The 72089-nt window shown below is 44.3% G+C and overlaps 3 protein-coding genes across 3 annotated transcripts in view; 2 read left to right on the top strand and 1 right to left on the bottom strand.

Moving 5' to 3' along the window:
* The window catches only part of tecpr1b (tectonin beta-propeller repeat containing 1b), a gene marked incomplete at both ends in the record, with an annotated part of 11513 nt that extends 193 nt beyond the window's left edge, over nucleotides 1–11320 (top strand). Inside the window, 24 exons of the mRNA XM_080855806.1 lie at nucleotides 1–35; nucleotides 200–394; nucleotides 855–977; nucleotides 1172–1294; nucleotides 2157–2331; nucleotides 2636–2736; nucleotides 3163–3264; nucleotides 4721–4854; nucleotides 5209–5723; nucleotides 5917–6005; nucleotides 6116–6271; nucleotides 6456–6605; nucleotides 6751–6908; nucleotides 7304–7428; nucleotides 7679–7775; nucleotides 8011–8107; nucleotides 8721–8800; nucleotides 9021–9077; nucleotides 9281–9455; nucleotides 9637–9772; nucleotides 9923–10015; nucleotides 10208–10314; nucleotides 10519–10638; nucleotides 11201–11320. The exon at nucleotides 1–35 is cut by the window's left edge and continues 193 nt beyond it. Coding sequence (XP_080711932.1) covers nucleotides 1–35; nucleotides 200–394; nucleotides 855–977; nucleotides 1172–1294; nucleotides 2157–2331; nucleotides 2636–2736; nucleotides 3163–3264; nucleotides 4721–4854; nucleotides 5209–5723; nucleotides 5917–6005; nucleotides 6116–6271; nucleotides 6456–6605; nucleotides 6751–6908; nucleotides 7304–7428; nucleotides 7679–7775; nucleotides 8011–8107; nucleotides 8721–8800; nucleotides 9021–9077; nucleotides 9281–9455; nucleotides 9637–9772; nucleotides 9923–10015; nucleotides 10208–10314; nucleotides 10519–10638; nucleotides 11201–11320 — 3263 coding nt within the window. The remainder of the gene's footprint in view (nucleotides 36–199; nucleotides 395–854; nucleotides 978–1171; nucleotides 1295–2156; nucleotides 2332–2635; nucleotides 2737–3162; nucleotides 3265–4720; nucleotides 4855–5208; nucleotides 5724–5916; nucleotides 6006–6115; nucleotides 6272–6455; nucleotides 6606–6750; nucleotides 6909–7303; nucleotides 7429–7678; nucleotides 7776–8010; nucleotides 8108–8720; nucleotides 8801–9020; nucleotides 9078–9280; nucleotides 9456–9636; nucleotides 9773–9922; nucleotides 10016–10207; nucleotides 10315–10518; nucleotides 10639–11200) is intronic.
* An 829-nt stretch (nucleotides 11321–12149) lies between these two features.
* On the bottom strand, nucleotides 12150–47894 carry lmtk2 (lemur tyrosine kinase 2). Its single transcript, XM_080856822.1, has 14 exons — nucleotides 47348–47894; nucleotides 37223–37344; nucleotides 36954–37104; nucleotides 32320–32396; nucleotides 31599–31717; nucleotides 30485–30572; nucleotides 24238–24368; nucleotides 22075–22159; nucleotides 21291–21412; nucleotides 19596–19745; nucleotides 16077–19110; nucleotides 15800–15935; nucleotides 15451–15705; nucleotides 12150–14243 (listed from the first exon to the last, which is right to left on the bottom strand). Exons 1-14 carry the CDS (start codon nucleotides 47445–47447, stop codon nucleotides 14215–14217), a joined length of 4599 nt encoding a protein of 1532 aa, XP_080712948.1. The 5' UTR covers nucleotides 47448–47894; the 3' UTR covers nucleotides 12150–14214.
* A 5407-nt stretch (nucleotides 47895–53301) lies between these two features.
* Nucleotides 53302–54852, top strand: LOC308379852 (parvalbumin, thymic-like; the record flags this gene model as incomplete). Its single annotated transcript, XM_080857114.1, has 5 exons — nucleotides 53302–53316; nucleotides 53415–53487; nucleotides 54052–54184; nucleotides 54351–54460; nucleotides 54830–54852. 5 exons carry the CDS (start codon nucleotides 53302–53304, stop codon nucleotides 54850–54852), a joined length of 354 nt encoding a protein of 117 aa, XP_080713240.1.
* Between the last annotated feature and the right edge of the window lie 17237 nt (nucleotides 54853–72089).

Here is a 72089-nt window from a genome sequence, read left to right as displayed (position 1 = left end):
CAATACGTTACCAAGAAGAGACATATGAAAACCAGGTGATTTGTCAAAACTGATGCTAAACATTCCACATCATCAAAAATAAGCATTTAAAAGCAACAGCATATAGATGCATGCATGAGTGTGTCTTTGTTTACATAACCCTTTCATTCCTTTTGTGATAAATACCCCAACTTCCTGTCGTTGTCTTTGGTGACAACAGCGTTGGAATCCCTTGGATGGCTTCACGGATGCAATGCTGCCCACAGACCGATGGTCATGGACAGACGAGGCAGGCCTGAACCCTCAGCCTCTCCACAGCTTCCAGCTGCCCCAGCTGCCCTCTGAGAGCTGGGAGTGGGAGGGGGACTGGTTTGTGCACGATGAGAGCTTCGGAAGACCATCTACCAACACCGGGGTGTGTCTGACTGTCAATCATTAATTCTAGGGTGACTTGACTCTATCATCTACCACACCTAAAAAGTTAATTATAATTTGTTTGTTGGTGCGGGGGACACCATTAAAAAGGTTATCAGATTCACAATTGAAGTCCTTGATTAGAATCCATTACACTTGTTCATCAAATTCGGGGAAATTCTCTTCATGTTCTTAAAGCTGTCTGTCCAGCTAAAAATAAAGCTCTGTGTTTGTGCACAGTCCTGGCTCTGTAAGTTGGAAACAAACAAAGAGGCTAAGACTGAGACATTCATTATTCCAGCTAATCAATGTGTTGCTTTAGGAGCACAGAAGGAAGGGATGTAAGTTGATTGAATGGGCCAGAATTGAGGACTGCACCTGAGCTGTGTGTTTAGTTAGGCCTCAAGTCGTGGACAAGGGAAGATTATTACTTAATATATCTGCCTGTTGTGCATTTCCAGGGCTGGGAGTACGCTGTGGACTTTCCCGCCAGCTTTAGCAAGGACAAAAAGTGGAACTCATGTGTCCGTCGCAGACGATGGCTTCGGAACAGACGCTACAAAGCCTTGGGCTTGTGGTCTAAGGTAGGCATCTCTGAAATACCTCTGGGAACCGAACAGGTCCTTCAACTAACAGGACCGCCTACTGAAATGTTGAAAATGAAGTCCAAAACGAATAATATAATGTTTTTACAAAAGAGGTTAGGTACTCTGTTTATTCTCTTTGTTTTCTTGTTCTGTAGGTAGTTATGGATGATGACGTTGTTGGTTCTTTTCAGATTCCTCTGGATCGAGGTTGGCCCCCTCCACAGCCCTTCACTGACATCAGCTGTGGCGGTCACCTGATGGGCAACAGCAGTGAGAAGCACCTTTACCTCTGGGCTGTGTCCCAGCAGGGGAGGGTATGTGACTACAGTACCCATCATGCATCTCACCTAACAAGACATCCGTGACATCAGCTCAAGACTGAACATTAAAATAGGTCACTGCAAAATCTATGTTAACAGTAGGTTGTTGTGAGTCTGACTTGATTGAACTGATACTGACTCTAAAGACTTGGGTGCACCTTGAATATTATGCCACTAGGGATCAGTATAGCACTGTGTGCCAGGAGTGTCACATGGACTAGATTCGGGAGGAGAAGGTATACAGGCATTAGTATAAGGAAGGCCTCTTCTAATGCGCAGAATAATAACTCTCTTAACGTTAGTAGTCAAAGGACTCATTAATCATTTGTTCACTATACCTATCCTCTCAAAAGGTCTAACAGGCTCCAAATCTCCAAATATTTTGACCCACGAATCGCAGTTGTTAAGTTGCTGAATTCTGTTAAAGTAAATTAAGTTTTTGCAGTTTACGTGTGATTTTTCTTTCATCCTATTTTTTAGTGAGCAACCATTTTAGTTTGTAATTAGTGTCTTCAAGACGTCTCAAGTTCTGCTGAACTGAAACTCAACACCTAAAGTAATGTCAGGAATTTCTCAGTTTATGTTTGGTGTTCAAGTGATTTGTGTAAGGTTTAAGAACTGTGAATCACTTACATCATTACATATGCCTGTGCGTGTGTGTATGTGTGCGTGTTCATGTGTGTCTGTACATTATACAGATATGAAATGTTGTTGTTTTTTATTCTATTGAGAAATGATCTTGACCCTTTCTGAGCTGCTGTAGTTCAGACACTGGAGTGCACATGAGGTGTGAGATAACTGTTTGGAGTGTAAAGTAGGAGAGAGATGACTGTTGGGCTCTTGGGGGGAAATACAGGTGTGGTTCCGCAGTGGCATCCAGCACCTAAGACCAGAGGGCTGTCGCTGGGAGGAAGTGGCAGTCCCTGGTGAGGTTGCCCAGATGAGCTGTGGCCCTGGAGACCTACTGTGGACAGTATTATGGGATGGCCAGTTTCTCGTCCGAACGGGTGTCAGCTGTGAACATCCCAAAGGTCTGTATAGGCATACATATGGAAATACAAATGTATTCATGCTGCAGTGGTAACTGGTGTACTCACACATTAACAAACTTTCTCACCAGGACACGCACTCGCACACACAAATACACCTGTATAAACTCAAACAATCATACACATTTACAAACTTCCTCACCAGGAAACACACTCACACACACAAATACACCTGTATATACTCAAACAATTATTATGTTTCACACCATCAGTAGCCTAGATTATCTTAAAAAAAAAAAAAAAAATTGACGTACAACCTTGTGAGAATCCATTTTCTGCCTCAAAGGATCCTCTTGGACAGTGGTGGAGCCCCCTATGAAGAATATGGGGGCTGCCAATGTGTCTGTGGGAGTGAACGTGGTGTGGGCCGTCACCAAAGACAACAAGGTAAGACATTTGGCTTACTCTGTGAAACAATAACGTGATTCAGCTAAATGACTCAGTAAATGGGATCTTCTCCAGAGGCACTTGAGGACCCTAAGGAAGTGTTGTTATTAGTAGGGTAGTGTATATTATTTGGGCATACTCTGTTGTTTTAATACTGATAGCCAGGTCTCAAGACCCAGAACTCTCATCATCCCTGATGCAGTTTTTGTTGGTTTGCAAATTGTCCTGAAAGTGTTATTTGGGGTGGTATTCTAGGTTTCAGATAATATCATGGTGAAATTGTCCATATTCTGAACCATGGTGAGAAAGTCAGTGTGATAAACGTGTAGTTAAAGGTTGAATTACTGGTTTTCTGAAACGTTGGAAAATGCTCTGAAAGTTTTACCATTATAATGACTGCTGCCTTCTACTTGTGGCTGGGGTTAGGTATGGTTCAGGAGGGGTGTGAACTCCCATAATCCCTGTGGATCGCGGTGGATAAACATATCAGGAGAGATGGTGATGTTAAGCATGGGGCCTAATGACCAGGTGAGTTTCGTTTGAAACATATCTTCAAAAACACACAAGAACTGTGTTAAAAGGTTTCTCTTTGGTTGGGTGCCCAGCCGGCTCCAGCCAGACTGCTGCTGTTGCTTCCTTGAGGATTTGAACAGCATTTGATCTGTCACACAATGTGGGTCAGGACCATCATGTTTCAGCTCGAGCACTAACTGACTCACTGGATGTCTTGCCCATCTTATTTATACCGCCTGGCCATCCTCGCCATGTACATAAAGATCATCGCTGCACCCCTCCTCCCCCCACTCCCCCGGCTGCTTCTCGGCTTCTCATTAGCAAAGCTTTAGTTGGCCGAATCACATTTCCCTCAGTGTTCCTTTCAGAGTTCTGCTCGGGGGGGGGCTGCATGGGACACTTGCTGCTGAGTCTAAGGGGGCAAAATTGTCAGCAATGTGGCCATCAAGCCTCCCACCTCAACTCCTTAATCTCTCGCTCTCCCGCTGTCAGCCACACTCAGATGCACATACTCTCTCACACACACATACACACACACACACTCTCAATCACACATACACTCAATCACTCACACACACACACACGTATGCGCACTCTTGACCCCCTCTGATCTGAAATGAGAGCCCCGTTGTGCTCCACAGATGGCTTCCATCCACTGCTGTCCATGGCGTGGCCCAGCCATATATATCCTAACGCTGTACTCTGCACTCTGGCAAGGCCAGCAGGATCACATCCAATTTAAATTTGGCTGTCACTCTCTGTGCCATATTATGCATTTCATTCCTTAAATGACTGGATGAGTCGCTTTGAAAGAGCCCACTGTTCCAATATTAGTGTTGAGTCTGTTTTAATTACATGTATTTAGACCATAACTGGTCAAAATCATGACTTTGTACATGCATAGAGTTAAAAAGTCAAATGAGGCAGAGATGCATGGCAGTACACGTGGGCTGATTGAGTTAGAATCCTTGTTGTAGCTTTACAAAGTACTCGACTTAAACAGTGTAGTTGTTTTAATTACAAAATCATTTACTTTAAGAGTCCGAGGCCAACTTGGGTTTACAGATATGCTGAAGCCCAACTCTGGTGTCCTAGACTGTGTTGGCCTGTTAGCCTGCACCATGTATGGAGGTGGTTCCTCAGACCGAGAGATGGTGGTGATGTGCAGATTCTCCCTCCGTGTCCTGAGCCATCGCTTAATACATGAGCAGTTCTTACCCCCAGCCTCAGCATCTTTCACACTAAGCTTCAGGGCAGAATGGATGACGATAAGCCGCACCGAGTTACCAAATCTCTCATCTCAAACAACCCCAGGCTGCCCCTACTCCCTCACCCCCCTCCCCCAACCATAGTAAGGGGAGCTACTTATTGGAGCAGCACTATTTGTGCTTTATGACCGGATGGAATGGAGACACCTGAGAAGCAGTATGGATTTGGTTGTGCAAGCTGAGGCTGTGTCTGCACATTTCAGGTGTGGGGCATCGGGAGCGAGGACCGTACCATCTATTTCCGACAAGGGGTGACTGCCAGCCAGGTGACTGGGACTAGCTGGATTCCAGTACACGCCCAGTGGGACAGCTCAGGACCAGCCAAGGGCCACCCAAGGTCAGTCAGTCAGTCAGTGCGCCGAGGCCTGCCCACTGTGGTGCCACAGCTGCTCTTGACTGCTGAGCAGAAGATGAGATTAGGTTTCAGTGTGACAGAGTTGGGCCGCTGTGGGAGAAGATCTCTTGTTCAACACTGAGACCATCTCAGCATTGATACTGATTGTGGATCAGTAAGGAAAATCCACAGATTCTAAATGAATTTACTTAGGAGTATTGTACTATTTCTTACCAGCAGATAGCACCCTGTTATAGGTACTCACAGTGGTACTTCCCCTTGTGCTCCCATGGTTGCTATGATAAGTGGTATTGTTTTGGTCTTTGTTTACCTCTCTTCTCTGTCCATCCTCTACAGCCATGAATACAGGGGGAGGATGACGGACTCTTCCCAGGGCTCCGTGCTGGGCCTGGAGGAGTCTCTGGGAGGACCGAACTGTCCCATCCCTAAAGCAACCATCCCAAAGATCACCAGCGACAGCTTCATCTCTGCTCTGGTGTCGGACCGCGAGTGCACCATCAGACCTGTGGGCAGCAAGCTGCTACCCCCTGTGCCTGCAGAGGACCGGGACCAGGACCAGGCCCAGAACCAGGAGGCTGACGGTGGGGATGAAGAGGTCCTTTCTTCCCTGGGCGAGATTCCTTCCAAGGCAACTGGTGTGGACCCATGGAGCAACGTGGATCTGGAGGAAGAGGCCAAGGGCAAGCCTCCTGCTGGCCAAGGAGAAGCTGCTGCCCAGCGGGCCTCTGTGGCTACTTACCCCCTGGAGCTGCCGGAGGTGGAGGAGAGGCCGCCCTGGGCCTGGGTCAGTGGGGGAGGCTGTGTTTTCACCTCTGACTCCAGGATTGGCTGGCTGGAGTCCTCAGAAGATAGTAAGACATTACAATGGCATTTACACAGATTCAACAGGCCCTTCCATAATAGATCCGATCAATCAATCCGAACACATACACACACACATACACACACACACACACACACACACACACACACACACACACACACACACACACACACACACACACACACTAATTTTGTGTCTTTCTCTTTTTTCTCCTCCCACAGAGACCTGTTCTCTCTCGCTGGCAATCACTCCAGCACATGCATCAGCCGACAAAAAGAAGGAGGCGTCAGAGGAACAGATCTTTGAAAAGGTACCAAGAAACCTCCATCCAAGGTCTGACCACACAGCCACTCTTAAGGTTGTACACATTCACTGAAATTGTGTGGGTTTTTTGTTTTCTTTCTCTCTGTCTTGGCGCAGTTGGTGAGTGTCGCCAAAGGACGCCTGCGCTGGTGGAGAGATTGGCAGCCCCACCAGTGGGAGGAGGTTTGCATCGCTCTGGAGCAGGCCAGAACTGAGCGGGGCCGCAGAGAAGACATCCTCTATCTCTACTACAAACACAACAACGACAAAAAGGTAGAAGTCCCCACAAAAGTATGTAAACCGAATGTGTGGAAATAGTTTAATTGTAGTCATATGTTATTGCTGAGATTGACATTTTCTCCTGGCAATGTGGCAGAATATTCAGATATTTGGCATAGAAGTTCAGTGGAGGTGAATGGCACAAGTGTAGCAATACATATCTCTCTTTCTGTCTCAGTTCCTCTGTACTCCCATGAGTGACGTGACAGCCCTGGTCCCCGAGATCAGGGACTCCCTGTACTGCTTTGCCATCTACACCTCAGAGAGGACCAGACAGAGGTGGCCACTAGTGCTCTCCACACTGACCCAGCAAGACCTGCAGAAATGGGTACTTCCCTTGTTCTATAGTGTTGAGCTCACCGCTATGTAGCCAAATTTATCAAAATACAATTTGCTTCTAAAAAAGTATATATAGGTGTATTTGTAATGTATTTGTGTCATATTATAAAACTTCTCATATCCCCCTCTTGTAGCTGTCTCTTCTGGGTGAGTCCTGCTGCCACAGCAAGGCCATTGTGGGTGCGCCGTCAGAACAAGCCCTTTGGGCGGTGACGTCCAAGGGAGACATCATGTTGCATGAGCCTTCCCCCAGCCTGGAGGCTCCAACATCAAGCCCAGCCTGTGACCACATGTGCGTCTCTCAGAGTCTTCTTCACTCTCTCCCCTCTCCTGTACTCTCTGCATGTAGAGCTGGGTGACACATTCACACTAGTATCCATATAAGCCTGTTTAATCTGGTGATGGTGCCTCTCCTCGCTGCATGTACATACCAATACTTTGCCATTGGCAAGGCCAAGACAGCATATAGTACATCTTCACTTTTCGAGACAAATGAAAGCAGACAACCTTCCAGCCACTTTCTTTAGTTGTGCTTTCCTGTTATGTGTTACTTGTACATTTTTCATGATCATGATTGGTGGCATGTTCCTGTGGCATGGCTGAGACCGCCCACCAATCCGTGCGTCTGTCTCTGTCTGTCTGTCTGTCTGTGTCTCTGTCTGTCTGTGTGTCTGTGCCATGGTGCAGGTTCTGGTATCAGGTCCCAGGCCACCTGCACACGGTGGAGTGTAATAGTCTGGGTGTGGTGTGGGGCATTGGCTATGATGGCACAGCTTGGGTCTACACGGGTCACAGGGGCGGCTCCATGGATGGTAAAGGATCTTTTCTCCAGCCTGTTTAACCCCCCCACCCCCTCCCCCTGATCCTCAGCGCTGCTTACTAACCCTGCTCCACTGATGACCTCTGAGCTTTAACCTCTACCCTGTGCACCATCTCCTCTGCCCCCTAGTTAATACTCCCCCCATCTCAGTCGTCTGTCCTTCAAATGTCCACATGTTCCCAACTGTTCCTTTAAACATCCATCAAGTGTGCCTGTGTTAAACATGGACTCCATCTTTCCAGCCGACAGCAGGGATCATCAGCGCCCGCTGGCAGACGTCAGGAGCATATTCATCTACGAGAATCAGCGCTGGAACCCCCTGGCAGGATACACAGACAAGTATGTGTCTCTCTCTCTTCCTTTCTCTCTCTTCCTTTCTCTGTCTCTCTCTTCCTCTCTCTATCTCTTTCTCTCACTCTCTCTCTCTCTCACCCCCCTCTCTCTCTCCCCCCTCTCTTTCTCTCCCTCTCTCTCTCTCTCTCTCTCCCCCTCTCCACACCTCATCCATCTCTGCTTCAGACTGCAGGCTGTGGGGCTGGTCACTGACGCGTGTGCTTCCCTGTCTCACCTCTAGGGGCCTCCCCATGGACCGGCACATGTGGAGCGACGCCTCTGGGCTGAGGGAGTGCACCAAGGCCAGCACCAAACCACCCTCACCACAATGGACCTGGGTGGGTACTGACAGACACACACAGATAGCCAGCACCAAACCACCCTCACCACAATGGACCTGGGTGGGTACTGACAGACACACAGATAGCCAGCACCAAACCACCCTCACCACAATGGACCTGGGTGGGTACTGACAGACACACACAGATAGCCAGCACCAAACCACCTTCACCACAATGGACCTGGGTGGGTACTGACAGACACACACAGATAGCCAGCACCAAACCACCCTCACCACAATGGACCTGGGTGGGTACTGACAGACACACACAGATAGTAAAGGCCAGGGCTAACACCAGTCTGACAGCTCTGGTCTGGGTGTACCTGGGATGAAGGATTTTCTCTCTCTCCTTGGAGCTTCTCTAACTGAGATTTAGCATTCAACCCCAAATAAATTCACCCAAAGCAAATGGCGTTTCCCCCCCTGGTGCATTAAACAGCACTGGGTGATATTGCATAATGGTCATTACTGTGCTCACCTCAGTGGTAACTATGGTTTCATGACAGACAGGCCGCTGGCCACTGTAAATGTGCCACCTACAGACCACTAATAATGACACAACTATTTCAGAAGTTTAAACCATTACACATAATCCCATGGTGCTCACACAGGAGACAGACTGGGCTGTGGACCACAGCGCCCCGGAAGGAACCGACAAGGAAGGCTGGCAGTATGCTGCTGACTTCACTGCGTAAGTGTGCTCAGATGTGTCCTGATTGTCATCGAAAATGTTTGGATAAAGAATGTATTAAATTGGCTGGTATTTTTGTGAATTACAAAAAAAAGCAAGCAAAATATCATTGAGTAGTTGAGTGACAAGGATGAAAACATCACCACTATGACCAGAGAAACCAATGTGAATATATGTAAGTGCTATTATTAATTCAGAGTAACATGTATTGGTTGTATAGAGCCTATACTGGCAACAAGACTCTCAAGGACTTTGTGAGAAGGAGGCGCTGGATCAGGTAAGATTGCTTACTGTTTGTGAGAGAAAATATCCTGAAATACTTCCCTTGGAAAATGAATAGAACATAACATTCAAGTTCTAGGGGATTCAGGCATTGGGCTAGGTAAAAATGTTGATTGTTGATGGTGCTATCTAAATAAATAAAAATGAAATGGCTTGAATTGAATATCTTACCTGTCTGTCTGTTGCCTGTCTCTGCAGGAAGTGTAGAATACAGCTGACTGGGCCCTGGGAGGAAGTCCCGCCCATTCCACTAAGTGACATCACCATCCTGCCCTGCTTGGCCAAGAGCAGCATGGAGCAGGTGCCCCTCTGGGCCATCAGTGAGAGAGGAGACATCCTGTGTCGACTGGGGGTGACCAGACAAAATCCTGCCGTAAGGACCCATCAAACTAACCTTTAAGCAGACTGGATGTACGACCTTACACCTTTAGCAACACATATGCCATCCTATTTAGGATTCAGTTGGCCCACACACACCCAGTGAGATAATTGTGTACGAGGTAAGCCTGGTAGACAGCAGACTGCATCAGTGACTGATGTGAATCTCTCTTTAGGGCAGCTCCTGGCTTCATGTGGGCACTGATCAGCCCTTCTGCTCCATCTCCATTGGTGGAGGTCACCAGGTGTGGGCCATCGCCCGAGACAACTCTGTCTTCTACCGGGGCTCTGTGTCGGCCCAGAATCCTGCAGGTAAGGCCTTCTACCGAGGAGCCAGATGTGGAATCATCCACTAAATCTGACAAGCCATGTGTATGAACCGGTGGTTCAGACTGATTACAGTATGGTGGAGTTGATTGGCTCTGCAGGCCTGATGCTGCCCTCCTCTCCTCTCATCTCCAGGTGACTGCTGGTACCACATCCCCTCTCCACCCAAACAGGACCTCAAGCAGCTCTCTGTGGGGCGGACGTCTGTTTATGCTGTAGACGAGAACGGTGAGTGTTCCGTCCCTCTGCCTGCTCTGATCGGTATTCCTGACCGGAGCCTTTCCGAGAACCATAAAGAAAACTATTACTATTTGTCTTCCTTATACCTTGTGTACAGTATACAAGCTCTTCTGTGCCAGCCATCTTGTGTGAGGGAAGGAGGTCATTTGACAGATCACTCACCATCATCTTTCTATCTAGGTAATCTGTGGTACAGGCATGGTGTGACACCCAGCTATCCCCAGGGCACAGTGTGGGAACTCATCTCCAACAACGTGAGCAAGGTCACTGTTGGCCCACTGGATCAGGTGAAAAAGAAACATTCAAATGATCCTTTTTTTCCTTGTTTTCTTTTCCATAGTGCTTGTGTGTCCTATTCAGATAACTATCCAAATAGTAAACGAAACCGATGATAATTAGTTAATATTCTGTAATGCCAAGGTTTTGGGGAAGGTATCAGGTGACTGGCCCCATCTGAAGGGCCTGTTGACTGGTATGTTGCTGTTCTCCAGGTTTGGATTATCGCAGAGAAAGTGCCAGGCTGTCCCTCAGAGAGTCCTGGTACCGTCTGTCACCGGGTCGGGGTGCAGCCCATGCAACCCAAAGGCCAGAGCTGGGATTTTGGTATTGGGGTGAGTGTCTGTTGAGAACCTGACTGGCGCTAGTTATGAGAGGTCCTGTTGAGGAGATGTTAATGAGATGAACAGCTCTGTCAAATCTGGAAATCTGAAGTTCCCAGTTTACTTCAGCTCATGTTAGTTTCCTTCAGGAAATCTGTAAATTACATAATATTCTTAGATATCAATTATATACCCTGAGGCATCCTCCAAAATCATCCACTATTCACATATCTCACCAAGGCATTTGTATGTCATGAATTTAAAATCAAAAGCACAAAATCAATAGCACAAAAAACTTGAACTACTATTTGGTGAGAGTGAAAGCTGGCACTGTACAGAAGAGGACAGATGGTGTGCCTCTGTGGTTTTGTGCCCGCTCAGGGTGGATGTGCCTCTGTGTGTCTGTGGTTTTGTGCCTCTCAGGGTGGATGTATATCTGTGTGTCTGTGGTTCGGTGCCTCTGTCTGTCTGTGGTTTTGTGCCAGTTCGGGGTAGATGTATATCTGTGACTGTGGTTTTGTGCCCGCTCAGGGTGGATGTAGATCTGTCTGTCTGTGGTTTTGTGCCCGCTCAGGGGGGATGGACGTACCTGTCGGTGAGGGGGAACGCCCTGGAAGCACCGCGAGCCCTCGCCCGCAGCCCACAGCCCCCCCGCGCTCAGAGGCAGGTGAACGGAAACATCATTGCATGCTGAGCGTTGTCATCTTCCACATCACCGTCCTCTCTCCCCATCACAATAAGCTTGTGACCTGCTGTTCTGGGGTCAGTCAGGAGTCACTCACACCCTGTACACCCTGTGCTCCAGTGATCTGGAGTCAGGCATCCCATAATTACACATTCCCAACATTCCTCTCCTATTAACCATTATGTGACTTGTCTGATTTTGTGTTGAAGCATGATTTTGTTTTTATTTTTATTGCTGACCATAACAGAGATGAATTGGGTTCTATGAAATAGAATGTTTGTACATTAATTTGCTAACCATTAATAACAAGGTATTAACATCTTAATGAGGATGCAGTGTTTTTTTTGTTCTGCTAGTTAACCCTTTCAATATTCTTTCATCTTCACATGTGATTCCTAAAATGACATTGCCCTGCACCAAAGGAAAGCCTCATATTGTTGCATGGCAGACCTTTTGAAAACATATGAACCTAAATGATTCACAATATGCTGCCTTGAAACAATGTAAGGGTATCTCTGTACATGATCCATGTCGATAATAAAAATATTTTGTGGTTGATGATCTTTAAAGTGTGTTTTTGTTTGCTAGTTTGAATCTAACCTCTACTGACGTTCTTTGGTTGGTGTTTTATTTGGAAAGGAGTCGCAATATAAATGATCGAGACAAATCATTTCATGTCATTCATCATACAGATGTGTAAAATATTCATTTTATGTTAAGTGGCATTGTAAAGAAGTTAAAACTCTTTTAACAGACCCAAATGCAGAAGTACATTTTCATTTATTTCCATATTAAACAGTGTAATTATAAACAATTCATTCAATTACACTAAGCAGGATCATCAATATTAAGTAAAAATAGCACAATTTTTTTTTCAATTTACAAGTTACGCATCCAGATACAGCAGGACTGCTGCATCTTCTGGTCATTGTCATTAATTTAAATGTCTTTCTTGTCACATTCAAAACCATGATATGTCGTCATTTTTTTCACCTTAAATTACAAATTGAATCCTCAAACTAGAGCTTACACCATTCCCAATTTACAGACAAAATTAAACATTTATATACATGAGTACAGATTAACATTTAAGTTACACTTTTCAGATGTGCAATATTAAGCAATGTACACTGGAGGAAAAAAAAAAAACAGGAATTTCCTTAAATAAAATTCAGTTCAACTCACAGAGACTGCTGGTAATATGGTTGTAGGTGTGCTAAAATATGGGTCTGCTGTCTGTGAAATACACAAAGGCCATCCACCCACTACTTCAGCAGATCTATTCAACTCCAGTCACCAATCAGCCTCCAGAACACAACTATATGGCAGCTGTGTTGAGAACTCGATTTAATTCATAATTTTTCAACCAAGATAATAGAAAAATCAGCTTATTTGCTTACAATTTCTTATTAATTAAATATGAGCCCCCAAAGAAGCCCAATGAAATGATTCACCATTGAAGGGCATGGTGGGGGAAACCCAAATTTCACCTGTAGTGAAGATTGGTTGTCGAAAGTTAAATAAAATAGGACATTTTACAGACAGCTCTACAATAGTAGTGCCCTCCACCTCTCTATTCTGATTTAAAAGCTCAGAATAAACTTGAGATTTAAAATGTTTTGTCCTTCAGCATAAATAGCATGATTTACATGGGAAAGACAGAGGCAATCTTCTGACCCCTAACCAATTCCCTTTTGATCTCACCGCAGAAAGGAAAGGGAAGCTTCAACATGAACTCCTACAGCAGGACTGCTTGAAAGCATCAAACAAATCCTCATTGCACCCCTAGCTTTACAGTATATGTGAACACAATTCATATTACATTCTCGTATTGAAAACAAATCATCGGTCCTCTAAGTCTTCCAGCATATGGCATGGTATCCATCAGGTTAGTGGTTTGGTTTCTAAAATGTGGAGTGTGTATGCGAGTGTGAACTGGGGTGGGGGGGGCATAACGGTGTAGGCACGATACAGATCCACTGATGTCGGACAATGCCAGGTGGCGTGGAGGTTAGGCTCGGTTCAGTATATGGAAGTTTAGATCCTCAGCATAGCTGAATGATGGGTAAATTACGAGTGTCCACATAATGTGGGTTAAAACTGCAACAGAACGAATAACATCAGAACCTAGGACCACATTGTGCTCCAATACAGTCCTGTGGCTGGGCCTCCACAGTGTCTCATCCAATGAGGTGACAGAAGGCTGGGCCTCCACAGCGTCTCATCCAATGAGGTGACAGATGGCTGCAATCTCGGTGTTCCATTATGACACTGAAGCCTAACCCAGGAAGTAGAAAAGAACACTCTACTGAGGCTCAAATGAAAGCAGAGTTTGAGAGCCTCAATGTTGGGCTTCCAATGGGGAAAACATCTAAATCAGAGGAAAAGGCAACTCACAGATGACAGGAAATCCCTATTACCTAGTAGCTTGAGTGTACAGTGTAACAAGTGTCGGTGGGTTGACGGGGATGACTTGAGTCCAACCGTCAACGTCTGAAGCAGATGTCTGAAGCTAAGTGTACAGATGTGAGTACAGAGAGTGTAGAGCGCACACAGATACCAGGTAAGACACTGGGGAAGCTCTTGAACAGTTCAACACTTTCTGTTTTTTTTTTCTTGTCATCTCTTTCAGCAGAACGTTCCATCATTGCTTGAGGGATTGCACAGACAGAAGAATGATCCGAGATGCAAAGGATCACATTTCAGTTCAAATAATCCTAGCCACTGTAGGATGAAGACGAGAGAGAGAGTGTTTTTGGGTGTAAGTGATGGTGTTTGAGGTCAAAGGGATTGGTCAGAAGCTGCCTTCCAGCAGTCTTAAGCACTATCTGAGAGGAGAGGTTTGCACAGTCAGACAGTTCAGGGAAACGTCCTCTCAAGAACAGCTCAATGACGCCCTCCAGTTAGTCCCTCTCTCCATCTTCACTGCTGCCTGTCAATCAAGAAGAAAGGGGCCAGATTAAAAGGGCTTCAAGTGATAGTAAGATTTAAAAGGCAGTAAGATTTAAAAGCTTTTATTAAATAACCTAAGGATGCATGAGAACAACAAATACAAGAAAGTGTATCAGACCCTCCAGGATTTCGCGATGTTGCGATCGCACCAATTCCCTGCAAATCCAGTGCGACGTTGCAATTTCAACATATCAGCGCAACTTTCCCGCAAATTTGACAAATCATTGTCATCTCCCACAACTTTCTCCCTTCTGCTACAAGGGCGGAAATTCTGCCCTGCGGACAGGCTGCAGACACTAGCAGAGTTCTAGTCCGTTGAAAACAATGAGAATGGCTACACCAGACATGGAAATTGAACGCAGCCCATGTCTGCACTGAAGAACATTACATTACATTGAACAAAATAAACACCTATAGGGATAAAATAAATCAACAAGGATAGCATAACAGATTGATAGACAGAATGAGAACGGCAAAAACACAGGCAGGACGTCAGACCATAAAAAAGATGACAGTGACACAGGCTGGGTTTTTTTTTTTCGTTTTATGTGAAGGCTGAGATATTCATAACCTTTAATTCAGTCTTACTTGTGGTCCTTTTGTTATACCAACAGGTGCATTTCGTTGTGGAAAAGTAAATACTATGTAGGCTACTGTTCCCGTACGTGTTTAGCATAACTAGCTGTTTCTAGATAACTGTCTAACAACTGTTGCCATTCCGAAATGAACATTTGAATGAGGTCAAAGTAAAAATCCTATACTTTACTGTGTTTTGTTTCCATAACAACAGTACAAGCAATATACATTTTCTGACCTAAATATGCAGAGGGCAGAACAGCCTATTTTGCTACATTTTTGTAGTCCTGGTGATCTTTTCTTTGGCATTTTGGCAAGGTTATTTAGAGAACCATTTCTCTATGGTTTTGTTCTTTAAAGAATGTTTGTTAATTAATTATTTAGTTTCCAACAAATAACTAAATTATAATAACAAAGAGGGATATTCTCAACTTTTTTATCGCAACTTTCACATGCTCCCGCAAGTTCATCGCAACAAACACCTACAAAACACTGCAACTTTCACAACAACTTTTAGGAAAAGCCCCCGCGAAATCAGTAATTTTAGGCCGCAACTATCACAAAAAAGGCTTGCGAAATCCTGGGGGGACTGGTGTATGTGTGTCTCTTACCCCCTTGTTCTATGTCTGAGTCGGTGAGGTGTGTGAGAGAGAAGTTTGCGATGCTGGCTGGGGAGATGGAGAAGCGGGAGTAGGAGGAGGTGGAGCTAGTCCAGCTGGTCTCTGGGCCACGGTTCTGGGGGGGTGGCGAGAAGTACCGCGAGGCACCTACAAGCGAGGACTTGGAAGCCGCCACATCGCTGGCTGCCTTGGCGAGGAAGGAGGGTTCGGGTGAGGAGAAGTCATCGTCCCACTCAAAACCACCACCTATGAGAAAGAAACACATTCAAGCACCTTACAAATTGAGGACTGTTTGGACAAGTACAGAATTTATGTTCACAAAATGAAGTTTGTGGCCCACCTTCTTCATCGGTGGAACTCTCAGTAGAGTTGGTGAACCTGTTCAGGTAACCAGAAGACTGTGCTGGGCTGCTGAATTCTGACACCTGACTGTTGGAACCAAGAGTGTGATCTCCCAATTCTTTAGTTGGAGTCTCCTGTTAAGGGGTAAGTACAACAGGCAGAAACATAAGAAAACAAAAACAACTAAAAAAACAACCCTATGAAATTAAAAGCAGTCAAGTCTGAAGGAAAGATTCTACCAGTTTTTAGTTTAGTAGTGAGGAACAGATCTGTACCTGATCAAAGAGGAAGACAGTGACATCATCAAAGAAGGACACGGCTCTTCTTGAGCTGTCAGAGTCGCTGGCGTCTGCCGCTGAGGTTTTGTGTACTTGTAGCGATGTTGGCTTGAGCAGGCTCTTGAGGTGGCTTGCACCACTGTTATCGCAGATGATGAGAGGAACCGGGTGCTCCACATCGTCCTCGCTCTCTTCGCTGCTGCTGTGCAGGCGGTATGCATGCCTCTCGTCATCCGAGTCATCGCTGTTCTCATCCTCCTCGTCGGCGTCCATCCCATCCTCGCGCCCGTCCTCTGAATCCCGACGGCTCAGATATCTCCCCTCACTGTCCGGCTCCTTCCTGCGCACTTCTCCAGCAAATGTTCTGGTGAGCTTGGCGTGGACCATATTGTCTAGCGGAGATTTCGGAGGTTGTTCAGTGATGCCGGAGGAGGCATTTGTTGAGGGTTTTGAGACTGCACCAGAGACTGCTGGAGAAGAACACCAATCAGGGACACCGGCAGTCTCCTGCGATTCCCTCTGAGCATCAGCAGATACCAGTCTGTCCTCAGCACGGTCCTCTTCTAAGCTGAGGAGAGGCTCAGGCACACCATTTGTTGTGGACTCCGGGAGCATAGGATCAACAATGTCAGACACCGGATTAAACAGGTCTTGTGACGTACCAGTCTGTGAATCAAGCATCTCCTGGCGAGGAGTCTCCTGAGGGCTCACTGTCTCACTTGCAGACTCTCCGATCCAGGCTGTGGCCTCAGCAGTTGTTCCCCCGTTTGCCTCCTCGGATCGCCGGTCCGTCTCCAACTCGTTATCTGAGAAGTAGGCTGAGTCTCTATAGCTGCCTGCGATGTGGGTGTCCTCCCCTGAAGCAGAACCTTCCTCCTGGTGTCCATCCTGCTGTGCGTCCTCTTCCACAGGATGTCCATTCTCAACCTCTGACACCACAATCTCCGGGGGAACCAACGGCACGAAGGATGCCTCTGGCGTGGCACTCGCTTCGGTTTCCCTGGAGGTACTGTCCAGAACCAGCTGAGAGTTCCACTCTGGAGACTCCAGGTTCTCTGTCTCATAGCCACTGTCTGCAGTCTTGTAAGGGGGCTGCAGTTTGCTTGAGGCAGGGGTTGTGAGCGTCTCATCCTGACCCCCAAGCCTGTGTATATCCAGAGAGTCTAAGGAGTCAGGCGTCTCGGCAGAGTTCTCCGTGGTTGGCAGTGGGGAAGAAAGGCTGTCGTCCAAAAGGCTGTCCTGACTAATCTGGTCCAAACAGGGTTCTGAGACCTGTAGAGAGGTCCTGTCCTGAGACAGACCATCTGCATAGCTGCTCTCCTCGTCAGTGCATTGCGGTAGATTATCCGTTTCTGAGTTCGAGCCTTTGTCTACATCTACAGCTGAGTCCGTCAAAGAGGCAGCACTATATGGGTCTTTGCCTTCAGCTAACAAGCCAATGGGCTCTGAGGAAGAGGCATGATTAAGTTCTGTACAGTCTGTTCCTTTGAGTTGAGTGAGATCCTGAAAGTGTCCTACAGTTCCTTCATTGCTAGGCATTTTGGCAACGGCGCACATCATTTCTGGAGTGGCACTTTGATTGAGCAGAGGGGACAGGGGACCAGTAACCAGACCTACAGGGGCCTCTGCACTCTGAGAGGTAGAGTCAAAAGCGGAACTGCTCTCAGATACAGGAGAGTCTAGCGGAGAATGTTTTTCACTAGGTGAACCACTAGTGAGAGGCGAAGCATTGTAATAGGTCTCTCCTGAAATCAAGGTTTTCGAAGGCACCTGAGTTTCATTTCCTAAAGATTGTAGAAACCCCCCAAAATCGGAGCCTGAAAAGTCAAACAGTTCCACTTTTGGGTGGGCAACATTTGCTACAGATTGTGCAGTGTCGACAGGTATGGATGCTCTTTCTGTGACCTCTTCACGTTCTAAAATGCTTGTGATTACACTACCAGGTGAGTTGGCATTCTGGTCCAATTTCTCCAAATCTGGGTTCTCCTTCATCAAACTTTTTTCTTTGAGAAACAGGAAGTTGTCAGCAAGCTTCTCTGTGTTTAGAAGCCTCATGAAATCTGCATCACCCGCCTCACAGTCCTCCAGCAGAGTGTCTCTCAACCCTTCCCCTCCATAAAAAGGCTTGCTGTTCTGTTCTGTGCTCTGAGCCTGGGTCGGGGTCTGAGTCGGGGTCTGGGTCAGGGTAGAGTTCCCCTGCTGGAAGCCACTGCTGTTGCTCAAATCGGGAAGCTCCAGGAAACCAGTCCTCCATGAACAGGGCTCCTCTAGTTTTGAGTCGCCCTCACTAAATATGTTGGCATGGAAAGGACTCTCGTGATCACTGGAAGACCAAGTGTGGCTGTCTGGCATGAAGGAATCCTTTGAGTCTATGCTTCCATGAAAGAAGTCCGCGTCTGTGCTTGACTCATCCATTCGGGAGTCCTGCAGGATCAAGAACTGCTGGGACTCTGGAGGTGCCTCTGCCTTGGCCTGCAGGTCCTGGGAGTCTGTGGTGCTGTCCTCCTGCTCCTCCAGCTGGATGTAGTAGTCCCTCGCAGAGGCTACCTCATGGGAGTCCATCACCGGCAAGACACCCGGCACTCCTTGGGTTGGAAGACTGACACGTTGTGGCCCTGAATCTCCCACAGATGGAGGGAAATGGGCGTGGATGTCTTGGCTGGGCACAGGAAAAAACACACTGTTGTAGTTCAGCGTGGAGTCCATGGCAGAGTGGTTGTGGTTGTCGTAGTGGTCGTGCTTGGCCCCTTCCCACACATACTCAAAGCTGAGTCCGCGGCTGGTCTCGGTGACGGTCAGCACCTCATCCGGCTCTCCGCCTTCATCCAGAGTCTCCAGGATGGGGAAGGAGGAGTGGCTGACTGTGGTCTGACGGGTGCACGGGTTAGGCCGAAGGGAATTCCAGCGTTGCTCAAAGTCGTCCTCCACGTCCTTCTGGCCCTGCATTCGCAGATAGGTCAGCAGCCGGTGAACCTCCTCTGCCGTTGCCCGCTTGTCCGGAGGAAGCCAGCAGAACTGTAACACCTCATACCTGCGCAAAAACAAAACATTCGGTGAAGACATATTCACACTTTCATACTTGTGTCTAAAATGACCCTTTTACAGCACCCTGATAACTCTTCCTGATAGTGTCACCAGCCCAGTGAATATATGTCTCAAACACTGCACAATCAATAGACCTGCAGTGTAGAAACGACCGTTCTGATATGCGCCTAGAGGGTGCATGCAGACTTTGTTGGCTGTATTTGCACCACAGCAAGAGTTGTATGTGTGTGACACACACGACACAATTTGTATGTGTAATGTTGTAGGCCTGCATGTTGACAGCAATATTTTAACTTCAAATCTTCTATGGTAAATGTTTCTACTGAATGCAATGCGTATGTGTCAACACTTTTATCTGGTTTTAAAACATAATAATAACTAAATATATAGAAACATATATTTTGTACATCGTGTAGTGTTTTACAGTACAGGAGTACAATCTGTATCCCAACTCTACAAAACAATTCTCACCATCTCTCAGAATATGGCAGGTCCAGCTGTGGTTTGAAGAGTTTGATCTGCTGATCCCTGATCACATGGTTCAGCACTTCTCTATCAGACAGGTGAGGGTAGGGCTGGTTGGCATTCTCAAACAGTTCCCACAACGTGACCCCTAGTGACCTGCAAACACAGACAGAGAAATCTCCTTCAAGCTCCACAAGTTGAAATGACTGAGATGGGCAACTGGTTGGAGTTACACTAACGGCAATTTGGCCACATTTGGGTGCCAAACGGAATAAAACGTAATTGATCATTTTAGGAGAGATCCATGTTAAAAATGACTCAGAACTTGCAATGGGATAGGCATATTATGTAATGCCTTCAAAATGACCTATCCTTAGAGACGGCTACTCTCAAAGTATTTCTGTCTTGCATTAGTGACTGTAATATGTGGCAAAGAGCAAAAGGAATCATTTGGGAGACAGAGAATGATGCCTATATGGGCCAGCAGGGGCAAGGAAAAGGGCCTGGCTCATGACAACCATGGCTGGGAAATGGAGATTTATGCCCAATGACAAGCAGCACCTGCAACACTAGCGGAGGGGCTCACTTTCAAAGGCTCTGTCCTGACCCTGTCAGCAGGGGGATGTGGAGACCTAGCTCCCTTCATAATCTGACCTATACTTACAGCAGTCAACACGGCATTCAGCTGGACAGAATGGCAAGTCATATGCACAAGGGTAGCCACTAGCACAGAATTGTATTGAATTCTTATAATGGTTGTGTTCTTGACAAGTTGGTTGAAGCTATGTGTTTCAATTCTGTTTGGCTAAATTCTCTAAGGCTAGTCTTCATGTAAAGTCAAAGCAGACCCCTAAATGTATTGTATAGGCTGCATCTACAGGGCATCTGTATGCTATGCTTATGTTTTATGTACATTAATGTATATGATCATACCCGAGGGGAAATTAAAATGCATACATTAACATTAATATATTTCACCTTGTTTTAAATGAACAGGGCCCTGTTCGGCGTACAACTGAAGCTAAGATAATTAATTTAGCTCGCGACATGAGATAATATAGCTTGCTAAAATGAGAACAGGCCAAGCTAAAAAAAAAGATAAAAAATCTTCAAGTTAAGTTGTCCCAGGTAAACTCGTCAGCTAAATTGCGCGTACACGTCCTGCATCAAAAGGCAGGACAGGTCGATCACCAATTTTTTAGATTTTTAATAGTCTAAACTCAAAGAAAAAGACTAATTTTTGTCTCCGCTAAGGCAGGATATGACCATGAACGCGTTTTGAAGAATTCAAGACCATAATCATGTCAAAATTCAACACTGCCACAGCTGCGACAGCAATATAAGAAACTGTCTATAGGCTGTCTAAGACGTGATATCTTTTCCAATGTCGAATATGTGACTTTGGTGCAGCGGTTAGAGCTCAATCCATGCCCTGGAGCAGGTTAGTGCTAAGTGATATGTTACTATGGTAATTTATCAGAAGTTGCTTCGCCAAACCCGATAAAGGGGCGTTCTCTTTTTTTAGCCTGGAATCTAGCTCGCTAAACCACTTAGCGAGCGTCGCCGAACAGTATCCAGGGCTATCACGAAGTCATAATAGTAAATATTTATTAAAGAAATTATTTCATATTGGTACCATGATGCCTTTGAACAGGTTTCATAATAATGTCTTCAGACATGGGAGCCTGTGCCTGCCCTTACCACACATTTCCAGGCTTGGTTTGCTCTGCAGTGATGACCCCGCCGTGCAGGTCCCCTACCAGCTCAGGGGCCAGCCAGCGCAGGGGCACGAGCTGGTCCTCCTCTGTGGTGACATAATCCTCCTGAGGGACGGACGGACGGACGGACGGACGGACACACACACACACACACACACACACACACACACACACACACACACACACACACACACACACACACACACACACACACACACACACACACACACACGTATGTGTACATTAACCAGCTAGCTACTGGGCTCAATAGCTAAGGTGGGTCAAAGCTACATAATTTATCCCATTTGAAATAATGATGAAAGCATCACTTGGGGTGACTACATCAGCTAAACAGCTGCGTATGTGAAGGTCACCGAGCCCGTTCCCATCATTTTAAATTTAGACCATCATACTTAGACATACATTGAATGCAGTGCAACACTTATGTCATGAGCTGGCCATCTCCAGTCAGTCACCCAACTGAGATCTTGGCGATATCTGGAGAATGCAGATGGACATCTATGGCTTGTCTGTGTTCTGATGGAAACATGGCCACTGTATTGCATTTCACTTTAGAGGCCTTATTCAGCTCTGGGCTTTAACTAGGGGTCACAGGGCAACAGCTGCATGTCCAAGGCACTGGAAAACATTTAGATTTCTCCTACAGGCATGGACCTCTGTTTTAATGGGTGAAACCGCATCCCCAGGCACATATGGGAGATAGCACGTCACTGTGCTCAGGAGCGTGTGAACCAGGACACTCTTACCTTATATCTATATGGTCCTATTCCATAATCTCCTACTTTAACCATCAGGTCGGCAGTTAAAAAGCAGTTTCGAAGGGCCAAATCACTGGAAAAGAAAGAGAGAAAAATTTGATTTAAAAAAAAAACATTACCAATAGCAGTTCATCATTTCATTTTAATTAAATCTGAAGAAACATTACATTTAGTGTCATGTGGTGTCAGAATTGAGGGAGGCATCTTCAAACAGATTGTGGCAAAGGACCAGGGAGCTGTTTAACAGGTCAGTCTGTCTGGTCTGTGATTGCTTCCCATCACTGATCTGTCTTCAGCCTGATGGATATCTGAACACATCTATTCTCATCAGGTCCTTCCCATCACTGATCTGTCTTCAAAACCAGTGATGCTGAAGCATTTTATGGCGTGTCCGCTCTCCCCCTAGCAACCAAATCACTGATGGTAGAGCATCTTCAAGCGTGTATGCTCTCCCCCTAGCAACCAAATCACTGATGCTGGGGCATCTTCAGGCGTTTGTGCTCTCCCCCTAGCAACTAAATCACTGATGCTGGAGCATTTTCACGCGCGTCTGCTCTCCACCTAGCAACCAAATCACTGATGCTAGAGCATCTTCAGGCGTGTCTGCTCTCCCCCTAGCAACCAAATCACTGATCCTAGAGCATCTTCAGGCATGTCTGCCCTCCTCCCTAGCAACCAAATCACTGATGCTGGAGCATTTCCCAGCTTGCTCACACAGCACCATGATGTTGTTCCCAGGGAGGGACACTCGCTGTAGTCTCTAGCGGGTCTGTTGGGGGCCCGGCGCGGCGGGACAGATGGTAGCTCATTCAGACAAGAGGCCAGCTACGGTTTCATCTTGGCCCCGCTGCACACTCTCACACCAGTTCCAGAAGTGTGTCTCCCTTACTGCATGTCCTCCAGCACCCAAGGCCCTAACCCAGGACATCGCTGACACAAGTGGTCTTTGCTCATACACCCTGCCACTGTCAGCCTGCATGAAACTACTGCAAGATAAATTGAGACATTTGAAGAACTGTAGCCAGCTCTTGGCCTGGACCCCTCATACACTAGTCAGTCCTGCTCCTCGCCTTCTAGCCCTACAAGGGTCCTCTGCAGCTCACGCATAGGGACGGGGACGAGGACAGCGTCTCTTGCTCCAAATGTTAAACAGACAGACAGAAACTTCAGATTTATGAAAATAAAAAAGGAAATATGTGGTTTAATAAAACCCTACTGGAGTGTTGTTTGAATTAGTGTACTATCAAATTTCAATAAAGTTCCAATTCCAGTAAAGAAAGCCGGATGACCGTATCCTGTAGAAAACCATGTCATCTACAAATCTGATCTACAGGATACGGTCATCCGGCTTTCTTTACTGGAATTGGAACTTTATTGAAATTTGATAGTACACTAATTCAAACAACACTCCAGTAGGGTTTTATTAAACCACATATTTCCTTTTTTATTTTCATAAATCTGAAGTTTCTGTCTGTCTGTGTAACACATACGATTTCCTCTCTCCCTCCAGCCTGTTTGTTCACTGTATGTAGCAAGACCCGAGACTGTCTGATCTCCTGCTACCAGACTCACAGAGGGACAAAATAGCATGAGAGGGATGGGCGAGGGTGGGGAGCGAGACCGAGACAGAGAGGCAGCACAAGGGGGGACTCTCGAAAATAAATCAGCTTTAATGACCAAACTGAGAAATCCTCTGTCATTTTCATGACTGCCTTTACAATGCACAGAGGAATTCTGGGAGTGTACCATCTTAACGGCTGTGGCACGCTGCCTGGTGCGAAGTGATCCGTTTACACACAAAGTGCAGATTCATCATATATCCAGCCGGTCCCAGGGCAAGCAGACACCGCCGCCATCCCTTGCCACCGTGTAATCAGATACCTTCCGGCATATTCCAAGATCGTAAAACAGAGCAAAGTTCAGCGCCCGCATGCCATCACCTCCATCGCAGACCCTTCACTCCCTGTCTCACTTGATTGAATTGTGAAAAGATTTTTGCTTTCGGGTTGTCAGACAGTGGTGACAAGGAGCAATGCACTTTTAGAAATGAAGGCAAAGTATATTGATTCAATTCACACAGGAAAAGTAGCCGGGTTCGTCCCACAGGAAGGGTTACCTGTACAGGAAGTTGTGCTTGTGGAGGTGGGTTACCTGTGCAGGAAGTTGTGCTTGTGGAGATGGGTGACCCCGGCAGCGATCTCACAGGCCATCCTCTGCAGCTGCAGCAGCTCAGCCTTCCCATAGCGCCAGTCCTGCTGAGCCAGGTAGCTCTTCAGGTCGCCCTGCAGTGCACAAACAAACACATCCACACGTTATTACAGGCTCAAACAAACAAACAAACATATACACAGTCATAACACTACAAAAATACAACAAGTGGGTACAGTGTGTAAAAAAGCTTTATTGTGAGAAGTTGACTTGATAACGGCCATCCTGGGCGTATCTTCCCCAGTGAACATAACCTATGGAGCAGACGTCAGGCTGGGGCTGCAGTACTGCAAGCAGCCACAGGGTGGCAGAGATATTCTCCCTCCAAAAGCTGCGGACGCCTCAGGGCCTGGTGCTGGCACCAAAAAAGGGAAAGCCCTTGCTGGGTCACAGCAGCAATTTAAAAATAAAAAGCTCAGCACTCGGAGGGATGCGTCGGCCGCAGGTTCACTGGGGCAGGTTGAGGTTCTGAGAGCCTGGCCATCACAGGTCTCAGACCTGCTCCGCCGATGGGAATATCAGGCCAGGGAAGGATCCTCTCATTAGCACGGATGCGCCACTGCACCGCGCCCCGGCAGATGCCATGACTGCCCCAAAGCAAGGCACAACTGGGAGGGTAGGGGGGACCCTTTGGGAAGATAGCACACGAGCACAGACACCACACAAACGCTAGGTGGGGAAATGGAGCTCCGACGGAACAGCCTCGCCTGTCTGCCTGTCTGCCTGCCTGTCTGCCTGTCTGCCTGTCTGCCTGTCTGCCTGTCTGCCTGTCTGCCTGTCTGCCTGTCTGCCTGTCTGCCTGTCTGCCTGTCTGCCTGTCTGCCTGTCTGCCTGTCTGCCTGCCTGACGGGGCCATGAGTCAGACTTGCAGTCACGGGATCTCCTGCAGTCTGCTGAGCACTGCTATGTGCTCTGCGCTGTGTTGTCACTGTGCTTGTGAGTCAGCATGACTGGAGCCTGCATTCCCAAAAACACCCCCAGCAGAAAGGCTGACTGAGTGGGAACAGCCCCAGGGGTCAGCATCAGGGGGGCCTTCCAGTTGTCACTGCAGAGGATTACACATACTCCCTGCAGGACATGGAGCTCAATGGCCAAGACAAATACTGAAATCAGTACAAATGTGAATTATTCATGTACCCAAAATATAAATTTCAACCTCTCTCTCATTAGGACTGCTAAATAATGAACTGGGTATAAATATAAATAGCACTGAAATAGCACAATGTGGTGGTCAAATCAGGACACATTCCCTGTGTGCATGTAGTGTAGGCCTGCTCTGTGATGTTTGAATCATGCTTTTTAAACACTGGGTACAGTGTAAACAGTTGGTTTGATAGATGACAACAGTTTCCATCACAACAACATGTTATGGGTCTTCATTGTTCTACTTGTATTCTACCAATTAGCTTCTAAGCTTCATACACCCATGACAACGGATCACGCTGGTATTCTTAACAAACATGTTAAGCATATGCAATATAGTGAAAAATCTTAGTTCTTAGAAGGTTTTCTTTTAAAGCTTGTGGTGCTTAAGGGATTTAGCTGATCTTAAAAACATTTTGACATTAAATACAAAAAAAAACATTTTAAATATGTGATACAATGTATTGTATAGAAAACCAGTACTGTACCATTTCACTAATGTTTTTTTCCAATATGTATAGTGTATATACATGTATGTATATTCCAAAATGGATGTGTGATGTTTATTATCCTGAGATAACAGCCAATAGTCAGCCCTGGTGCAAACGTAAACAAGTACAAGACGAACACTTCCCACCAAAAACGCCTTCCCAAACAGACCAGAGGAATGTTCTTAAGAGGCCCAGGGCTGAGACAGTGGGGTGACGCAACACAGAGGAGAAAAATGCCACGAGCGCAGCGTGCAGGTGCCTCTGTTTACAAAGGTGGGGGGGTGGGGTGGTGGGGGTGTGTGTGTTTGAAGCCTCCTCCCGTCTGGGCCTCCGCTGTCGTCACACCGCTGCCTGATTACGGAACGCCACTTATGCAACAGCCATAAATCAGCTGCCTCCGCGCTCCACACCTCTCCCTCTGCCACAAGCAGCTGTGAGGGATACAGCCGTGTGGAGAGAGACGCAGGGGCTGTGAGCGAGGCTGCACAGGTGACTAATCCACTAGCAGCGACAGAGATGGAGGCAGAGGCAGTGAGTGTGTGTGAGGGAGGGAGGGACAGAGGCTGTATATCACATCAGCAGACAGAGCCACTAGTCGTGCAGTAAGATGCAGCAACTGCAGTACCGAACGCATTGGTGGGCATATCAGAGGCTTGACGGGAGAGATGTGATCACGGTGAACAGTGAGGGGAGAGATGTGATCACGGTGAAGAGTACGGTAAAGTGTCTGATACATCACAGCATGAGCTTGTTTGCATCAGTCCCAGTAACAAGCATTTGATGTTATTGACACTGCCGCCTTTAACTTTAACTTTACTACTCGTTACTTGTGCCTGATTAATAACTGATGATAAAGTCTTACTACACTAATGATACAAGCTCCAATAACAGTCGTATGCTGAACCCTTCCTTGACTTGTTTTAAGTAACCCTGAACCAGGATGTTGGCCTATAGTGAAGAAAGAACAGAATGCAGGACTCCAGCAGGAGAGGTCAGAAACGTAGCACATCCATCAAGGTCAACGGTCCTCACTGAGGAAAATTTACTGCAGCCATCTTTTCCCCCTTGAATGCACAAAGCACTCTTACTTCATACGTCAACCACTTTAGAGAACATTTCATACGGATATACAATCTCTTTTTGGGACCTGAATTTTTATTTTATTTTTAAGAATGTTGTTTGAAAATCAAGTTAACATGATTTACATGTTCCTTTTCAAACACATTTGGAACCCTTGCCCTGTTTGCACGCATAGACACAGACACAGACACAGACACAGACACAGACACAGACACAGACACAGGGTCTAGGGCTAGGTCCCTGAGCACACGAGGCTGTCAGTCAGAGTTCCGGCAGCTGGCCTCCAGCTGGCTCTGCTCCGGTTGCACACGCCTGCTTATTTCTGTGCAGAATGCCCTGAGTCAGGCCTGTAGGCTCTCTGCTGGCTGCCTGCTGCCTGTTACTAGTGCCACAGGTCCCCAACAAACCATCCATCACACACTCATCACACTGACACCCTCCTCCACTCTCCATGGTAACACAACCAAACCCAACAATCAAGGACAGATGGACATACGCTCATGAAATAAGTGCTTATATTATGCAAACATAAACCATGAAATTGTGGGACAATGACTTGATTTTTCAGATTAAGAGTGAGAGAAGGTTTTTAGTCCGATGCTCAGAACAACCTAAGACAACTATTAGATAACTATCTAATATGCACGTGCACACACGTGCACACACACACACACACACACACACACACGGGCACACACACGGGCACACACACACACACACACACATGCACGCACCTGACCATCTCATCCTCCACTGACCCGACCCAACTCAGCACTCACTTCACTTCACTTCACTTCACAGGGGCAGCTTGTCAGCAGACACCCACCCCAGGCCCAAAGTAGTCAGGAATTAACTATTTGTTTGTTTCTCTTTTGATCTTGTAGTTCAATGTCATGTCCCTCTAAACATCAACACGGCCTGAACTACTGCCCCTACACATTCTCTGTTGTTTCCAGGGCATAGAACATGCATTCTGGAGTCCATTTTGTTTTGTTTTGCAGGTGCTCTAAGCACACCCTTAAACAAATACAGGCACAAGTTTGCATATTCACAGGCCGAAACAATCCCAGTCTCACACAACCTGACCACTCGGGTAAAGTCAGATGTAGGCGATCCACTGGACACACACATACACACACACACCCACCCACCCACACAGTAAAAGGCTGTGTGCTTCAGCAACCAGGGAGCCAGCTATAGCCAAAACAAATGCACCAACACAGCGAGATGCCTGACTGACAGAGAGAAAGAGGAGCCTGTTGCTTAATTGGGCTTCGGGACTAGGAGAGGGTGGGAGAGGGAGAGAGGGAGAGAGAGAGAGAGAGAGAGAGAGAGAGAGAGAGAGAGAGAGAGAGAGAGAGAGAGAGAGAGAGAGGGAGAGAGAGAGTGTGCGAGAGAGAAAGTGAGTGTGTGGTGTTGGGATGGGTGCAGGAGAGGTTGCTCGTAACTGCGTGACTCACAGCTCAGGGTGCAAGAGAGGCAACAGGGCAACAGAAATAGACTGAGGAGAAAGATGAAGTAAATCAAGGGAGGGAGGGAGGCAGTGGCACGGCAGCGGTGCAACAGAAGCGTCCCTCCTGTCCAGCTCTCTGGGCTCTCTGGGAGATGGATCTCTCCTTTCAGCTGTGAGGGGTGGAGGTGGCCTCAGCCCAGAGGTGAACCATGACTAGATGTTCCCAAAAACCAAAAGCGACAACAACACTAAGCACTTGTCAAAACCTTACCTAGAAAAACTGCTGATGTTGGATTCCACTGATTAACAATATCTGTATTTTTGTCCAGACCTACAATGTTGTACACTTGTTGTAACCTAACCTAGAAAATGACACCTACAAACAAATCTGAACATTTCCCCCTCAAACAGGATCTAGATTCTCCAGTCTAAACAGTAACACTGATCATGTCGGGAACAGGTGGTAAAACTGCTGATGTTGGATTACACTGATTAACAATACAGCCGCGGAAAAAATGAAGAGACCACTTCAAAATTATCAGTTTCTCTGGTTTTACTATTTATTGGTATGTGTTAAAGTAAAATGAACTTTTTTGTTTAATTCTATAACCTACTGACAACATTCCTACCAAATTTCAAATAAAAATATCGTCATTTAGAGAATTTATATGCAGAAAAATGACAATTGGTCAAAATAGCAAAAAAGATGCAGTGTTTTCAGATCTTAAATAATGCAAAGAAAACAAGTTCTTATTCATTTTTAAACAACACAATACTAATGCAAGATCTTCTTGCAGGACAATGGTCTTCTTTGCCTGGCTGAGGTTAGCAAAAGACCAGAAGGATTGAACTAAAGAGGACTGGAGGTCAATTTTCAGCTTTGCCCAACACATGGTCGTCTGATGGTTACACGGAGACCAGGAGAGGCCTACAAGCCACCTACTGTGAAATTTGGTGGAGGATCGGTGCTGATCTGGGGATGCTTCAGCAAGGCTGGAATCGGACAGATTTGTCTTTGTGAAGAATGCATGAATCAAGCCAAGTACAAAGTTTTCCTGGAAGAAAACTTGCTTCCTTTTGCTCTGACAATGTTCCCCAACTCTGAGGAGGGTTTTTTCCAGAAGGATAATGCTCCATGCCACACAACCATATCAGTGAAGGTGTGGATGAAGGACCACCACATCAGGACCCTGTCATGGCTAGCCCAATCTCCAGACCTGAATCCCATTAAAAACCTGTGGAATGTGATCAAAAGGAAGATGGAAGGTCACAAGCCATCAAACAAAGCCGAGCTGCTTGAATTTTTGCGCCAGGAGTAGTATAAAGTCACCCAACGGTGATTTTGTTTGCTTGCTTCAATAAATCACCACCAACAACAACGAAGAGAATCTGATGAAAGCCCTGGCGCTTTAGCTGGTGGTAGTTGGCAGTGGGCAGTGGGCAGTGGGAGCCACAGGTGTGTCACCTCTCACTGGGCCTTGCTGACTCTGGACTGCACTGGATTGGTGAAGTCCAAACTCTTTGTATCCTTTTTAAGCCTGATGAGCATTATTAACTCTTTTCCTGAGGTACTCAGAAATATACTTTGTCTGTGCCATGATACACTTCCACAAAAAAAGTGTTGTGAAAATCAGGCTTTGACAGATTCCTGTTCTTTAAATGAAACATGGCGCCCACTCACACCTGACTGATATCCCACTGTACTAATATACTGTATGTACTTCACACACTAGTGAACACCACTGTACTAATACATGTACACACTAGTAAACACCACTGTACTAATACACACACTGGTGAACCCCACTGTACTAATACATGTACTTCACACTCTGGTGAATATTCAATTTGGCAGTGACAGCGCCTGTTCATGACTTCTATCTTGACCAGCAAGTAAGTGGACACTGTTTTTTTTTCCCAGGTAGAAAGCAGGGAATTCAAAAATATCCCTGTCTTGTTTTCACATTCCACAGAGTAATATGTGCGAATATCCCTGAAGTCACAATAGTGTAAACACACTTACCAGCTCACAATACTCAAAGACCAGCAGAAAGGGGATGGCCTCCACGCACTGGCCCAGACACTGGAGGATGTTAGGGTGCTGGAGGACTCTGCAGAGGGACAGGAGAAGTTTACATATTAGGACCAGGTCAAGAAGAAGGAGGTGTTCCCTGTAGATGTGTTCCATCACGCTCCTGTAACCCTGCCCTGTAGATGTGTTCCATCACGCTCCTGTAACCCTGCCCTGTAGATGTGTTCCATCACGCTCCTGTAACCCTGCCCTGTAGATGTGTTCCACCACGCTCCTGTAACCCTGCCCTGTAGATGTGTTCCATCACGCTCCTGTAACCCTGCCCTGTAGATGTGTTCCATCACGCTCCTGTAACCCTGCCCTGTAGATGTGTTCCACCACGCTCCTGTAACCCTGCCCTGTAGATGTGTTCCATCACGCTCCTGTAACCCTGCCCTGTAGATGTGTTCCATCACGCTCCTGTAACCCTGCCCTGTAGATGTGTTCTTGGAGCCATAAAGGGCTCAGACACACAACAGCAGAGTTCTGTCCTGATGAAAGCCAGTGTGCTGAAACACATCACTTGAATTGTAACTAAACCACCATGGAGAGCAACTTAAATACCGGGATGGGCAGACCTACTCTGAGCAGCTAGAACCATATGAAGGGGCACAGGTTACCCGTTTCTGGGCTTACCACAATTCACTTAGTGTCTGTTCATTTGGCTGTACCATGCATAGTGATGGTCAATAACACTTATAAATGCTATAACATACATCTGTTCTAACATTTGTACTAAGGTCGACCTTCAATAACCCATGGTTTGGTATAGATCACTTCAGGTGCAGCACATACTTTATGCTCTAACTTATGACCTGTGACCTGTAAGGGTCTTCCTGCTCTGACCTGTGACCTGTGACCTGTAAGGGTCTCCCTGCTCTGACCTGTAACCTCACCTGTAAGGGTCTCCCTGCTCTGACCTGTGACCTGTAAGGGTCTCCCTGCTCTGACCTGTAACCTGTAAGGGTCTCCCTGCTCTGACCTGTAACCTCACCTGTAAGGGTCTCCCTGCTCTGACCTGTAACCTCACCTGTAAGGGTCTCCCTGCTCTGACCTGTGACCTCACCTGTAAGGGTCTCCCTGCTGGAGGAAGTCATTCTGCTCCTTGGCCCCGGCGTTGGCCTTGAGCTCCTGCACCACCACTCTGGAGGCGCCCAGGTCAGCGTAGATCTCACTCAGGAGAACCTAGGAGGGGAAGGGCACCATGGGGAGGGAAACAACGACAAGCATGAGGAACTGGACACGAGCACTAGTTCAACCTTAGCCACAGACTGTAGCAGAGTCCCTTGGAAAAGTGACAGCAGTTACAATTACTAAGTCATCATTATTATTACAACTGGATACAGGACAATTATTGGTGATTGTAAATGTGCCTTTCCATCTTAATGGAAAACAATCACCATTGTGAATGGCTGGCTGGCAAAGACAGTGCGAGTTTGTGTGCATTTACATCAGCTGTGTTATGCAAATTAAAATGGACATTCTTTCAATCAAGGGAGAAGTTGTACTCTGGTGTGGGATCAGAAAAGGTTGTCAGGGCAACCTTTACAGAAACACCAAATCAAATTGCAACAAATGCAAATGTATGCAAATAAACCCATTTCCATCAACTTTAGTTGCATTATACCTTGTGCGAATCGGGGGTTAATCCACCCCTCTCTGGCAAATCGATTGCTAATTGGACTTTGAAAGCGTTTCCACTCAGCATTTAACTATTTTACCCTTCAAGCCATATGCAACCATACAAACAGTGAGATCCTGTGGAGAGCTGACCCAACCAGGCTTACCTTGCCAAACCAGCCGCTGCCTATCTCCTGTATGTAACTGAGGCTGTGGCGAGCCATATGGGGGCCTGATGATCCATCTGTGGAGGACAAACCAACACATCACTGATTAGTTCAATCAATACATCAGTGATTAGTTAAGGCAATTAGTTGAGTCAATAGTGTGGCACTGCAGCTACAAAACATTCTGTTCTTTCTGTTTTTATGCTTAGTTGGTAGTGATCATAGGGCTGGGCGGTTTATTGACTTTAAAAGGTATACCAAAATATGTTAAAACGATATAGGATACGACAATACCATTAATACGGCATTTTCCATTTGACATATTCTGTATTTTTTTTTAAATATATTTTATATTTATTTTTTTCCCATGTTTAATAACTTAATATGTATACAGTGCCTGACAAAAGTCTTGTCACCTATCCAAGTTGTAGGCACAACAGATGATAACTTGACTTGTAGTTGATCAATTGGAATCAGAAATGGCCTTTAGATTATGCTTATTATACCAACATAAAGTTGTGTATCATTAATTGAGTTTTATCATGTAATAAGGACAGACAGGTCAGATTGGGTTTGGACAAAAGTCTCGTCGCATACACAAAAATATTTTTTTTAATTTTTAATTTTACTTTGATAACACAAAAATGCTACAATAACATCAGAGCATAAAGTCATGGTGCCTTAGAAAAAACAAATAATATTGTGTATGACTCCCATGAGCTTGGAGGACTGCATCCATATGTCTCGGCAATTACTCAAATAACTAATTGATGAAGTATGGAATGGCAAAGAAAGCAGTCTTGCAGGACTGGTTTCATCTTCCAAGCCTCCTCCTTCATCCTACTTCAGACATGCTCAATAATGTTCTTGTCTGGTGATGGGCTGGCCAATCCCGGAGCACCTTGACTTTCTTTGGTTTCAGAAACTTTGATGTGGAGGCTGAAGTATGAGAAGGAGCGTCATCCTGCTGAAGAATTTACATTCTCTTGTGGTTTGGGATGTAATAGGCAGCAATAATCTCTTGATACTTCAGGCTGTTGATGTTGCCATCCACTCTGCACACCCATACTGGTTGTAACCCCAAACAATTTTTTTGCCAAAACGATAGACAGTGGAAAAGTGTAAGAAGGTTGATTTTTTTTCTGATGAATCATCAATTAAACTGCATTACGATCGCTACGAATACTGCAGAAGACCTGTTGGAACCCGCATGGACCCAAGATTCACCCAGAAAACAGTCAAGTTTGGTGGAGGAAAAATCATGGTTTGTATGGGGGTGTGCAAAAGATCTGCAGAGAGGATGGCAACATCAGCAGCCTGAAATATCAAGGGATTCTTGATGGCGATTACATTCCAAACCACAGGAGACGGCAAATTCTTCAGCAGGATGGCGCTTCTTCTCATATTTCGGCCTCCACATCAAAGTGGATGCAGTATGGATGCAGTCCTCCAAGCTCATCTGAGTCATATATGATATTTTATTTTCCCCCAGGGCACCATGACTTTATGCTCTGATGCTATTGTAGCATTCTTGTGTTATCAAAGTAAAATTCAAAATTAAAAAAAATATTTTTGTGTATGCGACAAGACTTTTGTCCAAACCCAATCTGACCTGTCTGTCCTTATTACATGATAAAACTCAATTTATGATACACAACTTTAGGCCGAATCTCGATTCTTCTCCTTGCCCCTTTTGCTTAATCTTGTCTTAGTCTTAACCCTAGCACTTGCAAGTGTAAGGGCCAAGGGCTGAGATCTTTCCCCTATGAAATGAGACGCCACTAGGTTTCGGGTACGTCATGCGTGACTGTATGAGCTATGAAACTAGCGATTTAAAAAAAAGTCTAATGAAGAACATGGTTGCAAATATATATGTATACAACTGTGTAGAGCACGAAACAAGACTGTCGTCATTTTTTAATTAATTATAAGCCAAAAATACTTACATGTAGTGTATGTAGCATGATAGCTGGCAAGCTACCATATAAGCCAATGGAGTGGTGGTATACGCGCTAAATGTATCCTAAAACTACCGTTTGAAAGCTTCAGTTAAGACCGACAATTCTATGCATCGCTCGTGTAGTACATTTCAGATCAAACCAAGTCATTATAAACATATACAAAGTTGTGTAGATAGCTTTATTCATGTAAAATATTCCTCGCTTCAAGCAGCCATGTTTTTTTGAAAATTCCCGAGCTGGTTTCGCGGTGTGCTCTGGGATAGCCCTTGGAGGACCAAGGTAGCTCTCCGATAATCTCAAAAACGAGGGCCATACACCCCTTAAACTTACCCTTTAATCTTGATCAAGTTGGGTATTGAGACACCACTAGCTCTCACATGAACGCGCAATTTCAAGGGTAAGGGGTAAGATAAGGGGTAAGGGGAAGTATTGAGATTGGGCCTTTATGTTGGTATAATAAGCATAAACTAGAGGCCTTTGCCTTTCATATGAGCCATTTCTGATTCCAATTGATCAACTACAAGTCAAGTTATTATCTGTTGTTCCTACAACTTGGATAAGTGACATGACTTTTGTCAGGCATTGTATAATAACTTAATATGTATATTGTTTATTGTGTATGTTTATTGTTTGCACCAACGTCCCACAAAAAATTCCTGGTAGGTGAAAACCTACTTGGCAGTAAAAACTTTTCTGATTCTGATTCTGATGATAGTCACTACCGGTATCGTGCTGCGCCATGATGTGGATTTTTGCAATACCGTGGATACCGGTATATATTCATGAGTTCTAATTTGGCATTCATATTGTTTTGTTCAAAATTTCAATTGAGTGATAATAGTTAGTTTCTACATCAATTATTTTTTTTATCAAACCTCTCTAGATTCTTATGAAAAAATTTCGCAATGTACAACCTATATTTATCAAGTGTATAAGGCTTAGAGACATTGACCAGAAAACACAGGCTAAACACCCTTCATACATATGGCCCAAGGGTTTTTCTGAGATTTGAAAAAAGCAACACAATGTCTCGTACACATGAGATCAGCTTTGTATCCATATCCTACAGGCAGACAGACATGAACAGCCTTTGAAGTTGTGTCCTTTAGATAACTAATAATCAGTCATCCACTTTTAAGTCATCATCATCATTCACATTATTATTATGCACTTAGGCAAAGAATACAAGTGTGCAATCAACACTAGATCCAGTGTTTCCCCTACAATGATATTAGGGTGGCGCCCCGCCCCCCCCAACGGCCCCGCCCGCCCCCCCTGGAAGCTCAAGTAAAAAATTTTTTTAAAAAATATATATATTTTTTTTTTTATAAATATAGCGCCAGATCACAAAATAAGTCATTTAAGGTTACCTTTACCATAAAACATGTAAAATTATACTTATTTTTTAAGTGAAACTGCTTATCCTAACCCCTAATCCTGAAGTATAATTGTTGCATACTGTTACTGTAAGATGTTATATTGACTGCTGTCATTAAAAGAAACACATGAACATCATAATTCATTTAAGTGTTGTGTCCGTGCGCCGCGGTGCGGTGCGCCCCTGCCGCCGTCCCCCTCCCCCCCCCCCCTAAGCTGTAACCCTAGGGGAAACACTGAGATCTATTTGTTTAAAACACAAGCCCCTGTACCACCAGACATAGCTGAAGTCAGCCTACTGTAAGGACTGTAAATGCTTTCATCATATTAACCCAGCGTAATCCAACAATTAATCTTACTACTAATCCTGGCCTTGTTATTCTCTGAGAGCGAGTACATATCTACTTAACCCGTACAAGGGGAAAGATTTCACTTTCTGCTTCGACACATAATGCTTTCGCTCAACCTAATTGGGCACGCACAGAACCAAAAAGGAAATCAATTGGTGAACTGGGAAAGTACACATGCTTAAGAAAGAGTTACTACAGAGCGCTAATGTATAACAGGCTAACTGAGAGACTAAGACAGTAAGCCTGTGTGTGATCTGACTGGCCCATCATGAAACTATATTTGTTTAAGGCAAGACACAGTAGATGCAATGCAAGTTATAAAAAGATGCATTTTGAAATAAAGATTGTATTAGCAATTAAGGACGTATTCTGAAAACAAGCATTGACAAGTCACAGACCCAGCCACCTCAAGGGGAAGAACATTTGGTCAGAAAGTAGATGTGTCCGCAGCTGTATCCGCTTATGAAATTCTGAATGAAATCCTTTATTGCTGTGGTTGTGCGACCCTGTGTATGAGCATCATCATGACAGCTCTAGGGACATTTATAATGACATAAAAGTTAAGTATAAAGAGGACTATACCAATAAAAGAATACAAATATGGTGGGTCAAAAGTTATGAGGCAATCGAGTGTACAGCAGCAGATGTAAATTGGTCATGCCAACAAGGTCGGCAGGACATTAAACTCCAACACTTCAGCCTGCTTATCATCAATGGTCACTCAAGTTTCCAGGAAGTGCCATGGCAAAAATATCTGGCCCTGTGAACCTTTCAAAACACACAACAAAGCACAGCACCGCAAGGGCTTTCATGATCTAGTGAAAATTCTTGTGACACACCAGGCCTTTCTACATCTCATTCCTACAGAGGTGAGAACTTTCCATTGACTGTTGTGCAATCATTTGATCATTAGAACTACCAGAGTGGGACTGCATGGGTGACCAACCTGCAATCCTGGGCAGGTCTAAATGGGGTGGTCCTGGCATGGCGACTGGGGGCACGGCCAAAGTGTACACCTCTGCTGGGGACTGCATGGAGGGGGTGTCCTCGGCCGGTGGGGTGAAGTCGATCTCATCTTCAAAGTTGTCCTCGAATTCCTAGAGGGACCGATGGAAATGAAACCAATCAGTTTTATTTTGCCACAGCGACTTCTACATGAAATGGCCTGTGTGTTCTGCTTAACCTCCATTAAAGGGCTGGGTGGTGTGAACTCACCTTGAAGTTGATTTCCCGTTCCTTGCAGCAGGTGACACAGTTGAAAAGCACCAGGACCAGCACCACCAGAGCACAGACAGACACCAGCAGAGACAGCTGAAGGGCCTCCTCCCCCAACACCACTGCACAGCAACAAATAGGACAGGGTTAGTTTAATAGTTAAGAGCTGCACCCACAAACACACTACAGAGCATCAAACAGGACACGGTTAGTAATTTAAGAGCTGCACACACAAACAACCACAGGTACTAGTTGCCATAATGCTTATATTTGTACACAAACAAAGTACTTGTACAACCACGGTATCTACACAAACCATATAACATATGCCCATAGTCATACAAGATTCAGATGACAGTTTTGATATATGAAATAGCCTGTAATAGTGGTAAAGAATGAAAACTGGATTATTTTCTGCTTACAATGCAGCGTTTGGACAGAAACCTACTCCAAAATCTAATTCACACACCATGTTTGCATACTTAGCTGACCCATAGTAAACTGAACAGGTGTATGGTTTTCTTTCCTACCTCTAAAGCAATTCAATATCTGATAGCTTTCAGCCCCACAGCAGCATCATCATTTGTTTGAGCTGCGTGGCACCGTGAGTGTCTGTGTCTGTGTCTGTGTCTGTGTCTGTGTCTGTGTCTGTGTCTGTGTCTGTGTCTGTGTCTGTGTCTGTGTCTGTGTCTGTGTCTGTGTCTGTGTCTGTGTCTGTGTCTGTGTCTGTGTCTGTGTCTGTGTCTGTTGGACTAAAAGAACACATCCCACAAACTCTCCTGTATCTTGTCCGACAGAGTCATGGAAGCGAATGAAAAGGGTGAAGGGGGAACTGAACTCCAAACATAATTTTTTTGGTTTTGTCTTGGATTGTTTACATTTAAACGCTTACATAGTAGAATGTTCTAGCTATAAATAATGATGGGGCCCTCACATTAGAGCAAGGTTAAACAACCCTGCCTACTCACAGAGCAGCTCCCCTTGCTCTCTACACACTATGGTAAGCTACAGGCTTGAAAAACAGAAACCAATTTTAGAGTTCATCAATGGTGTGTGACCATCTACACACTCACCTGAGTCATACACCTGAGTCACACCCTGTCACATGACGACCAAGTCTCAGGTCCACACCATTAACTAGCACAAATAATGTCATAAAGGCACGAAACGAATAAAGGAATAAAACATCCTTCCACATGACACAATGACAGTAACCCCTAACAGTCAGTGCTGTGCATTCCTTCTTGGTCAATATTCAACCCAAGTACAACAAAGAGAGAGGTCAAAGTACATCAATGGCTAAGGCTGTCTAACTATTCTCAAATAGATTGTTCAACCGTTAGCCTAACTGCGGTGCCAACAAACCTTTAGCTAGTTTAACCAACAAAAGCCAAGGTTAAGATTCTAGGATATAGCTATTGCTGGCTAGGGGGAGGAAAATATAAATAAATCAATAAAAAGAGGCTGACGAGCCTTTATTATGACGATCTCTTCCCTCTGATCTCAGTCTCAGCCTGCATCATGACCCCACGTGTGTACCAAATAATTCAGCTGGTTTCCTAGCCAAAAGCCCAGGAGCTGCCATATCTTATTTCTCATGCCTGCCTGGCAAAGTGGTCTCTGTCCACAGAGAGGAGGAGCTGACCTAGTTCTACGGATGCTGGGCCTACGGATGGACAGTCCAGACAGTGACACATCAAAATGGGACATCTATGGCCCAGAGTTTCAGGGGCACCCTTCTCAGTCACTTACACATGAAGCCTCATTAATCATTCAGTCCTGAGTTCAGATTGCTACAGACAGCTAAGGGTGGCCTGTAATTCTTGAAATTCTTGTTGGTCTAATGTGTAAAGTGATTTTTGTAAATCAACAATGGAGTCCCTAGCCTGGTCATTTTTCTGACATTCCTGAATGAAGCAGGAGTGATGGTCTTGCTGAAGAACAGTGTCTTGGGAAGCAGATAAGGTTGCCGAGTCAAGTACAAATAATTTGCATGCAAGAAGCTGCTCAGCCGATTATGTAAAGTCTAGACAGGCCTGGTTACCCACGGACACAGCTCAGCATGACAGAAAAACGTCTGTGGCTTTTAGGTAGTTTGGGCCACAAAAAAGATGCAACCATAATGTAAAGAGTGTAGGCTATATGAATGGGGTAGCTGTGGATCAACTGGAGAATGTAAACATCACACAAAACGGCACCACACCATCACAGAAACCTTATGGAGATGGGACAAATGAGTTTCAACTGAATATAGCAATATCTGTTCATCCATCATGTCAAACTGGATAAAATATTAGGAATCCACGGTTTATTGTCAATTTCTACGTACAGACCTTTGAATCTGTGGTTCCTAAAGTGGTGGTATTGTTACAGAAGGCTGAATGTGGACTGAGGGTAAAAAACGGATATAATACAACATGGCCAGGGTCTACTTTTAGAAGGAATAGCTAGCCTCATCATTACTTCAATGGACATGCACCTAACAGGAACCAATTCAACACATATTTATTCGGTCCAGATTTGATCTGTGCGCAAATTAAATAAAAAAAGGTTTAACTGATAAAGTATTTCGGTTTAACTGATTGATGAAATGTTATAGAAAATGTTTAACTGTTCAAATATATAAATATACTGGCCTATATCCCCCCCAGACGCTAATGCTAACTGGCAATGAAAGAACTGCATTCTGCCATTAGCAAGCAACAGACTTTACACCCCGTAGCAGCCTTTATTGTTGCGGGTGACTTTAACCACTCCAACCTGAAGACTGTAGTCCCCAAATTTCATCAACATGTCTCCTGCCCCACAAGAGGAGACAAGACTTTGGACAAAGTATATACAAACATGGCTGATGCCTACAAGGCAGCCCCCCTCCCCCACCTAGGTCAGTCTGACCACCTCTCTTTGTTCCTTCTCCCCAAATACACACCACTCATCAAACGTGTGAAACCCACAGTGAGGACAGTTAAAGTGTGGCCAGAGGGAGCAGACTCTGCACTACAGCACCGGTTTCGAATACACGGACTGGAGTTTGTTTGCCACTCAAGCCACACTGGACTCCCACACGGACATTGACTCCTATGCCTCATCCCTTCTGGACTTCATTAACACCAACATCGACAGTGTCACCACACTCAAGCGTATCACTACCTTCCCGAACCAGAAGCCTTGGATGAACAAAGGGGTCCGCCTACTACTGAAGGCACGAGACACCGCTTTGAGATCAGGTGATTCTCAGGCCTACAGTTCATCCAGGGCTGACCTGAAGAGGGGCATCAAGCAGGCCAAGCACTGCCACAAGCTAAGGATTGAGGAGCACTTCAAGAACAACTCCGACCCCTGACGCACGTGGCAAGGCATCCAGGCCATAACAGACTACAAACCCACCAGCACCACCCCCCATAACAGTGCGGCCTCCTTCCCTGACGAGCTGAACAGCTTTTATGCACGCTTCGACAGGGACAACCAGGAGGCTGCCATCAAGGCTGTGCTCACTTCAGGCCACCAACCCCTTACACTCTCCCCCACCGACGTGTGTGCTGCACTGAGCAGGATTAATGCACGCAAGGCCGCTGGCCCTGATGGCATCCCTGGACGGGTGCTCAGGGCCTGTGCTGGGCAGCTAGCTGAGGTCTTGACTGACATATTCAACCTGTCTCTGGCCCAAGCTACTGTCCCCGCGTGCTTTAAAACCACCTCCATCGTGCCGGTGCCGAAACACTCCGCTGCAGTGAGCCTTAACGACTTCCGCCCCGTTGCACTCACCCCCACAATCATGAAGTGCTTCGAGAGGATGGTCCTGGCTCACCTCAAAAGCTACTTACCACCCACACTGGACCCTTTTCAATTCGCCTACCGCAAGAACAGGAGTACGGAGGATGCCATCTCCACAGCATTACACTCCGCCCTTTCTCACCTGGACAGTAAAAACAGCTATGTGAGGATGCTGTTTATTGACTTCAGTTCAGCCTTCAACACTGTTCTTCCCTCCAAACTGATCACTAAACTCAATCACCTGGGTATCAACACTTCTCTCTGTAATTGGATACTGGACTTTCTGACCAACAGACCTCAACCCTCAACCCTCATCCTCAACACAGGCGTGCCCAGGGCTCGAAATTGGCACCCGCCAAGTGCCAATGGCGTGTAGATTTTTGGGCTGGCGACTAAATTGTCTCCGATGCTCCGCCACTTGGCGAGTGACATTGCGGAGCAAATCTCCAGACTATTGCGCCCGTCATGGTTAAAAATAGCTTGCAACGCCAACACGAACAGTGGGAGAAGTGAAAGGGTAACATTAAGTTCTTAGAATTTGAATACAACAATAACAATTTGCACGCGAATACAATGTTCTAATATTTTGCCAGCGAATACAAAGTTCTAATACTTTGAGCTTATAATGTTCTAATATTTTGAGCGTGAATCAAAAGTTGAAACCGACTTAGTTGACCACACGCAGGTTAACGCAGTTAAACGAAAGCTAAAATAATGTGCCGATTCATTGCCGTTGCATCACCTCAAGCAAAGGTGCAGAGAACATATAGGGAGGAAGAAACAGCAGCCACAACAGCAGCTACAGCTACACCAAGAGCATGTTGCAGTAGGTTAGCCTGGGTGCCATCCGTGTGTCCGCGTTCCACTGATCAAGCTGAACAAACGTTCAGCGAGAAGGCAGCAATCAGTGGAACGCGTACAAACGGATGGCACCCAGGCTAGCAGTAGGTGGCTCATTGCAAATAATGGGGAGCCACGGCAGTGGCTGAAATACGTTGACGGTGGTAGTATAAGCGTATAGAAGAGCAATGGTTGAATAAGCTTATCGCCGACCGGTGGGCTCTCGCACGCCCCCTTCAGTGAAGCAGAGGTACTGTTTGCCTTCCCTCTGTTTCAATGCGTTTTTTTTTGTCAGATCAGTAAGACTATAGTATAATAAGCTTTTGAATATCTATGCTGTAGTGTTAGTTGGACAATATTTATCTATCATATAGGTGTCATTTAAAAGCTTAATTTAGATTTTTTTTTAGTAGACCTAATGCAGCGCTTCTTATGAGGTTAAATGAATTCATCTGAAGTACATTTTTAATAGCCAACTCTTGAATGTGCTTTTAAAAAAAAAAAAAGGTCATGCAAAAGTTAATTAAATAATTAACATATCATGAAGGAGGGCCTTTAAGGATTCCCGGGTACAGCATGATACAGCATGTGTTGCGGCTGTCACCAGCCAATTGGGCAATATTGGTTGATTTCTTTAAATCCATTCTGAGAGTGATTAACGATGATCTTAAAATCATAGGTAAAGATTGTTTATATCAACCAATGTCAGAGTAGGTCTAAAATGGCAGGTTTAATTTTGGCTGGTAGGGTTAATTGAGGCTGTCCAGAGCAAGAGATGTCTGCGTAGGGCACGCAACATCATCAAGGACAGCTCACACCCCAGCCACAGACTGTTTGCCCTCCTCCCCTCTGGGAGGCGCTACAGGGTCCTCCGTTCCCGTACCAGCAGGTTCAAGAACAGCTTCATCCCTGCGGCTGTCACCCTGCTGAACTCTGCTCCACGGGGTTAGCCCCCCCCACCCCTTCTCACACCTCCCCCTGTGACTGTTCTCCCCCCCTCCCTCCAGCAACTGAACTTTTGCACTATACTCACTTCTCCCCCCCCCCCACCCCTACCCTGGCTTGACTGCCACTCACCCTCCTCTAGCCATTGAACTTTTGAACTACACTTCACCCATCCCCCCCATCACCCCCCCCCCCCCCCCCCCCCTGGCTTGACTGCCACACACCCTCCTCCAGCCACTGAACGTTTGCACTATACCTTAAGGCCGAATTATGCTCTGTTTTAGACGTAACGCGTAAGCACGTAATATACACAAGGAACTTGTTTTAGACAAGTTTTGATTTAAGGTTCGTTTTAGACGCAGAGCCGTGTTGCAAGGATTGTGAGCCGTGTTACGTGTTGCAAAGCAAATTGACGCCAGAACTGTAGATTTTTTTTTGAGTTAAGTAAGCCTATTTATTGCAGCAGGACAAAGGAAAAAAACTTACCGGAGCATGAAAGTGTAGTGGGCGAAAGGCTTGATGTTATGAATACATGTGTTACACAAAATACAAATTTTGGCAATTCAGTACCAGTGGCGAAAAAGACAGCACATGACGCAAAAGTTCGTTTATTGGCATCTTTTAATGACTGCGACAGGCTTTAAAACGATGTGTTTATGAGTTACATTATTCAAAGATGAGGTGGTAAACGGCGAAAGAATCTCATCATGTTGTCAATGCTTGTAACTACAATGGTGCTGGCCACAAGGTAACGGCAGGTTACTGTTAACTTTTGTATGAGCAGACCGGGCTCATTCTATCAAACTCGCTGGTGCAATTGATGGATTCACGTCAATATAAACTCAATGAAAGATATCACCATGACTCACAAGTGGCGGAAAATGAATATGAAAGTACCTATTTGTTCGTGAATGACCACATTCTCTCCAAACAATCGCGGGTGAGAAAGGGATATTCGCGGTAATTTGAGCGTCCTTATAAGTGTTTAAAGAGGATTTGTAAAGGAGTTCATGTCTTCGGACCTCTTCTGTTATGTTTGTTCCTAATCCATAAGAAAAGGCTTGTGAGACGGTCTGCAGGGTATTCATGATTTTAAAAAATGTCTGGGTCTAAAAAAAGACTGTATGCTATTAACCCGGAAACGTGAGACTCTGTGTGAAAGGCTGTGGTAGCCAGCCAATCACAGCCTTTGCGAGCTGTGTAGGGCCGTAGTGTTTTAGTCGCATAGTCAGGAATTTTGGGCGACGCACTTAAGCACGTAAGGGGGGGTATTTTACCGCGCAAGGGGGGGTTGTGTATCTTACGTGCTTACGCGTTACGTCTAAAACAGAGCATAATTCGGCCTTCACTTTCCTCCCCCCCCCCTAAAACCTGGCTTGACTGCCACACACCCTCCTCCAGCCACTGAACATTTGCACCATATGTCTTTTTTATACTGAATTTACCTTTACTGCATTACCTGTATTGATTGTACTTTTCTACCTCATTCACTTGATTTCACTTGTTACCACCAGTTAACTTTCACCTGCACTTTATATACTTATCATACCTCAATTGCTGCTATTCAATTCTGTTTATATTACAATTCTGTGTCATATTCTAACTCTTACTGTACATATCATATTTATTCACTTAGTCCACCCTACATTTGCACATACTCTGCACTTTTATTGCTATTTTGCACTTACTGGTTAGATGCTAAACTGCATTTCGTTGTCTCAGTACTTGTACTCTGTACAATGACAATAAAGTTGAATCTAATCTAATCTAATCTAATCTAGAAACTAGAAAGAATATTAAAGAAAATCCATGCCACAGCTGATGAACATCCTTTTTTAAATAAACTTTGAATTGATTGATAAAATTGTATTCAAGCTGTTCAAATGCAGAATGTTTAAGTAAGCATCTGTTTTTCTAATTAAAAACAGGTAATGAGTGTCTTAGGCTGAATTTAGACGGAGCCTAGTTTCACTGAATCTGGTTCATTTTTCACACCTATTGAATCTTTTAATTTCATAAAGACAGAGCCTGGTAACGTGAGATTTGCGTAAAAACGGAGCCGCCAGATTGTGTTGAACGGGCTGTAGTACATACCCCACGCCTGTGAGTGGTGCTTTAGCGCTTTATTTACACAACTGAAAAAACGTGAAAAACCTAGAAGAAACTGAACAGCACAAGGTAAAGTAGCACAGCACATGGATAAACACATTACACAAGACATTCAAGCTCCAATTAGCAACATTACATTATGGTGGTTAATCAGTGGTCAGACTAAATGATATGCGAAAATGAATTCTATTTTCTATTGATAATAAAGAATTTGGAACAGTACAACATGTCTTGTTTGTCATCCCATTTCCCATGAGGCTTTGCTCTGACCATTTTAAATACATTTATGAATAAAAAAGCAAATTAAATCGCTGGCCAATTTAATTTGTGGTCATGAAAGTTATGTTACGTCTGAATAAAAATAATTAGATCAAGATAGGAGGCTAATCAAAAATCAGTATGCTGGATTCATGAGAGCGAAATCGAGACCCACCATGAGTGTGAAGTAGAAGGAGAACAGGTGATATATATAGTGGTTGGAGATCGTAAAACGATCAGGTGGGGCAATGACGTCATCATGTTGCGTGAATCCATGCAGACGAACACTGGCCCCCGTAGCGATTCAAATCTACTCACTTTCTACCCCCGACTTGGATCGTTGCGGATAGAGAGTCCGGATAGAGAGTGCTCGTCTAAATGATAGGGCTATCTGTATTAGCTATCTATATCAGATTGACAAAGTAGGGTTCATGTAAACGACCTCTCAATCTTTGCACTGTGGTGTTGGAGGGGGAGGGTTGCACAATTTCAGTTTCTTATTGTCAAAGGGGGGCCTGCTATGAAAGGTTTGGGAACCACTGCTTTAAATGTACATTTGAACCTACTGACTCATTACAAGGTTGTCAAGATGAATTGCTTTCATAGACCACTATACGGCAAAGACAAGCTTTAATGTGTAATTTAATGAAGAATAGTGTGAGATCACACATTCTCCAGCTATTCATTACCACAGCAGGAATGAGGAACAGGCCTGTCACTATTTTAAGACATGGATTAAATCAATGGAGCAACATTATTGACCAATATGATTCAGTCTTTAAAAATGTAATAACACAGGGCAGGATTTTGTTATAAATCCATCATGTTAAGCGTTATGGATTCCCCCGATTCCCCATTCATTTTCCCATAAGTGATTTGTCTCCTCCCTTATATATCTGCCGCTGCAAAACACAACAAAGTCAGATTTGTGTGTTCATGGTGGGGTGGTCATTTCCATTTATTAATATAATGATGTGTGAACAATCATGCCAGCCATGCCTAGTTTTGCTGCTGTAACTTTAGAGACAGAGTTAACCCTAGTACCATCAGTCACCTAATATCTAAACATTCAATTGCAAAATAACATTAGCACTAACAATGACTCAATTAAGTGATGGAGGCGAACTTGATAGTTGGTTTATTTGTGAAATAGCAATACAGAGTAACTAAACAACGGCTCTATCATTTTCTCCTTTGTCATAATCAAATCAAAACTGTATCTATACGGTGTTGCAGACACTTGTTTGACACAGATTTCTCAGAAAAGATGAAAACACACTAAGTAATCCAGATTTGTCTAGTAATAATAATAAAATAACCATTTATGGTAAAGGTGAGCGTTTTAAGGCTAACATACGCATTATGTCCTATCTTCATCAGAACTATAGTGAATGTTGGGGGAAATCTATAAATGAATATCGGTTGACGTATCATTATTGAATTTCTAAATCCTCATATATCAAAATCGGTTTCAATCTAAAAAATCCTCTATCGGCCGGTCTCTATCTGTGGTATGATAATAAGTGGGATAGGCCTCTCATAACTCGGAAGTCATCAAATATCCAGTTCCTCTATGTACTAGCTTCGATCCATCAGCTGTTTAAATGTCCTACATCAAGCTATGGATGTATTTATGTATTGTACACATCAACAAGAGGAAAGTTCTCCGTACAAGTGGCATAGTTCTTGTCATGTCTCGTAAACGACTGTTTTACTGCGATGGGATCACACATGAGGTGGCGAAATAAATGACCAGTTCATATGACTAACTTGCTCGTCAAATCTAACAGCTAGGCTAGGCATATCCTAGCTAGCTATACTAACGTTAGCTTGATGTGCCTCATATGATTTGACTGGTGTTTAACACCAATCAATGTATGTATAGCCAATGTGACTAAAGAAGAAACAATGGTTCACTACACTTCTATCGATCAATACGTTCAGTCTACTGCTCTTTCCATGCTATAGCAATATTTGGTAATAAGAATGGTCTAGGCTAATCAAAATCGCAGCGTTAGCTTCCCGGCTAACAGACCGGTGAACTGTCACTCCGTTTACGACTGCCTAGTAAGTTAAAAACCAAAACGATTAGCTTGCTTGCTATGAGTCATTAACCACGAAGCAACTTCATTGTACATTGTTTCACCGTGACACAACTGGAATCCAACATTTAATGGTGAGAAGAAATTAAAGCATTACCTCTGTCTGTATTCGGCAGTGGAACACATTGAACGAGCGATGTTGTCAACTGCAGAGTCCATATCCCCAGCAACAACAAACATCCATGATGGCTCTCCATCCTGTCCAGGTTTGTCTTCTCCAGGTAGTTCCCAAAATATTCAGTCACAATTCGTATAGCTAGCTAACTAGCTATAACAATCAGATCTTTGCACGTCTATCAAAAACACGCATACTATGCGGAGATTTTTTTTAGGTGTAAAAGCCTGCACATCCAGGACTTCATTGAATATATTTTTGCTGCCCAGCTAACCAGCTAGCAAAGAAGGTAGTTAGCAAGCTAGCTAACTATGCTAGCTTGCGACTGTTGTGACAAATTAGCCTGGTAGCCCACAAAAGCTAACGAGAGCCAGAAGGTTTACCTCACAGTTCGACTTCATTTGTCAGCAACACGATTCTCCTCTCTACTCCTACCACGTGCTTTTAAAAGTATCATCCTAGCATTTAGACGAGGTCCTCTAGAGCAATTTACGAATTGCTAGCAAAACCAAACACCATTACCGTTCAACAGAAACGCCATGTTTCTACGTCATGCGATAGAACTGTACGTCCCAACAAACAGGACTGGCAAGAACCAATACCAATGACGTTCCTCGGTTCCGTCCTAAACATATATTCATCCAATCATGTCACGCCGATCTCCTTCACGTCCTTTAATGGCTAAGTGCCAAAGGCAATGCTTCTTTTATTATCCAGCATTCCTTTCGCTGGTCTTCGAAACATATAAGCTGCATTGGTAATGTTCACATAATGAACATTACCAATTACAAACAGTTTTTTCCCAAGAGCTGTAGCCTCCATCACAGTCATAAAACACCACCCTTTCTGATTTTATGGGAAGTTGATAAAGACTAGGGCCTATGTGAATTCACTGTCATCTCATTTGTGTTTTTTAATTGTGTTGGACTGTTTTGATATGCAATTAGTCTACTTACGGAAATACTCAATCTATGAATTCCTTTATTTTATGATAAATTCACAAACGGATAATTTTAAAAGACACATGCTGTGAAGCACTTTGTTGAGCTGTGGAGAAAGATTCATTCAAATCAGGACTTCACAGAGGTCTGCCTGCCTACAAGTCTTCAGAGGTCTCTCTACTGAGTGTGCAGCAGGAGTCTGGCAGGGCCATGATTATATCACAATATATGTATTGGTACAACCAGTGGCTTACATATCTTCAAAGTGGATGGTTACCATCAGATTATTGACTAGTGTGAAAGCTCTTTACCAGTCCAGTCATTTCTGGCACTTCTTGGACAAGGAAGGTAATTCACTACACATCAACATTCTGCTATAGACAATCAGAACTAGTATCGATGGCTATGGGGTAGGAAGGCTTTTTATGTTAGTGCTATACAGTTCTCTGCTATATCATACCAAGCCCCAAACACTGGTGGACCAGGAAGCCCGCTGACAAGAATTTGGCATGCATTTGCCACCTGTAGGCACTGATGCTGTTATTGGTAATACTTAGGACTTGGAGTCCCTGACACCCAACATGTGGCCCAACAGTAACTCCATAGATGTCATCAGTTCACATTCAAACTGTTGCTGGGGTGTGTCATAGCTGGTATTGACTGCTGAACTGCCATCCAGTGAGACTAGCAGAATTTGCTACAGTATGTTTTTAAGCTGATAGGAGGTGTGTAGCATACATGTGTGTAGCATACACTCTGATTACTTGGACTATAGAACAGACAAGTTATGGCTCAATCATGAATCAATATCTGTCATCATAAAAAAATGTGTACAAATCCAGTCATAGCTTGGGGCTGGTGCTTTACACTATAGACTAGACTACATAGACTATGTCGCAAATGTTTTTGGGAGCGAAAAATCTGGTGTACAGAGTGTGGACAATAATCCTTTTTCCCCTTATAACTGTCATCACAATGATTCCATTGCATATGTGAGTCCTCGGGCAGAGGATTAGGGATGCGTCATAAGATGACTGTGTCATGTCTTTAGACATCCTCTTACTGAAGAATGACCTAAGATGACAAAGTCATCCTTTTCCTGATCTCAGAAGTCATGACACAATTTAGAGAACTGATGCATTTTGCATTGACTGATCTCAAGAGGTGGTCTTAATAATTGTTAGCCGGTAATCAAATTAGTTATACATAAATTACTTGTATGTATATTTGCCTTGTATTTCTACTTCTACTTTTACTTAGATGTATATTTGTCAGTGGCTTCACTTGCTGTTTTCCTTGTCGCAATATTTAGATTCATCTGTACTGTATGGGTCTCTTTACAAGCCCATGCAGTGTGAGGTAAATGATAAATGATAGTTAATGTTATGAAGGCGAGGAACACGAGCCAAAATGCAAATAACAAAAGAAAAAGACTTAACATGGAAATTCATAGGAAGATGACATTCTGTGTAATGTGTCACAAATATGTAATGAGAGCACAAATCTGATCAATATGGTAGATTATAGCAAAATTACAGTTATTACAAAAAGATGCATAATCAAAATAATAATATTATAATAATAAATGCCAGCTTCTTCACCCTGTTGCTGTCGACGCCTACAAAGTCTTAACTCAAGGACTGACCCCGCAAACAGGGAACGTCCCCAGGACGTTAACAGGACATTCGCAAGGTCCCCAATCGTCCCCAATTGGTCCCCGCCACAACGTTCGCTAGAGGACGTTACCAGAACGTTTTTGACGTTCGTAGCAAGTCTACGTTTGGTCCTTCTGTGACGTTCGCATGAGTCTTAAATCGGACTTTTAGAGAACCTTAAAATTTGGTCTGTCAGCACACCTCCCCAGGACGTCATTTAAAAATTTTTCTTTCTTTTTCTTTACCTGCAGGTCCTCTGCGTGACGTTCGCATCAGCCTTAAAACGGACTATTAAGGAACGTTATAATTTGGTCACTCAGCACACGTCCCCAGGACTAAATTTAAAAACGTCCCCGTAACCTTTACCTGCAGGTCCTCTGCGCGACGTTCGCATGAGCCTTAAAACGGACTATTAAGGAACGTTATAATTTGATTAGCACATGTCCCTAGGACGTCCTTTAAAAACGTCCCCGTAACCTTTACCTGCAGGTCCTCTGCGTGACGTTCGCATGAGCCTTAAAACGGACTATTAAGGAACGTTATAATTTGGTCACTCAGCACATGTCCCCAGGACGTCCTTTAAAAACGTCCCGTAACCTTTACCTGCAGGTCCTCTGCGTGACGTTCGCATCAGCCTTAAAACGGACTATTAAGGAACGTTATAATTTGGTCACTCAGCATAAGTCCCCAGGAAGTCCTTTAAAAACGTCCCGTAACCTTTACCTGTGGTCCTCTGCGGGACATTCGCATTTGGTCCTTCCAAAACGTCCCCTTGACGTCCTCTGATGGTCCTCTCTGAACCAGAAAAATGTTTTTCATTTGACCGACATTTTAATGAAAAGCCGGCCAAATATCTAACCTATTTCTGCTTCTAAATTAGCCTATTGAAGAAAACTGACCGCCTGCATAGCTTAAATAATAACATAATCAGGTAGTTTAGAATGCAACATGTTTATTTTCCTAAGTTTACAATGGGAAACAAAAACATTTATGTCTGATGCGCGTCAATAAGTGGCCTTTAAGTGCAACCTGCTGTGGCGTTAAAATGAGCGCCGCAACATGGTCATTGCTCTGTTCAATGAGTCAGGTATTCAGTGTTTGGAAAGTTCACTTTTTTACATGAACTTGCTCAGTTCATTGTTCATAATTCAAAATTTTGAACTAAGTTCAAAGCTCCAATTTTCAATATGCTGCGAGTGCTATCATTTTTCAAAATCTCTGTCTGCAATACCGCTCGCGGCTCTTCGGCGCGCAGTAGGCCTATAATAAAAGGAAACGCGCAACACTGCAGGTATTACAGGACAGGTTCATCCTCGTCAGAAGGTTTACCCTCATCACTGTTGTTCAGTTCAGTTGGCTTCTGAAAAAAAGCTTTTAAGGCTAGTCTGCTTGGCCATGTTGGATCCTTCTCACTCAGTTCGCTCCTCGTTTGAAACCGAGGGTTTGCGCTTTATTTAAAATGCAGCATATGCGTGTTGTTAAATAACTTTCTAACGGCAGATTAGGCTGTTCCTTTAAAACATAATAAGGGCAGTGCACGTTTGCTTTATAGGCCTAAATATTAGAATTGTTGTCAAATCCAGATTCTGCTTGCGAGACGGGATTTTTAAAGAAATTCCAATCAGACAATTTGACCGGTGAGCTCTTCGTTCTGTTGCAGCATCTTTGAAGGCCTATGGAAAGCTCAATATGTTAAAGCTAGACACTTGGTCACCTTCCTATGTATGCATTGTATTGGAATCATGCAGACATTACATTTATAGCACAGATCAGTAAAGAAGCATTCATATTTATTTTATTTCATCATTCTTAGTTTGGCTAGTTATTCTGCCTCCCTGCCCGCACGTCCGTGATGTGCCATGGATGTTAATTTAAAAAGTAATCATTACGGAAAACCCTCAATGCGTAGTGACTGAGATTGCTACAATATGCTTTTCCTCAAACCCTCGGAAAAAAAGACTAAGTTTGTTGGCTGTCTCACACTGTGATAAACCTGTTAAAGTGACACAATCGTAATCAGACAGTGTTAGGACAGTAGGTAGCGATCTCGTTTAGTAATAGGAAGGTTGACGGTTCAATTCCCATGCCCGTAATCGTATGTGTCTATGCATATCATATGAAATGTGTAAAATAAATGAACTTGAACTTGTGTGTGTGTGCGCCCTGTAAGCAAAATGACGGCTCCGGGATCTATTATTATTTTATTTTCTTCATTTAGCTCAGCAAAAACGGTCGTGCCTGCTACGTCCGCGGTGCATCCTTGAATAACGTACCCAGGACGTCTAAAACACGTTTCCCAGATGTCACCACAATGCCCTCAGGACGTTCTTGCAACTTCCTGCAGAACGTCCCCAGGACCTATAGAAACACGTTCCCCAGACGTAACCACAATGCCCTCGGGAGGTGCTTGCAACGTCCTGCATAACGTCCCCATGACCTATAGAAAACGTTTCCCAGTTGTCACCGCAACGTCCTCGGGACGGTCTTGGAACGTCGTGCAAAACGTCCTAAAGTTGTCACGGGAACCATACACATTTACGTTTTTAGAACGTTCAGAGAGACCATTACAGGACGTCTAGGGGACGTCATTTTGCTTACAGGGGAGAGACTTAAGAGAAGTTTTTATCCACAGGCAGTGAGACAATTTAATTCAAATGTTTAATTCAAGACCCTATTTTCATTTATTTATTTTAAATTTGATTTTAATTACATTTTAATTTTATCTCAATTAATTAATTTCATTTTATATTTTATTTATTTTTGCACAGTGTGGAGCGTAGACCCTCTGACATTTCACTTCAATTTTTTGTATGTGACAAATAAAACACTTGAACTTGAAAATAAGTGATGAAATCCGCAGCATTTAGTTATGTCAGTTATGTTCCAACATGTATTATTTATTGATTAACTTTCAGAACTGGTTCTCGACCAAGAACCCTTACAATGGTCTGCCCTGATTTAGTAATGAGGAGGGAGGTGTTTCCAAGTAGAGATGTCCCCATAGGTTTGACAGAAGAGCTTTCTATGCCTGCTTTATGTCTCTTCATCACAAAGCTGCCATAAGGTTGCACTGGGAAAACACTGGATAACACCAGAAGACAGGTTTCACTTGGGAAGTGGTGAGTCCTTTGCTGTTTTGCAGATGTACTGCACGTGTTGCATGTCCTAATCTTTTTAGCCTTTAAGGACAGAGATTTGATAAATATGCAAGATGTTATGGGGATAGGTAAATAATACGTAAAAGATTCTGTCAAACTCGCAGTGATGCAAAGGCTGCATGGCTGAGTAGAATATATATGCAACACAAGATCTTATGGTATTCATATGTACAACATATCAAATGGCTCTGATCAGTGTGTGCGTGTGTGTGTGTGCGTGTACATGTGTGTATGTGCGTGAGTGTGTGTGTGTGTGTGCGTGTGCGTGTGTGTTTGTGTGCTCCACGTATTTCAGTTAAAGGTAAAAATGGCCATTACTGGTATGCTGAAGGAGGATGACATCAGAAATGCAATTGAAGCTTGTCAAGGTGAGTATCTAACACACACAGACACACGCAGACACACAAACACCTCCTCTCCAACCACATACACTCACCTACCAAAAGAAACACACATCACAATAGGTACACTTACAGGATACACACCAACACAAACACACACACACACACACACACACGCACACACAAATGTCCCACTCGAGGGCCCACCATGGGGGGAAGGGTGGCACCAGGTAACTAGGCAGCCAAGGGGCAGGGGAGCGGTTACCACGCCGATGTCTCTGTGTTTATGCTACAGGATTTTAAATCACACCAGCCACTCCTCGCATTCAATTATTTACATCAAAGAGTTATTTCTGCCTGGAAAGACAGACTTATCACACCACTCACAGTAAATCAAATGTCGGAGATCAATGCCACATTGTGATTTTGATCATGTTAAAAACAAGATAAACAAGATGGCTTATTGATGACATGCTGGACATTGCACACACACACACATACACACACCTTTATGGTCAAACACACACACACCATTAACACTCAGTCTGTGCCCCTGCTTAACTCCTTGTGATATCTCTTCTTCCTCCAAAGGACCAGACACATTTGATTTTAAAAGTTTCTTCAAGCTTGCTGGGCTGTGTGGCAGACCACAAGCAGAAAGAGAGAAGGTGTTTGGAGTTGTAGACCAAGACCAGAGTGGATTCATAGAAGAAGCAGAACTCAAGTAAGGCTACACCTTGCTGAAATGTTAAGGAGCAATTTATAGGACAGATTTATTATCATTAAGACCACAACATTATTTGTATATTTGAACATACACAGCTACAGTAGCTTCTGCTAGCAGCCTGCTCTGGATATACTCTCAGTAGTATTCCCCTGTGGGTCTGTAGGTTCTTTCTGCAGAATTTCCTCTTGGGAGCACGGGAGCTCACTGAGGCTGAGACCAAATCATTCCTGCAGGCAGCAGACTGCGATGGGGATGGCAAGATTGGAATGGAGGGTATGATCAGATCAGATTTCAGATTGGGAACTATGCAGTGGAAATCATTGTGTATGGATGTAAATGTTTAATAGTAATTCATGTAAGGACAGGTTGTGTGTCATAGATGTCAGTAAAGCTTGGCAGATAGAAACAAACAGGTGCTTTACAGTAGGTTTGAGTTCTGTGTACGTCCACATGGCCAAATGTAAATGCTTTTGGATTAGACTGAATTGGATTAGAATCTATATATACTTTATAATATATATATATAGTTAATATGACAACCAAATGTGAAAAAAGATTCCACATACAATTGCACAGTGAGTATGTCAACCCCCACAGGTCTCAGTAGCTGTGTCCTCAGTGCTGTTTGTTTCCACTTCACAGAATTCTGCTCCCTGATGAACTGAAGACCTGGCTGTCACGAAGGAGGATGGTTGATCACCTGTCTTCAGTTCTTATATTGACACAGATATTTCCAATGACTCCCTTAAAGGAGTACAGGTTTAGAGAACAGAGGAGTTGAACCAAATACATTCTTTAAATCCTGTTGAATGATTCAATTAAAAAGAGCCTACATGGAAAAAAGGCTTATTTGTTTTTGAGTTTTTCATTTGTTTACTATCTTTGTGTTTGAGTGTATGTGTGTGAGTTCACACTGTGCTTCACTCAAGGTGAAGCAACACCCCCCAAAACATCAACAAAGCAAAGTGCTTTAAAGATTTGCACTGATGCAGGCCATAGATAGTTGATGCAATAGTTGTGTCACAGCACTGCTTCTGCATCCTCTTCAGGGTTGTTGGCATGTAAGCTGCTGGGCTCTTCACACCCAAGCCTTGGACAGGGCCACTTCCTGGAAGCTACGACCCTCAAGAGACAAACATATTTTGCATTTCAGAATGACAAACTGGGTAAGATTTGACCCTGCAACAAAGATAGGGAAATATAACCCAAAATGAGTTAAAGAGCAGCTTTTAATATGTAGAAAGTCATGGGATTTATTTTTTATTGTTGTACTTACTTGAATGATAAACAATAGTAAACCGTTGATGCTTAACTCACCATAATACCCAGCCCAAGGAACTTTATTCTTTGTGTGTTGTGTTATGGGGCGACAGTGGTACGCGAGATACTGAAGTCGTTCAGTAATCAGAAGGTAGCTAGTTCGATTCCCTGTCGAAGTGTCCTTAAGCAAAACACTGAACCCCTAATTGCTCATGATGTGCAGTGTGCCATCAGTGTAAATGTAAAATGTGTATAAATCCACTTTGGATAAAAGCGTCTGCTAAATGACTTAATGTAATTAAAACACACTGACAAACATCCTACAAGGGAATATCACAGGTTGGTCACATATCACCAGAGGTCTTTCTTACTGTGGCCAAAAAAAGTTTAACTCCCTTGTCTATAGAGATAACTGAACCCCACAGATATTTAGATTCTAAAATAATAAAGGAGTCACAAAGGTGGCATTCCTTCATTTTCACTTGTAGTCCAGGCAAAGTAGTGTTTTACGACAGACTAATTGTAATAGAATTTTTTTCAGCATAGATCATTTCTATGAGGTGTCCAGAACAACATACTAAAAGTCCTAAGAAATCCAAGTTGAGGAAATATGTTTAATTCTCATCAATCTGAGATGTGTGCTAATAATGCATGGTAAAAATATGCCTCAAAATTTCAATTTTTACCTTTACTCCTATCAAAATGAAACTTTACACAATGAAAGTACCAATGAAAAGTAAAAAAATGTGTATTACAAGTTTCTTTTGAAATTAATTTGAATATGCACATGAGCTCCACACTTATTGAATATGTCCATAGGCAGAAACACCATTCATATGTATGACAAATACATCGGCCAAATCTTCATCCTATCATCCTACTGCCAATGGGAGATGGCAATGTTGCTTTTAGACTGGCCTCTAACCTGAAAACTGCCTGGCTTGGTAGTGCCTGCCAGGGGAATGGTGTTTCTGACGGTAGCATGCCATTATTCCGACGCCCCTTTGGTCCGACCCGTCAATATTCCGAAAATTTCCCATTAATCCTACAGCCCACTAATTCGAAATGATTAACATAAACCCATTGCTCCGACAGCTCAATGTTCCGACCAATGGCTGTTTGGGGTCGGTCAACATAATTCCCCAGGTCGTATGTTCCTCGCCCCTCTTTTACCCGGTGCCAAGTAGACTGCCGCTGTAAGGGCAGACGCACGTTGTAGATGCTCTACTTTGCGCCCAGACACCAGAGACGCAATTGAGACAGATACGGACAAGTTATTTCGATTTTTGGTCGAGCTAGAGAAGTCTAGGCCAGCAGCGTCTTTGCAAATGTAAAATAAACAAAACAAACCAACTACGGATGGGCTAACAGCAGCATAGGTCTACTGCAGCCACGCACAGTTCGAGGACGGGAGGATAGCTTAATGGAAAGAACCCTGTTTGCGCTGCTTTTCGAGAGCTGTCATGGAAAGATGATTCCGCTTTGGTTTTGAGATTCACAGTTTTCTATCGATTTAGCCTATATAATTATAGTAACAATAATAATAATAGCTAATACTATAGGCCTGTAGGCATGCATTATTTTATCATGAGGTGACGGTGATCTAAAGCAGCTTTTGGTCGGAACATTGAACTGTCGGGACAAAGGGTTTCAATTTATTGGTGAAAATCTATCTAAGACTAAGGGCTGTAGGATCAATGGGACATTTTCGGAATATTGACGCATCGGACCAATGGGGCGTCGGAAAAATGAGCTGACCCCGTTTCTGACTATGCAATCAGGACATATTCAATAAGTGTGACGCTCATGTGCATATTCAAATTCATTTCAAAAGAAACTTGTAATACAAAAAAAGTTACTTTTTATGTATACTTTTACTATGTAAAGTTTTACTGTGGTAGGAGTAAAGGAAAAAATTAAGCCCATTTGGTTTATTTTGGGCATATTCGATTAGTGTGTAGCTCATTTGCATATTCAAATTCATTTTCAAAGAAACTTGTAATACAAAAAATTTAAATGTTCATGGGTACTTTTGCCATGCATTATTAGCACACATCTCAGATTGATGAGAATTAAACATATTTCCTCAACTTGGATTTCTAAGGACTTTTAGTATGTTGTTCTGGACACCTCATAGAAATGATCTATGCTGAAAAAAAATTCTATTACAATTAATTCCATTTTTGGCTCCAAAATGGGCTATTTTGCCTGGACTATTGGGTCAAATATAACCTCCAGGAATAAGTCATTGCGAAAAATCCAAATTAAGATTATGAAAACAAAAGAACAATAATACTTAACACAAAATACTTGGACTATTAGTACGGGATTCCAAAACAACCAGATTGGCAGTAGGCCTATTGGTAAATAAATCTGTGGTAATAAGAGTGGTGCTGTTGCTATGCTATGTTAAAAGTGACTTAAGTCTGAATCGCCTGCTGTTCAAGTGAATTGTTAGTTAGCATAGTTAGCAATGCAATAGTTAGCATTTCTGCCTTCCTCCCAACAGTTGACCCGGGTTCAATTCCTGTCATGTCCAATTTAAATATATTTATTATGGTCAGCAACTTCAGTCAATTTATGATGTATAGATATACAACCACACGAACTATGCCCCCCTGACAGCTTTCAGAAAGTCTGCATATGTTTCCAACTGACGGAAGGCTTTGCCAACAATCTTTTAACAGCTCCAGATTTGTATTTGTCGAAAAGAATATGTAAAGTCGAACAGTAGGTACTGTCACAAACTGGAGACTTGAAACAAGAAATAGGATGCAAACGCTCAAGGCGTGTTTTACTTAAATAAATCAAGTGCCACGATGGGCAAACAAGGCAAAGTTCACAGGACTGGAGAACACAGCATGTCTTACTGATCATAACCAATTACACACAAAGATAAAGGAAAAGTCTAAGGCTTACATAGGAGCTCAATTAATACATTGGCTACAGGTGAGAACTAAATCAATTAACACAATGGCTAGAGGGGAGAACTAAGCTTAATTAACACATTGGCTACTGGTGAACCAAACATCGAGGAAAGCAAACATCAAGGAAAGCAAACATTGAGGAAAATCTAAGTAGTGAGGGAAATACTAAACACAGGAGAGGATGAACGGGCTGGAGTAGCATATGGAGCAAGAGCAGGAACAGAAACAGAGGAGCGTGCAGCTAAGGTTGTGACAGATGATAGAAATTCGTTTTCTACTATACAGCCACGGAAAAAATTAAGAGACCACTTCAAAATGATCAGTTTCTCTGGTTTTACTATTTATTTGTATGTGTTAAAGTAAAATGTACATTTTTGTTTTATTCTATAACCTACTGGCAACATTCCTACCAAATTTCAAATACAAATATTGTCATTTAGATCATTTATTTGCAGAAAAATGACAATTGGTCAAAATAGCAAAAAAGATGCAGTGTCTTCAGATCTCGAATAATGCAAAGAAAACAAGCTCATATTCATTTTTAAACTACACAATACTAATGCTTTAACTTAGGAAGAGTTCAGAAATCAATATTTGGTGGAATAACCTTGATTTAAAATCACAACTTTCATGTGTCTTGGCATGCTCTCCACCAGTCTTTCACATTGCCGTTGGGTGACTTTATGCTACTCCTGGCGCAAGAATTCAAGCAGCTCGGCTTCTTTTCATGGCTTGTGACCATCCATCTTCCTCTTGATCACATTTCAGAGTTTTTCTTATGGGATTCAGGTCTCGAAATTGGGCTGGCCATGACAGGGTCCTGATCTGGTGGTACTCCATTCACACCTTTACTGGCCTGGCTGTGTGGCATGGAGCATTGCCCTGCTGGAAAAAACACTTCTCAGAGTTGGGGAACATTGTCAGAGCAAAAGGAAGCAAGTTTTTCTTCCGGGACAACGTTGTACTTTGCCTGGCTGAGGTTTGTAAAAGACCATAAGGATTGAAAAAAGCGGACTGGAGGTTCTTCTAAGTTCGTCTTCTCTGATGAGTCCAATTTCACAGTAGGTGCAAGACTCTGTGGCTTGTAGGCCTCTCCAGGTCTCCGTCTAACCATCAGACGACCATGTGTTGGGCAAAGCTGAAAATCTCCTCCTCCCCCTGCCTGGCCCTGGACTGCCCAGCCTGTGCTCCTTCTTCCCTCTCTCCTCCTCCTCCTCCTTCTTCTTCTTCTCCTCCTCCTCCCCCTCCTCCTCCTCCTTCTCCTCCTGCTACAGCACTCTGCCCCTCATTCTCTCTAGCAGCCACTAGCCAGCAACATTCAAACACAAAGGCCTAAGTAAACTCACTGCATGCATTTTATAGTCTTTCCTACTTTACATGAGGGAAGTTTACCTTTTTCAGTATAGACAAAACTGAATAGGCAAAATATAAATGTACTTCCCTCCATGGCAAATCAGTCAGATAGTCTATTACAGGTTGTAATTTGAAAAAGATAAAACAATTGAATTTACTGTATGGTCATATACTGTAGTCACCCTGGTTCTTTGTAGCTTATCGCTAATATACTAAAGCCTACACGTCTAGTGATATAGGTGATACTGTAGGTTACCTTTTCAAATGCAGCAAACTTGTTTAAGTTCGCCATTAATCAACTGATCAAATAACAGCACAGCATACTTTCAATTGTAGGCTATTACATTATAAATGTTAATGTTAACGTTAATGTGGGCAATTATAATTGCCTACCTCCCTCAACCTCCTCATTTCTCATGGCTCCCTCTCTCCCTCTGCCTGTGTTTTCAAAGAATTTCCTGATGTCCATCTGAATAGTTGTGCAGAGGGCTAATGTTTATTCACAGGACAGCTTCACAAAACAAATGCTTATGCGTTTACAGGGCTCTCACATCTTAAAGACAGTTTACTAATAGTGCCAAACAGGCAGCTTCTTCTTCTTTTTCTATTTCTTCTGCCTAGCTAATCTTACAGCATACATGCTAGCGAAACCTAGCATGCTATTAACGGTTACTGGCTGGGCTCTCAAGTTTTTAAGAAGAGTGCCATACAGGCAGCTAGCTAGCCTAGCTAACCTTAACGCATACATGCTAGCGAGACCTAGCACGCTAATAACGGATAGAACCACAGGTGTATTTTATACCATGCGACACTATCATATTAATATGCAATATAAGAACAACTCACCACCATAATAATCATATTAAAATGTGCATATGTGCACATTTGCAATGAGCATACCCCAAGCTAAATAGCCACAGGTTTATTTTATACCATGCGACACTATCATATTAATATATGATAATAGGCTACTACAAGTCAGCACCATAATAATCATATTAAAATGAGCAGTATTATTAGAACAATCAGGACAGAACTTTGAATAGTGGTGGATGTCAATTTGTAAAGGGGATAGTTATTAGATTTTGAAAATAGAGAGCATATCATAACTCTTCCTCAGAAAGTAAGAACTGAGAAACGGGGAGAGATGACCTTGGCTTGAACAACGAAAATTTAGAAGGAATGACGTGACCAATTCCAGAAAAATTGTGCTTTTTTTCATTGGTTGTTGCGTTAGATCTTCCCCAGATACAGTAGTACTATTTTCTGATTAGCTATTGTGTAGCCCATTTCTTTTTTTGATTGGCTTGTTAGTAGCAGGCTCATGGAGATGCCTTGATGATTCCTGCCGGTTCCGTAATGAAAACGGCGCTACTGCAGGTACATTTGACACTGGAGTTACTGGGGCACTGGCGACTTTTACTGGGGCACTTTGCCCCAGCAATATAGGCCTGACGACGCCGGAGATCCTTTCAGGAGAGAAGTCAGAGGAGCCGCTAGAGAACTGAAATTCCTAATAAACCTAAAAAATTAGAAAAGCCAAGAAATCTTTGAATTTCCTTTGTAGTCTTAGGCCTCGGCCAGTTCAGAACAGCTTGCACCTTTTCCTCATCCATCTGCACTCCCTGTGAATTCAACACGTAGCCTAGGAATGAGATGGAAGACTGATGGAAGAGACATTTCTCAGCTTTGACAAAGAGGTCATGCTCAAGCAGTCTGTTAAGTACTGCCTTCACATGTTTTACATGATCCTGAACATTGTCTGAGTATATAAGAATGTCATCAATATAAACAACAACAAACCTGTTGAGCATGTCTCTGAGAACCTCATTCACAAATGACTGGAACACAGAAGGAGCATTGACTAACCCATACGGTAAAACAAGGTATTCCTAGTGACCAGTGGTAGTGGAGAATGCCGTCTTCCATTCATCTCCTTCCCGGATCCTCACCAGGTTGTATGCGCTTTGCAGGTCCAGCTTGGTGAAGTATCGGGCCCCACAAAGTTGTTCCACTGCTGAAGGGACTAATGGCAGTGGGTAACGGTACTTTATGGTTATGTTATTAAGAGCCCTATCTATACAAGGACGCAAACCACCATCTTTCTTTTCAACAAAGAAGAATCCTGCTGACACCGGGGATGTGGATGGACGAATGAAACCCTGTCTCAGAGCTTCATTCACATACCCCTGCATGGAGGTGGTCTCCTTGCTGGATAGGGGATAGATCCGGGCACGTGGTAGTGGTGCCCCTGGCAGGAGGTACATTGAGCAGTCCCATGGCCGATGAGGGGGCAGCCGTGTTGCCCTCGCCTTACTAAAAGCTTCAGATAAATTTTGATATTCAGGTGGGATATTGACGCCACCTACCTCTGGACTTTCAATATATGTAGAAGCACACTGCACTTGCAGACACCGATCCTGACAGGCCGGGGACCAGGCAAGCACCCTGCTGTTAGACCAGGAGATATGAGGATCATGCTGGCGAAGCCATGGCAAACCTAGTACTATAGGATGGACAGGTGAGTTAATAACAAAAAAAACTCAGGGTTTCCTCGTGAATGTGATCAATGGTGAGTTGTAAAACCTGTGTCTTCTCAGTCACTCGTCCTGAGCCCAGTGGTCGACCATCAATTGCATTAAACCGTAAAAGGAGGGGTACATTGAGTTCTTGGAATCTTCAAAGTATGTACAAAATCTTCCGCAATGAAATTACCAGCAGCACCAGAATCAATCATGGCTAGACCAGAGTAGTGACCAGCTCCCCATCTTAAAGTCACATTTATATTGAATAGTTCAGGCATTCTATTAATGGAATCTCTGCTTACCCTGGCGGACCGTTGTGACTCTTGGTGTTGAGGACGGCAGTTACAGTTGGCTATTAGGTGACCGGACTCCCCACAGTACAAACATAGGCCGCTGCACCTCCGGCGCTCCCTCTCCTCTGGGGTCAGGCATGTGTGGCCTATTTCCATCGGCTCGTAGGTTTGCGGAACCTGAGGTGACTCACAATTTACGTATCAGAATCAGAATCAGAAAAGTGTTTACTGCCAAGTAGGTTTTCACCTACCAGGAATTTTTTGTGGTTCGTTGGTGCAAACCATAAACATACACAGTAAACAATAAACAATACACATATTAAGTTATTATATAAATTAAGTTATTAAACATGGGGAAAAACTAAATATAAGTGTGCAATTTAGAGTTCAGGATTAGAGTCCGTGTTGGGGGGCTGGGGCCGGGCCTTGTTGATGAGGCCAGCCGCAGACGGGAAGAATCTGCTCTGGTGGCGCGAGGTTTTGGTCCTGATGGACCGCAGCCTTCTGCCGGAGGGGAGGGTCACAAAGAGTTTGTGACCAGGGTGGGAGGGGTCGGCCATAATCTTGCAGTGGCAGCCGCGTACCATATGGTGATGGAGGAGGTGAGGATGGACTCAATGATGGAGGTGTAAAAGTTCAACATCATTGCCTTTGGCAGGTTGAATTTCTTCAGCTGCCGCAGGAAGTACATCCTCTGATGTGCCTTTTTGGTGAGGGAGATGATGTTTAGCTCCCACTTGAGGTCCTGGGAGATGATGGTGCCCAGGAAGCGGATGGACTCAACACTGTCAACTGGGGCGTCACTCAGGGTGATGGGGGAGGGTGAGGCTGGGTTCTTCCTGAAATCTATAATCATCTCCACTGTTTTCAGCGCATTGAGCTCTAGATTGTTCTGTCCACACCAGGTCACCAGATGGTCAATCTCCCACCTGTAGGCAGACTCATCCCCACCAGAGATGAGCCCAATGAGGGTGGAGTCGTCCGCGAACTTGAGGAGCTTGACGGACTGGTGACTGGAGGTGCAGCTGTTTGTGTACAGGGAGAATAGTAGAGGGGAAAGAACGCAGCCTTGAGGGGAACCGGTGCTGATGGTCCGGGGGTCAGAGACATATTTTCCCAGCCGCACATGCTGCCTCCTGTCAGAGAGGAAGTCTGTAATCCACCTGCAGATGGAGTCAGGCACACTCAGCCGGAGAAGCTTGTCCTGCAGCAGAGCCGGGATGATGGTATTAAAGGCAGAGCTAAAGTCCACAAACAGGATCCTGGCATAGGTGCCTGAGGTGTCCAGGTGCTGGAGGATGGAGTGAAGGGCCATATTTACTGCATCGTCTACAGACCTGTTAGCTCTGTAGGCAAACTGCAGGGGATCCAGTAGAGGGTCAGTGATGGCTTTGAGATGCCGCAACACAAGCCGCTCAAATGACTTCATCACAACAGAGGTCAAAGCTACGGGTCTGTAGTCATTAAGTCCTGTGATCTTAGTCTTTTTGGGGACGGGGATGATGGTCGAGGTTTTGAAACAGGCTGGTACGTGGCATGACTGCAGTGAGGAGTTAAAAATGTCTGTAAACACCGGTGACAGCTGTTCAGCACAGTGCTTTAGGATTGATGGAGAGACAGAGTCTGGCCCAGTTGCTTTTCGGGGTTTCTGTCTCCTAAAGATTCTGAAGACGTCCCTCTCCATAATGGATAGTCTTCACCGTGGTGGGGGTGAAGGGGGGGTGCTCTGAGGCGGGCAGCTGTGGAGAGGCGCAGGCCTCTGCTGTGGTGGGGAAGGTGACGCTGATGGGCTGGAGCTGGTGGGTGGTGTCACAGGGGATGGTATCAGGACTGTCCCACTGTCTTTCAAAGCGACAGTAAAACTCGTTCAAGTCATTGGCCAGGCGTGAGTCGTTAGTGGAGTGGGGGGCTCTGGGCTTGAAGTTTGTTATCTGTCTAAGCCCTTTCCAGACAGAAGCAGAGTCATTGGCTGAGAACTGGTGTTGGAGTTTCTCAGAGTAAAGACGTTTAGCATCTCGCACCTCCTTCCTAAACATGTATTTTGTCTCAATAAACCTGTCTCTGTCCCCACTCCTGAATGCCTCTTCCTTCTCCAACCTTGACTTTCTGAGTTTAGCTGTGAACCAGGGTTTGTCATTGTTATAACTCACCCTGGTGCGTGATGGTAAACAGCTGTCCTCACAGAAGCTGATATATGTCACAGCTTCTGTGTACTCATCCAGACTGTTTGTAGCGGACCTGAAGACCTCCCAATCAGTACAGTCTAAGCAAGCCTGAAGATTCTCCACAGCTACACTAGTCCACTGCTTAGATGTCCTCACAACAGGTTTGCAGAGTTTTAATTTCTGCCTGTATGCAGGGATCAAATGGACCATGACGTGGTCAGAGTGTCCCAGTGCAGCCCGGGGGACGGCATGATAGGCACTACTAACTGTGGTGTAGCAGTGATCCAGAATGTTCTCCTCTCTGGTCGGGCATTTAATAAATTGTCTGTATTTGGGGAGTTTGCGGGAGAGACTTCCTTTATTAAAGTCGCCGAGGACAATAACTAAGGAGTCCGGGTTAGTCCTCTCCACACACAGTATCTGGTCGGCGAGCAGGCGCTGTGCAACCTGCACGTTGGCTTGCGGTGGAATGTAAACACCAACCAGAATGAATGAAACGAACTCACGGGGGGAGTAAAAGGGTTTACAGTTTATAAGTACTCTTGAATCACTGTCACATCCTTGCACCAGCCACTGTTAGTGTAGAAACAGATTACCCCACCTTTCGTCTTGCCGGAAAGTTCTGTGTGGCGGTCCGCTCTGAAGAGTTGGAAGCCTGCCAGCTGCAGCGCAGAGTCCGGTATTAATCCGCACAGCCACGTCTCCGTGAAGCACAAAACGGAAGAAAGAGAAAAGTCCCTGCTAGTCCTGATGAGAAGGCACAGTTCATCCATTTTGTTGCTAAGTGAGTGGACGTTGGAGAGGAGTATACTCGGTAGAGGCGACCGGATGCCTCTCCTCCTAAAGCGCACCAGGGCTTCAGCGCGTTTACCTCTCCGTCTCCGTCTCACTGTGTGTCCAAGGCCTTTGATTTGTATGTCTGATAAATCCACGGAGGAGGCGAGAAAGTTGGGACATAAAACAGATGGTGTAGAGTCCCTGATATTTAGTAGCTCTTCTCTCGTGAAAATAATTTGCGATGTTATTATCGCCATAGCAACAAAATAACAAAATAAGAAAAAACTAAAAATGATCCGAGTTGAGTCGTAATATACTGAGTTAAAGACTCAAAACAATACAGTTTGTGACAATGCAACTAAGTAATCCGAGTTGATTCGCAAAAAACAGAATTAAATATTAATTAGAGACAATAAACAAACAGAGAAGTGTGCACCAACACACCGAGGCAGCCAAACCAGGCGCCATCACCATGACAACCCTGAACCCTGAACAACCATGAATGAGGCCTTGAAAGTCCTCTTGTTCTAATGAGGTTGTCCAGACGTATGGCTAATGCCCCTAGCTGGTCCAGAGTTAAGGAGTCATCTCGACAGGCTAGCTCAGACTGAATCTCAGGTCTCAGATCACGTCGGTAGACGGTAAGGACGGATTGCTCATTACAACCACTTCTGACTGCAAGGATCCTGAAAGACAGAGAATAATCAGCTACTGAGCGATCTCCCTGACTTAGCTTCAGTAGCTGCTCCCCGACTTCCAATCCCTCAGCTGGATGTTCAAACACAGCCTTGAAAAGTGCTTCGAATGAGGCAAAATCCTTGATGTCATCTCCATCTTGTTCCCATAGTGCAGTAGCCCACTCCAAAGCTTTTCCAGTTAGAAGAGAAATGATAAAAGCTACCTTGGATTAATCAGACTGGAAATTCCCTGGATTCTGAACCATGTGCAATGAGCACTGAAGTAGGAAACCTCTATTTTGTTACTAGGTTACGGGGACACTGGCGAGTTTAACGCCGCTCTGTCTGGCATAGTTTTTGTTTGATTTTGTAACATAATATTAATTTAATATAAATGTTAGTTCTTCTTTTGTATTATTAGTGTAGTTAAGATAAATGGCTGTACTTAGCCATTGTTGTCGTTCTTTTATTCACTGTTTAAATACGCTTAAAGTCTTTTGTTAGTTCGGCAACCTACCATCTTTCCGGCGACCTGTTTTTAATTGAATTTTTGAATTGAGGAGAGGACGTTGGCGTTATTTAAATACAATACAATAGTTAGGCTATTAGTTAGTGTGGTTTACTAATATCTTAACGAAGATTTATACGCGATTTTCGAACGAGAAGGAGACGCTGGTGTTTGTTTTGATTTTTACCGTTTCTCCGTCTGACGGCTCTATCTACCAGCTGGGCCAGCTGTCGGTAACATCAACGACACCTTCGATGTAAGTAATGTTGGAGGCTTTATTGCTTTTAAAACTGACCCATATTTACATCTGTTGATCTGTGTATCTCTTCTGCTGGTTTTTCACCCATTGCTACCGAGGGACATCATCCGGAGAGCCTCCCTGCCGTCCCATTCGTGCTGATTAGCGACGCTGGGCTGACGGGTGGAAACGGCGCTGGACTGGTGTTTATCCTCTGGCTGGCATGGCGCTGACATACTCCACGGTGGAACTGATGAAACTCAACCAACCCATCATTCCTGGCTGCATAGACTTATTCACAAACCTTGGACTTCTACGTCGCCCTCGCTACATACACAGAGGCTGCCGTCTCACACATCGTATAATCCACAGACCTTCTGGTACCTGTCATCTTACACCTGTCAATGTTCAGCCAAAGCTATCAGAAGCTACTTTACGGGACTGTTTACAAACTTCAGACCGGGGTTTACAAACTTCAGACCGGGGAGATTTTCCGGATGCCGCTGACATAAAAACTAACCTAGGAGTCATCGTCGGAAACATCGCGAGACTACCCAGAACTAGGCTAAATCGAAAACATGGAGTGGATCACAAGGTGTGTCTCATAGATCGCCCTTTACGAAGTACACTTTCATAAAGTGCACTTCCGTACAGTGCACTTTCATACGTAGTGCACTTTGTCGGTGATTAGGGCTGACTCAAATGGAACACTACCACTTGGCGGAAGTGACGGACGCAAATCTGCTCGCGAAACCCGCGAATGTAACGCGGAAGTGACAGGCGCACTTCTGCACGTGACACTTCTGCTCGTGACACCCGCCAAACTTAAACCTGCCGGCAAAGTTTGCAATGAATGTGCTATTTGTACTCCTCCTGTCCCTTGTTTACCCACTTTCCCACCCCATGTGGAAACTACGACGCCTCCGACACAGGAACCTTCTCCTTCTGGCTACACTGGTATGTACTTTTTATAGTGATTTCGCCTTACCTTCACAGCCTAGTCTCATGTAGTAGTTGCAATGATATTCTCTATTATATTTTTCAGAAGTGGCCTATTTCTTTGCAATCCACATACACACCCAATGTAAATAAAACATGCACTACTAACTGTGGTGTAGCAGTGATCCAGAATGTTCTCCTCTCTGGTCGGGCATTTAATAAATTGTCTGTATTTGGGGAGTTTGCGGGAGAGACTTCCTTTATTAAAGTCGCCGAGGACAATAACTAAGGAGTCCGGGTTAGTCCTCTCCACACACAGTATCTGGTCGGCGAGCAGGCGCTGTGCAACCTGCACGTTGGCTTGCGGTGGAATGTAAACACCAACCAGAATGAATGAAACGAACTCACGGGGGGAGTAAAAGGGTTTACAGTTTATAAGTACTCTTGAATCACTGTCACATCCTTGCACCAGCCACTGTTAGTGTAGAAACAGATTACCCCACCTTTCGTCTTGCCGGAAAGTTCTGTGTGGCGGTCCGCTCTGAAGAGTTGGAAGCCTGCCAGCTGCAGCGCAGAGTCCGGTATTAATCCGCACAGCCACGTCTCCGTGAAGCACAAAACGGAAGAAAGAGAAAAGTCCCTGCTAGTCCTGATGAGAAGGCACAGTTCATCCATTTTGTTGCTAAGTGAGTGGACGTTGGAGAGGAGTATACTCGGTAGAGGCGACCGGATGCCTCTCCTCCCAAAGCGCACCAGGGCTTCAGCGCGTTTACCTCTCCGTCTCCGTCTCACTGTGTGTCCAAGGCCTTTGATTTGTATGTCTGATAAATCCACGGAGGAGGCGAGAAAGTTGGGACATAAAACAGATGGTGTAGAGTCCCTGATATTTAGTAGCTCTTCTCTCGTGAAAATAATTTGCGATGTTATTATCGCCATAGCAACAAAATAACAAAATAAGAAAAAACTAAAAATGATCCGAGTTGAGTCGTAATATACTGAGTTAAAGACTCAAAACAATACAGTTTGTGACAATGCAACTAAGTAATCCGAGTTGATTCGCAAAAAACAGAATTAAATATTAATTAGAGACAATAAACAAACAGAGAAGTGTGCACCAACACACCGAGGCAGCCAAACCAGGCGCCATCACCATGACAACCCTGAACCCTGAACAACCATGAATGAGGCCTTGAAAGTCCTCTTGTTCTAATGAGGTTGTCCAGACGTATGGCTAATGCCCCTAGCTGGTCCAGAGTTAAGGAGTCATCTCGACAGGCTAGCTCAGACTGAATCTCAGGTCTCAGATCACGTCGGTAGACGGTAAGGACGGATTGCTCATTACAACCACTTCTGACTGCAAGGATCCTGAAAGACAGAGAATAATCAGCTACTGAGCGATCTCCCTGACTTAGCTTCAGTAGCTGCTCCCCGACTTCCAATCCCTCAGCTGGATGTTCAAACACAGCCTTGAAAAGTGCTTCGAATGAGGCAAAATCCTTGATGTCATCTCCATCTTGTTCCCATAGTGCAGTAGCCCACTCCAAAGCTTTTCCAGTTAGAAGAGAAATGATAAAAGCTACCTTGGATTAATCAGACTGGAAATTCCCTGGATTCTGAACCATGTGCAATGAGCACTGAAGTAGGAAACCTCTATTTTGTTACTAGGTTACGGGGACACTGGCGAGTTTAACGCCGCTCTGTCTGGCATAGTTTTTGTTTGATTTTGTAACATAATATTAATTTAATATAAATGTTAGTTCTTCTTTTGTATTATTAGTGTAGTTAAGATAAATGGCTGTACTTAGCCATTGTTGTCGTTCTTTTATTCACTGTTTAAATACGCTTAAAGTCTTTTGTTAGTTCGGCAACCTACCATCTTTCCGGCGACCTGTTTTTAATTGAATTTTTGAATTGAGGAGAGGACGTTGGCGTTATTTAAATACAATACAATAGTTAGGCTATTAGTTAGTGTGGTTTACTAATATCTTAACGAAGATTTATACGCGATTTTCGAACGAGAAGGAGACGCTGGTGTTTGTTTTGATTTTTACCGTTTCTCCGTCTGACGGCTCTATCTACCAGCTGGGCCAGCTGTCGGTAACATCAACGACACCTTCGATGTAAGTAATGTTGGAGGCTTTATTGCTTTTAAAACTGACCCATATTTACATCTGTTGATCTGTGTATCTCTTCTGCTGGTTTTTCACCCATTGCTACCGAGGGACATCATCCGGAGAGCCTCCCTGCCGTCCCATTCGTGCTGATTAGCGACGCTGGGCTGACGGGTGGAAACGGCGCTGGACTGGTGTTTATCCTCTGGCTGGCATGGCGCTGACATACTCCACGGTGGAACTGATGAAACTCAACCAACCCATCATTCCTGGCTGCATAGACTTATTCACAAACCTTGGACTTCTACGTCGCCCTCGCTACATACACAGAGGCTGCCGTCTCACACATCGTATAATCCACAGACCTTCTGGTACCTGTCATCTTACACCTGTCAATGTTCAGCCAAAGCTATCAGAAGCTACTTTACGAGACTGTTTACAAACTTCAGACCGGGGTTTACAAACTTCAGACCGGGGAGATTTTCCGGATGCCGCTGACATAAAAACTAACCTAGGAGTCATCGTCGGAAACATCGCGAGACTACCCAGAACTAGGCTAAATCGAAAACATGGAGTGGATCACAAGGTGTGTCTCATAGATCGCCCTTTACGAAGTACACTTTCATAAAGTGCACTTCCGTACAGTGCACTTTCATACGTAGTGCACTTTGTCGGTGATTAGGGCTGACTCAAATGGAACACTACCACTTGGCGGAAGTGACGGACGCAAATCTGCTCGCGAAACCCGCGAATGTAACGCGGAAGTGACAGGCGCACTTCTGCACGTGACACTTCTGCTCGTGACACCCGCCAAACTTAAACCTGCCGGCAAAGTTTGCAATGAATGTGCTATTTGTACTCCTCCTGTCCCTTGTTTACCCACTTTCCCACCCCATGTGGAAACTACGACGCCTCCGACACAGGAACCTTCTCCTTCTGGCTACACTGGTATGTACTTTTTATAGTGATTTCGCCTTACCTTCACAGCCTAGTCTCATGTAGTAGTTGCAATGATATTCTCTATTATATTTTTCAGAAGTGGCCTATTTCTTTGCAATCCACATACACACCCAATGTAAATAAAACATGCCATATGAACATGTACGTTCTTAGATTTCAATTCGTTTTAAGAGTTATCCACTAAATCAGGGGTCTTCAACGTTTTTCAGGCCAGGGACCCCCAAACTGATGGCGAGATGAGCAGGGACCCCCTACTATATAAATTGCATAAAATATTGTTTATAATATACTGGGCCTAGTGCCAAAAAAACATAGCTACCCTGTTATTGTGTCGATGGCACACATCCTCCCACATTAGTGAGATGTATCTTCTTTTCAATTACTCCTGACTGACACGATCCAACGGATGACGGAGGAGGAGTCTGGTGCATGGAGTTGTGTTGACAACATAGATGTTATAGTGAGATTGACAGGTCAACAAACCAATCACACCGCTAGCAAGTTGTTAAGATTGTAGGTAGTAGCACGCTAACATTAGCTAGGAGGCTCACACACCTCGCAAATCCTCACTTATTTTTCAGTTACAATTAACGTTTTTTGACCTTTTACAGTATATATTTCTCTTTATTATTATTTTTTTTAAATCTAAGCAAAAAAATGTCAAACTAACAATTTATAGGTACAAACAAGACCAGCTATGGAGTTTGGTCCGCCATCTTTTATTTTTGACCTTCGCGCTCTTTAGACTTGAGCAGAAACGCGATCTGATTGGCTAGTGCCTGTGCATGAAAGGTGCTGTGAGTGAACCGGTGCCCAGCTTGAAAGAGCTCCTGTGGGTAGCTTTGGGTGTCGATTGGACTGAAAGATAACGTCTTCTCGATCAATTTATACGTTCGCTACAATATGTTGGAGTTATGTTAATGTAAATTAAAGGGAATAAATACAATTCTGATTTGGAAGACATTTAAATTTGTGGAAAAAAAAATTGGTTGATTTTTTTATTTATTTATTTTTTTTAGAAATATTAAAAAAAATTATCTTATCAACCAAAGATTTCGCGACCCCCCTGCAGTACCTCCGCGGACCCCCTGGGGGTCGCGGACCCCCTGTTGAAGACCCCTGCACTAAATCATAGGCATATGCTTGAATTGACACAGTAATAGGCCTAC

The sequence above is a fragment of the Sprattus sprattus genome (assembly GCF_963457725.1).
Source record: "Sprattus sprattus genome assembly, chromosome: 18".
Taxonomy (NCBI): domain Eukaryota; kingdom Metazoa; phylum Chordata; class Actinopteri; order Clupeiformes; family Clupeidae; genus Sprattus; species Sprattus sprattus.
This window is presented reverse-complemented; position numbering and strand designations above follow the sequence as displayed.

Bases quoted from the DNA above. Each gene is read 5' to 3' on its own strand.
- lmtk2 (XM_080856822.1), bottom strand. From the start codon at position 47,447: ATGGAGAGCCATCATGGATGTTTGTTGTTGCTGGGGATATGGACTCTG. The intron at 37,345-47,347 runs GTAATGCTTTAA...GTTGCTGTGCAG, and splicing joins ACTGCCGAATACAGACAGAG to TGGTGTTGGGGGAGGAGGCC. The intron at 31,718-32,319 runs GTAAGCCTGGTT...TTCCCCTCCTAG, and splicing joins GCAGCGGCTGGTTTGGCAAG to GTTCTCCTGAGTGAGATCTA.